This window comes from Lagenorhynchus albirostris, chromosome 17 (genome assembly GCF_949774975.1).
Source record: "Lagenorhynchus albirostris chromosome 17, mLagAlb1.1, whole genome shotgun sequence".
Classification (NCBI taxonomy): Eukaryota; Metazoa; Chordata; class Mammalia; order Artiodactyla; family Delphinidae; genus Lagenorhynchus; species Lagenorhynchus albirostris.
In genome coordinates, this window is record NC_083111.1 from 62,703,532 (window position 1) to 62,775,620 (window position 72,089).

The window sequence follows — 72,089 nt, forward strand, 5'->3', positions numbered from 1 at the left end:
GTTAAACACATTGATTTTAGAACTAAAAAGGCCTAGGACATAAGCTAGCACAGTCCATTCATTTTCAAGTGTAGAAACTAAGGCGCAGATAGCTTAAGTGAATGGAAGCAGCAAAACATGCAGGGAAAAGTACAAATTGAAAAAGTCATTTAAATTCTCTTACTTTAATTTCCAGCACTGGAAAAGCTGCAGGAATGGCTCAAGAAGCTGATTCAGGGAGAGAGCATATGCAAAGCACCAGACACAAAATAAATACTAAATAAATGTTCTCTTTCATTTTCTTTATTCCCTTTGTTGATAGGAGTAGAGTAATTCTAAGGCAGAATTAGGAATAACTCTCCCTGGACTCCCAAGAGAGCTTCCTCCTGCACTGTACAGCAGTCCATTGTTAGAAATCCCATGGCAAGGAACCACAGAGGGCTCTACCTTTCACCAAAAAGGTGCAGCTATCTTCACAAACTGTTATCTTGTGCATGCATCAAGCTCATTCTCTTTTCTAGACCTGTGAACAAATCGATTCCTAATTCCCACCCCTGCAAGAATGTTCCTCCTCCTTTCCATCTATCCAGATCCTCTCTTTCACTCATTTGTTCATTTAGACAATTAGTCTGAATGGAGTCAGTGAGTCATCAAACATTTATTGAGCACTTATTATGGGGCAGCCACTGGGAGATTTGAGATCACAGCACCAAAGAGAATAGCCCTGCCTTCAAGGAGTCTAGCTGGGATAAGGGATAATGTTGCAGAGATATGGGCATGATGTCTTGGGAGCATTCTTCTCTGCCTCCTATTATTTATAGAGGTGGCCACACACAATTGAGCCCTATCATTGTATACACTGTGCTTCCTATCATTGTAGTGATGCCAGGATGTGGGGTAGGTGTAAGATATATTTAGCCAAAGAGGACCAAGGCAATCCAACCAAGCAGAATATGTCAAGGAGATACCTCAGGGTTATCTAGAAAAGCAATGGGTCATTCCCAGGGGTAGAGGATGAAAAATTCCTTCACTAACAAACTTTACAAAGGGCTTCCTGCAGTGTTTCTAAGTCTTGGTTGCACGTCAGAATTATCTGGGGAGCATTTGAAAAATATAGATGCTTGGACCCTATCCTAGACTTATGGAAGCAGGAATTGGGGGATGAAACATAGGCATATGGATTTCTGAGTGACATATGGTTGGTTCTGATGATTAGTTAGCAGGGGGTTGGGAAGCACTGGTCTTTTTTTTTTTTTTTTTTTTTTTTTTTGCGGTATGCGGGCCTCTCACTGTTGTGGCCTCTCCCGTTGCGGAGCACAGGCTCTGGACGCGCAGGCTCAGCGGCCATGGCTCACGGGCCCAGCTGCTCCACGGCATGTGGTATTTTCCCGGACCGGGGCATGAACCCGTGTCCCCTGCATCGGCAGGTGGACTCTCAACCACTGCACCACCAGGGAAGCCCAGCACTGGTCTATTTTGTGCCACATATTTGCAGAACACTGAGAATACAGACATGAATAAAACACAACCAGTTCTATTCCTGCCTTAGAAGACAAGTGTCAGTCCTAGAAAAGCTGATTGTAAGGTGGGAGCGGCAGGCAAAGATACACAATCAACCAGATAAGATCTTAGATAGAAATAGGCACAAAGTGACATAAGAACACAGAGATGGGAAAGTCCAACTCAGTCTTGGGAAGTGGGGGAGGCTTCCTAGAGGATGTCAGATTGGTTTTTTTGGGTTTTTTACTTTTTATTTTATATTGGATCATAGTTGATTAACAATGTTCTGTTAGTTTCAGATGTACAACAAAGTGATTCAGTTATAGGTATACATGTATCTATTCGTTTTCAAATTATAGAACAGAAACAGACACACAGACTTAGTTATGGTTACCAGGGGGGAAGGTTTGGGGTGGGGGGGAGGGATAGTTAGGGAGCTTGGGACTGACATGTACACACTGCTATATTTAAAATGGATAACCAGCAAGGACCTGCTGTATAGCACAGGGAACTCTGCTCAGTATTCTGTAATAACCTAGTTGGGAAAAGAATTTGAAAAAGGATGGCAGAACACTCTATGACATAAATCACAGCAAGATCCTTTTTGACCCACCTCCTAGAGAAATGGAAATAAAAACAAACATAAGCAAATGGGACCTTAAAAGCTTTTGTACAGCAAAAGGAAACCATAAACAAGATGAAAAGACAAGTCTCAGAATGGGAGAAAATATTTGCAAACGAAGCAACTGACAAAGGATTAATCTCCAAAATATACAAGCTGCACACGCAGCTCAATATCAAAACAACAAACAACCCAATCCAAAATTGGGCGGAAGACCTAAACAGACATTTCTCCAAAGAAGATATACAGACTGCCAACAAACACATGAAAGAATGCTCAACATCACTAATCATTAGAGAAATGCAAATCAAAACTACGATGAGGTATCACCTCATGCCAGTCAGAATGGCCATCATCAAAAAATCTACAAACAATAAATGCTGGAGAGGGTGTGGAGAAAAGGGAACCCTCTTGCACTGTTGGTGGGAATGTAAATTGCTACAGCCACTATGGAGAACAGTATGGAGGTTCCTTAAAAAACTACAAATAGAACTACCATATGCCCCAGCAATCCCACTACTGGGCATATACCCTGAGAAAACCATAATTCAAAAAGAGTCATGTACCACAATGTTCATTGCAGCACTATTTACAATAGCCAGGACATGGAAGCAACCTAAGTGTCCATCAACAGATAAAGAAGATGTGGCACATATATACAATGGAATATTACTCAGCCATAAAAAGAAACAAAACTGAGTTATTTGCAGTGAAGTGGATGGACCTAGAGTCTGTCATACAGAGTGAAGTAAGTCAGAAAGAGAAAAACAAATACCGTATGCTAACACATATATGTGGAATCTAAAAAAGAAAAAAAAGTTTCCAAAGAACCTAGGGTAGGACAGGAATAAAGGCGCAGAAGCAGAGAATGGACTTGAGGACATGGGGAGGGGGAAGGGTAAGCTGGGACGAAGTGAGAGAGTGGCATGGACATATATACACTACCAAATGTAAAATAGATAGCTAGTGGGAAGCAGCCGCATAGCACAGGGAGATCAGCTTGTGCTTTTTGACCACCTAGAGGGGTGGGATAAGGAGGGTGGGAGGGAGACACAAAAGGGAGGAGATATGGGGATATATGTATATATATAGCTGATTCACTTTGTTATAAAGCAGAAACTAACACACCACTGTAGAGCAATTATACTCCAATAAAGATGTTAAAAAAAAAAGAAAATGGATGTCACATTTGAAGTGAAATATTGAAGTGAAACAACTTGAAGTGGAACATCTGTAAGATGTGATGGAAAAACCGGAACGAACTTCTTTGGCCAACCCAAAATAAAGGATGTGTAGGGTCTCCCAAGTGAAGGAGGTTTGGAAGGACTTCCCAAGCAGAGAAATAGGCCTCCAGCACCCACAGGGCTTAGCAGACAGGTCAGATGATTCCTGGGAGAATCCTGAGTGCAAAGGATTAGGGCACTTAAACGTGGAACAGGGTGTGTCTGAGGTGAAGGCTGTGATGCTGATCGATTGCATCATTGATTTATAGCTGTTTCCTATGCCATTTTAATTTCTTCCAACCAGACGTTTACTGGGTGTCTTTGTACGTACGAGACAGTCATAAACAGAATTTGTAATGGAAATATACTAGAGAGGCAGCATATTCCCTCAAACTTGAAGCCAAAGAAAAGCTTCCTGAGAAAGAAGATGAGAAAGTCTCAAGAATTAAATGCAGTTGTTATAAAAAGAGAGAAGGGGGCTTCCCTGGTGGCACAGTGGTTAAGAATCTGCCTGCCGATGCAGGGGACACGGGTTCGAGCCCTGGTCCGCGAAGATCCCACATGCCGCGGAGCAGCTAAGCTAGCGAGCCACAACAACTGAGCCCGCGTGCCTAGAGCCCGTGCTCCACAACAAGAGATGCCACTGCAATGGGAAGCCTGCGCACCGCAACGAAGAGTAGCCCCTGCTCACTGCAACTAGAGAAATCCCGCGTGCAGCAATGAAGACCCAACGCAGCCAAAAATAAATAAATAAATAAATTTTAAAAAAAAAAAGAGAGAGAGAAGGGCAGAGAGAGGCAGAGACATTCTGCAAGTGTAGGATGAGGAGATGAGCACCAGCTCTGCACATTCAAGGACCGTCAAGTTCAGTGTGATGGTAGCAAAGCACTCGGGGAGAGATGGTGGCCGTGGAAAAGGCTGGGGAGGAACGTGTGTGCCAAGCTGTTAACAGAATTCTTATGCTCTACTGGAGTTTAGACTTCATCTAGTTGGCAATGGGGAACCCTGGTTATTGTATGCAGGGCTGTGACAGGGTCTGATTTACTTTTCTGAAAGGTCATCCTAAGCATATGCATGTTTTCTTTCTCCAGCAGAACCGTAAGGATGCCTAACAGGTGTATCTTGACTTTGTTTTTGCTTTTGGGGATTTTTGTTTGTTTGTTTCACCAACAGTGCTTAGCAGAGTCAGGGACACATAAAGAGGTCAAGGAATTAATATTGTAACATGGACGCTATATCCTATGTGGTGTCTGATATTTAAAGGTCTCGGCAATTTTAAGCCGTGCTTCCTAATTTTAACGTGCACACAAATCACCTGGGGATCTTGTTAAAATAGAGATTCTGATTCATCATGTCTTGGGTGTGGTCTAAGACTGAATTTCTAATACGCTTCCATATGCTGCTGTTGTTGATGGTTTGGATCTCCGCATTTTGAGTGGCGGGGGTCTTAATATTCAGTTGCCTTATGTGTAGACAGTCTAATGGTGGAACCGTCTATGAACAGTAGAAGTTTCTACAGGGACTGTGGAAATGGAGAGGCTTCACCCTAAGAGAGTAAGACTCCTTGGCTAAGACCCCACACGTCTCCTTTGGGACTGGTTTGGAAAGCAGTGGCATGTCTATAAGGCCCCTTGGGTAGACATTGATGTTACTTGCCTTTAAGGGAATTTCTGATGCTGTTGCCAGTTTCTTCCTCGCACCTCCAAGTGTTGAGTTCCACGAGAATATCCGTTAGTAACAGTGGAGTTGATAATAGAACACCAGATAAAGTGAGAGGGCTCTAAAAACAGCATGCTGTCGGCGTGTAATTTGTTTAGATCTATGTAGAAGTGAGCCTTTTTCTCGGGAATTTTCAAGTTTGAAATTTGATTATGGGCTCATAATTTCTTGATGTTTTCCTCTTTTTCTCTGTTCACTTTCACACACTCATTGTCATATTATGACAATCTGGATGTCCCTCGGGCCTCACCATCTCGTAGGCATAAAAGACAGCCACATAGGTCAGGCTGAAGTTTGCTGCCTGTATGTCGCTCATTACTATGAACAGGTGCTTGGCCTTCATTTTAAGGCCCCCTGACCTTTCTACTGGCTCTCAGAGAAGGCCCAGACCTCCTCCCCACTCATCCCCAGTGTTTATGTGGGTCGTTGCCTGCACTTCCATCACTCTGCAATGGACCCCAATGGCTGCTCCATCTCAGAGAGCTCCCCAGGCTGCCGCCAGTCTCCTTCAGGTCCACTTCATGCTGGATGTGGCCATTGCGCCCTTGGACTGAAGCCTCCACTCCCCTTGTGAGCCTCAGCTGGGAGGTATCCAGGGTAGCAGCGAAGACGGTGTCTCTGGAGACAGAACCCCACATCTCAGATGTGTAATTTGGGCAAGTTATTTGACCACACTAAACCTCAGATTTCTTACCTGTAAAATGAGAATAACTAGAGTTCGGTAATCTCAAGATTGTTGAGAAAATAAGGTAATCCACTTAAGCTCCTAACACTTCATTCTTGGCACATAGAAAATTCTCAATACATGTTAACCATTATTCTCGCTGCTTCTCTCTTTATCATTATAATCCCTGCCTGGACAAGCTTCATTTTTATTTCACCACAGCACAGCTGAGTTGATAAGGTTTCTGTGACACATGGCTGATGTCTCAGGGATAGCAGAAGGGGATGAAGATTAGGGGAAGTACAACTGCTATTTAATACAAAGACTCAGACATAATACATCTTCTTCTGGGCGTATTATGCATACTTCTTCTGGGGTCCCTTCCAGGGGCTTCCTTGCATCCCTACTGGTGACAGAAGACATCCTCCCTGCACATCAAAAGAGTGTCATTGATCTTATCTAGACTCCTTTGAGTCCAGACTCAGAGATAAATTTTGCCATTCTGCGGTTCATTTTCTTTTCCACGCCCTTGAAAGGGAGCCTTTATCCTACTCAGTGTGTCACCTTACCTGTGGATGAAGACCAGTGTCTCTTTCCCTTCCCAGTCTTGCTCCAGGATTCACTCCCTTTCCTTTTTGCAGAGGATAACTGAACTCTGGACCCAATCATTACTCAGTCTCTCTTTCAGGTTCATGTGGAGATAACCTCTTATAATAATAACAACAACAACAATTAATTTTTCTCATGTTTTCCTTGCCCTTCTGCCTCTAAAATGCTGTTTTTAAAAGATGTTTCTTATTTCACTCTCTGCTTCAAAGTAGCTGTTGACCCCACTCCTGGCGCTCAGGAAGCCAAATTCATATTAGCATATAAGGCTCTTTATATGCACGGGTCCTCTTCTGAAATGCCCTCTGCTCCTTTGTTTTCTCAGAAAATGTCCATTCAGCCTTCATGGCCCAGCTTAAATCTGACTTCCTCTCTGGATTCTTTCTAGAACCTCTGGCACCCCATGTCCCCAGACATCAGCCAGTCTCCCTCCTCCAGGCCCCCATGACAGTCTGTACATTCCTTCACCACGTTACACCATATAATACTTCACTTCCAGTTCTGCCTCCCCCTTTGTAAAGGGAGCTCTGTGAAAGCACAGTCTCTAGTCATATGAGTGGCCAGTGAATTTATCCTTACTTTATTGAGTTATTTTCCATCTACTCTTTTCTCTGATCCTTACTAAAGGTCTGTGAGATAAGTAGGGCAAGTATTACATGATCTCTTTTATATATGAGAAAAGGAGTTTCCCACAACTAGGTGGCTAGTCCACAGTCATCCCATCCATGTGATGGAAAAGGGAAGTAAACATAGCCTGAGTTCTTTGGACTTTAATTCCATGGCCCCTTTTCACTACTCTTTATTGCTTCCTTTTAACAGAAACTAACCCTGGTAGGAAAAGGATAAGCTCTCTCAAGGAAGACAAGACCTGGGCCCAGGAAGACTGAGGGGAGATGGCAACACACAGAGAAACCACAGCTGCAGAATTACGAGGACTCGAAGGTAAAGTTGTTGAGTGTGATGAGAACCCTGGGGTGGACTGTTTGTTGACTGACTTTCGGACTTGAGGGAAGATGCTCTTTGACTAAAACAAGGCGGACGGGAGTGGGAGTGGGGAGACATCACAGCCGATTACGCTTAAAATCTGGTCTCAAGCACCACCTTGCAGAGTGTCCATCGTTCCTCTTCAGCCACCCTCAGGACTGCTCTAAGTGAGAAGTAATTTTATAAGCGCCTTGAACTGCTGCTGAGAGTCCTTTTTAGAGCTGAGAGCAAAACAAACAAACGTGAAGTCCTACAGAGCTGAGAATAAGCTCCGGAGAGAGTGAGAGCAGTGGAAATAGTTACTGGGATGAGGAAGGAGATCGCAGTGTACCTTGTCTCAAACCCCATGAGCTTGTCTCCTCAGCCACTTGCAAGTCCTGCGGGCAGTCTGAGCTCGGTGGCAGTCGGGGTGGGGGAGCGGGTGCAGGAGAGATGCCAGGACAGGAGGGCTCAGAGCTATTTCAGACTCAAGGCCAACAGCCACGGAGACTTCGAGTTACATCACCACTACTGTCTGGACTTTAGGCCCCTTAAGCCAAATGCGGTTTCCAGAAAAAGGATCCGCCGCACATTTGGAAGCCCATCAACCAAATGTTGTCTCATCACTTTCGTGCATGAGATCTTTTCATTTGTGAAGAGCATATTATTTTGCTTAATTATGGGCTTTGAGGAGATGGCATAGAGCAGTGGAAAAAGCATGAGCTCGGAGTCAGAGACCTGGGTCTGAATCATGGCTCTGCCATCCACCAGCTGCGGGGCACTGCCTGGGGGCCCCTCAGTCTCCTCACATGTGGACTGAGAACAGTCTTGGAATAATTACCCATCTTGTAGGGCAGTCATTAGGATTAGGTGGTTAATGTGTGTCCAGAATCTTGTATTGTGCTGCTATTCAGATATTTAATGATCAGTAGCTATGATGAAGCAAGGGTCTGACTTCTAACACAATGACCTTTGGCAAATGAGATTTCATTTTCACTCCAAAGTATGTGTATGGTGGTAGGTTTTCCATATATATATATATATATATATATATATATATATATATATATATATGACTTTCTTCTGCTTACTTTTGAAATTCTTGTTTATTGAAATTCCATTTCCCAGTGGAAATTGCTGTTATTCGGTGTCAAAATACCTCTCCAAACTCACATTTCCTAGGAAGTTTTCTTAAATGGAGTCTTACTGGTGCCCTCCTAATACTTATTTTTTAGCACCTTGATAATTCATTTTTAAATACTTATAGTTTATTTTGTAATCATCTATGCCATGACTAATTATCCTTTTCTTTAAAAAAGGGTGCATCCAGGGCTTCCCTGGTGGCGCAGTGGTTGAGAGTCCGCCTGCCGACGCAGGGGACACAGGTTCGTGCCCCGGTCCGGGAAGATCCCACATGCCGCGGAGCGGCTGGGCCCGTGAGCCATGGCCGCTGAGCCTGCGCGTCCGGAGCCTGTGCTCCACAATGGGAGAGGCCACAGCAGTGAGAGGCCCGCGTACCGCAAAAAAATAAAAAATAAAAAAAACAGGGCGCATCCAGAAAGCAGATAAGATCAGAAGCCTTTACCTCTATCACTCAATCACTTAACTGCCTCAGACTGGGCTCTTTATCTCAAGTATGGGGATAATATTTGACCTATCTTACAAAGGTTTTTTTTTCTTCCTGAAAAAAAATAACAAGTGAACTCATAAACGGGAAAGAATTTTATAAATTATAAAAGATATGACAATTTAATTTACGATGTGCTTTTTGCTACAGACCCCTTTGTAGCAGATAGGAAACTTCTTTGTGCTGGGGCCGCCTGCCTGATGCGGTTGATGTTCCATGCCTGGAAGTCACCTTGAGGTTACTTGGAGCCTCTCTCTGCCACCAGATGTTAGGAGATTGAGCAACTTTTTTGAGTAATTGTCTCCTCTGACTCACATTCCTTGCAGGCCCCTTAGTGACCTGTGGGCCACCCAGGGTGAGCAAGGAATTTCCTCTCTAGAGTTGTTTAAGGATTAGCCCCAAACTTTCAACTTAGTCTTTTTTAACACCTCTTCCAATACTACCTACCTGAGCTGCCACAGAAGAAATCTGTGCAGTGGCTGGATTCAGGCTTGCTGATATGAGTACATGCTCTGGGAAGGACACAGAAACTCCGATCCTCTAATGAGATCCTCCTTAAAGAGAGATCCTCATATCTCCTTAAGGACCTAATTGGGATGGAAGAGCACAGTTCATAACTGGCGTAAGTGCCAATAAATGATCAGGAGATACCTTCTAGGTGTACTTCACCGTCTCCTTTTCCTTACTTTCTCTCTTTCTGGTTTTTCCTGTTTTTAAATCCCTTCTCTTTTCTTATTTTCCCTTTACTAAACTCTCTCCCAATCAATAGACTTACCATGGCATTCTCAGGCATACGTCGCTAGCTTCATTAGAAGTACAGTCAGCCTCGGTATAGAGGTTCTACATCCACTGATTCAACCAGCTGCGATTTCAGTCCGTGGTTGGCTGAATCCACTGTTGGTTGAATCCGTGGATGCAGAACCCGCAGATACGGAGGGCAGAATGAACTACGCCATATTATATAAGGGACTCGAGTATCCTCGGACTTTGATATCTGTGGGGGTCCTGGAATCCATCCCCCGTGGATACTGAGGGACGACTGTACCCAGAGCACAGCAGTTGTAGAAATTTAGTCCAGGTCAGAGAGGCTCATACCTTGCTGTGTATTGCAGTTACCTGGAGACCTAAAAAACACTGATGCCTGGGGCCCACCTGAATTAATATCTCTGCGAGGAGGTGGGCCCTGGGCCTAATATTTTTTAAAAGCTTCCAAAATGATTCTAACGTGCATCCAGATTACACGGGTTAAACATACTTGGAAAGCAAAGATACGACAAAGCTATACTAAAACTAAAATAAGATCTATGGCTCAAAGAGCTGCAATCATGTGGTTTGGCTACACTTGCTTGTTTCCTATCCATCAAATAACAAGTGTTTTTTGAGAACCACAGAAAGAGGGGCTGATTATGCCCAGGCAAAGCTTGTAGGTGAGTTTCAAAGATAAAGTGAATGGCCATGACACATTCTTAGAGCTAGTATTGGTTGGGAGCACATTCTGAGCTGTGTGCTACACTGGACACTTTTCATGCATTATATCATTCAGTGTTCTTAACAAGTCTGTGGGGCATTATTCTTCTTCCCAGTTTACAAAACAGAAACATAGACACCAAGTGATTGCTTAACTAGCTCAAGATCTGACCACTAGTTAGTGGTGGAGCCAACAAATGTGACTACAGGTAATTTGACTGCAGTCTTGTTTTTAATCAGCCTGTAATACCTCCTCTGTACATTGACAGATAAGATGAAAATACAAAAATTCCCCAAAATTCAGTGTCTCCCAATTTTGACTGCATATTAGAATCATTAGGGGAGTTTTGTAAAAAAAAATCCTTTACTTAGGTAACACCTTGGACCAATTTAATCCACATTCTCAAGAATGGGACCCAGTCGTCTCTGAAGTGCCACAGGTGATGCCCGTGTGCAGACAAGATTGAACACTGCTGGGTTAGAGGAAAGAGACCAATGCAGGCGAGAGCCCTCAGGGAAAGCTTCATAGGTAATGGGTTACCTGAACTCAGCATGAGACAGAATAATGCCCTCCCCTGGCCAAAGATGCCTATATCCTAACCTCTGGGACATCCGAATATGTTACTTTATATGACAAAGCGGAAGTAAGGATGCAGGTGGAATTAAGATTGTTAATCAGATGACTTTAAACTGGAGAATTAGCTTGGATTATCCAGTTGGACCCAGTGTAGTCACATGGGCCCTTAACTGTGGAAGAAGGAGGCAAAAGAAGGAGAAGCAGAGAGATGACACCATAAGGACTCAGCCTACAGTTGCTAGCTTTGGAGGTGGAGAAAGGACTCCAGGAAGGCAGATGGCCTTCAGAAGCTGGGAAAGACAAGGAAACAGGTTCTGTTCCAGGGCATCCAGAATGAACACAGCCTTGCCAACACCTTCATTTTATCCCAGTGGAATTCTGACCTCCAGAACTGAAAGAAAGTTAATTGGTACCACTGTTCACGTAATTTGTTTCAGCAGCGATACAAAGTTAATATAGTACCTTAAAAAGGAAGGGATTAGAGAAATGAGAGTGAAAAACACCCACTTAACTGCAGATTAGATTTTCTGTGTTAAATAACCTAGGTACTGAGCACCTTACATCTCTGCCCTATACAGTGCCTCTACAATGTAGGCATCTGTAGCTTGCAGTTGAGTCAGGATTCAAACCTAATCCTTCTGGACTCTGGATCAGTGCTCATTCCAGTTACCATCCTGTGTGCTTTTCCTTAAGACCATTTAGAACTCTGGTTGCTTTTCTGATCTTTCTTGAGCAAAAAGCAAGGAAGGGTGACATCACAGGGGACCTTATGGTACAGAGAAAAGGATTCTCGTACAGGTTGCTCAGAGGAACAAATTACTGCTAATTACTGGGATGTTTAATGAAGATTGATCTGATAGTTTTGTGCAAGAAGGATTGAAGTAGATGAAGCTGGGGCCAGGCAGATCAGTCAGGAAATTGGACAACAACTTAGGCTCCTATGGGTTTGAATTCTGAATGGCAGTGGTAATGGTGGTAGTAGAAGTGGAGAGGAGAGGATGAACCCAGGAAACCTGGAGAAGAAAATCAACCCAAGGGAAATTAACCTACCTAAGAAAAGCAGAGAAAAGGTGAAGACAACTTCAGGTTTTTAGTGTGGCAGGCTTAAAGGGTGGTTGATGGTGCCCATGACAACTGAGATGCTAGGAAAGAGAACAAGTTTGGAGAGTGGGATGGGGTAGGGTGGTGGTATATAATAAAGAATTTTACTGGCTTTTGTTCCTGGGAGACTCTAAATCCTTAAACTATCCCAACTGATGAAGAGTATCTTTTTTATGCTTATATAATTACAAATGGTAGGCTCCTAGATAGTTTTAGTGTAGGGTGTGGTCATAAGATAAACCAACCATGTTGACTAGTGTTGCAACTTTGAGTTATTTTGACTTCTGGGGTGTGGGTGTGGAAGAGGGATAGAAATTGAGTTCAATCAATCATGCTCATATAATAACACCCCAATAAAAACTCTGGACAGTGGACCTGCCTTGTTGGTAAACACATTATTCATGTGCCGGAGGGTGATGCATCTGATTCCAAAGGGGAAAGCCATGGATCCTCCCAGGACCCTCCCAGATCTTGTCACCAGGAGTATCCTTTACAGTAAACTACAGTCGTAAGTACAGCGCTTCCCCTGAGTTCTGTGAGTTATTCTGGCAAATTATCAAACCTGAGGGTGTTGTAGGAACCCCTTCTTTGTAGCCAGTCAGAAGTATGGGTGGCCTGGGGACCCCCTGAAACTTGTGGCTGGTGGCTGGGCAGGCTTGTGGAGGACTTTTCCCCTTAATCTATGAGGTCTGTGCTAACTCTGGCTAGTTAGTATCAGAAGAGAATTTCTGCTCACCCACTCGGGGTGAAAGCAGAATAGGTGGACACTAACGCGACGTAACTATCTGTGGGCAAAAATCAGAGTTGTGTGAAATCAGTTACCCCCCCACACTAGGGCAAATGCACAGAAAGAAAATGCAGAGAACATTAAATACCACTTTTAAATGCCCACTTCCTGATTCTTAATTTACTGCTGTCTGACTTCCCCACTGCCTTTGGACCAGTGTGATACAATGAAATATCAAGAGTTTTAAAGATAAAATGGAGTTCAAAATCTATCTCTGTTACTTCCTTGCTATGAAATAGTGGGCACATAATTTATTCTCTTTGGGCCATAGCCCTTTATCTTTAAAATGGTAATATTAAGGCCTAATGTGTAAAGCTGTTAAGAGAACGAACATAAGAAGATCTTGGCACATGACAGATACTCACTGATTGCTATTTTCTCCTGTCCTTTAAGGTGATTTCCAATTGGAATGGTTCTTTGAGAGAGATTTTGTTTTATCCAGATTCATCAAAAGGAAGTCAAGTGATTGATGTGGCTTCACTGAACACTCAAAGAACTGTCCAACTTTGGGGGGATAGATTAACTCAGCCTCTCAAATGTCAGTGACTGTTAGACTTTTGTCTTAAAGAGGGTCTTCCCATAATTGAAAACTTCGCCATCTCTGCTAAGAACGCGAACAGAGAACATCTCTGCAAGGTCTGCATCTGCTCCCTTCGTGGTGCCTGCGATTGCTTGGTGCTGCATTTGTCACAAACCATCTGAGCTGCAGGTGCACTGTGTCCATACTCTGCATAGCACCACTGTCATAGGCACTCCAAAGCTTCAGTGGGGCCCAGAATGAAAGCCAGGCCTGTGGAAACCTCTTTGTCTCCTTAAGTGCCTTCTCTTGACTTGCCTCTCTTCCCATTTTGGGGTGAAGTGGTTCCAACTCTGAACCAAATAACCAGCATAGTTTTCTGGAGGAATGCCCCTTTCTTTTTTCCCCTCAAGATGACCACACAGAATAGCTGGGAACCATCCTTTTTATGAAGTTTTAAAAAGCACTTGTTTATATGCCATGTAATGTGTTAGAAGCTTACATGGGATGTCCGGATACGCTTCTGAGATTTTAGTCTATGGGTTATGCAGACAGAGAGGCTGAGCCCCAAAGCAATCGTGTTGTTTAGGAGAAGAGACAGGATTTTAAAATCAGGTGTGTCTCACTTTAAAGCCCTTTCCTTTACTGAATTAGTTTATTAACTCACGAGGACCTGCTCCTGAGAAAGATAGCTACTTATCTCTAAGTGGAATCTGCCCCTATTTTTTAATTCCCACACCCCATCTCATTTTATTTTTTCTAGAAACTTTACTGTGAAATTCCCTATTCTTTAAATGTGGCTTAATCAACAGAGGCTATTTTCAAATAATCGGGAAAAGGTATAGTGCCAGTTATACCCAAGTGTGAGTCTGCAGGCTTTACGTGTCTTTAATACCCAGTTTCAACTTCACGGTTCGGGTTTAAACAGAAATTTATTCTGGAGACTTTAGCAAAGCCGCTTCTTTGCCACCTCCTCTTAGTAAGCGAATCCTGGATGTGTTCCTTGCCACGAGTGCTTAATGGCAGAATACATCACGCCACCATCCAAGGCAGATGTTTTGAGTGGCATATTCTCCTGGCTGGAGGGGAAAATCTGATCCAGGTGCCACAAAAAGCAGATGGAACTTTCCATACAAAGCCATGACTCTTGGGTTCCTGGCTAGTGGATTTTGTTTTTCAAAAATGTGACTTTTTCCTCTCTTGCCTCTTACTGTCATCCTATTTCAGGAGTGATGTTTGTCATCTTGAGCTAAAATCCAAAGGATAGATCATTGGTAGGAAGTATAAGACTTGGGATAGCTGTGACTAGATCGGGCAAATATTGTACCCAGTCCATGCAGCAGATAATAATAGAGGTCTAATTTAAAAAAAAAAAATAGTGGATGTCAGGGGAAATCAGCTGGTAGGGCTGTAAGGATTTAGTGAAATAATGACATAACAAGTGGGTTAGGGAGAGTTAACGAATTGGGTTGTTGAGATTTAATGAGATGATGTCTATTAATGGGCTGAAGTGCAGGGTTATGTTCTTAGCATGTTTCTAAAGGGAATTTCTGTGAGTTCCGAGGTCAGTGTAGAAGCAATGGCGAGTTGGAAGATGGATCAGGGACTTCCTGGCTTTTGTCTTTATAGAACACTGTGTTCTTATTTTATTTTATTTTTATTTTTAATTAATTTTTATTGGAGTATGGTTGCTTTACAGTGTTGTGATAGTTTCTGCTGTACAGCAAGTGAATCAGTTATATGTATACATATATCCACTCTTTTTAAAATTTCCTTCCCATTTAGGTCACCGCAGAGCACTGAGTAGAGTTCCTTGTGCTATACAGTAGGTTAGCAATAGTTATCTATTTTATAGATAGATAGATAACAAATTATCTATCTATTTTATAGATAGATAACAAATTATATATACACAGTGTATATATGTCATATATATATACATATATGTATATATATGTAGTGTATATATGTCAATCCCAATATCCCAGTTCATGCCACGCCTCCTTCCCCTCTTGTTAACCATAAGTTTGTTCTCTACATCTGTGACTCTATTTCTGCTTTGCAAATAAGTTCATCTGTACCGTTTGTCTAAGAGATTCCACATATGGCAACATTATACGATATTTGTTTTTCTCTTTCTGACTTACTTCAGTTACAAAACATTGTTTTCTAAGAACCTAAATGGACCCAAATCTGGGGATAACAGGAAAGCACGTAATAAATGATAGCGAGTATTATTATTGCTGTTGTTATTATTACCATTAACGTCAGTATCAAGAGACAGTTAAACTGTCAGTTGATAAGTGCAATGGTATTGAATAGATACGTGCACAGTGTGATTAAGTGCACCCAAGGAGGGAAAACTAGTTGTTTCCCATCTTCATTAAGAGAAGCACAAAGTTAAACAAGAGTCTTAGTAGAGTTCTGAGTCTTAGGAGCTCTGAGTTCTTCCAGCTATGCAATTTAATGTCTCACAGCCTCATTTGGATCCTTAAGGATTAGATACAATTATTTCCAAAATTGCCCAGTAAGAATTCTAGCATCCTACTCCTAACCCATGGAATCAAAGTCATTCTGGAAGGGTACTGGGAATGTGCATTTTGATAAATATGCTTATGATTAGGTTATGTCTGATAAACACTGGGTTAGAACAATCTAGAAACGCCCACCTGCTCTAAAATTCAAAGTAAGAATTTCTATTAAAGAAACCATTTTTCCCAGTTTCAATTTCAGAGTGGGAGCAATTAAGTCCTGGAATTGGGTTCCATTGGCTGTGTGTGTCCATGGGTATATGTTGTGGGGGAATCACTAAGCAATAAGATACTTTTAAAATTATGAAATCTGAGGTCATCACTCTCCAGGATGGTTTAGGAATGGTTGGACCAGGGTATGAGAGATGAACAGATGACCTCACGTGGTCTCTTAGTAACCTGTGATTCCATCAGGATGACACGGGTTTTATGCATGATCTGCCCTGTTTACCTCCTCTTTTCTGAAATCAGTGAGTCATAAAAAACCAAAATTGCTATAGAAATGTCAATTTGGAAGACGTCTTTGTTTTAGTTAGAAGGATTTTTGTGGAAAGATGACTTAAGCTTTTGTGTCTCAAAAGATGAGGTGGATTTCCCTGGGAAAAGACTCAAGAAACCCAAGGAAATGGGAGATTTATTTGTATTAAATACTTGGAAAAAGACAGAATCCCAATCCATTAGTCATAACCAAATGTCCAGTGACGGTGCTCCTCCTTCGATGACTCTTTTGGAAAGATTAACGATTCTTTAAAATGATCTTTCTCTTCCGCTCTGGGCTCCCACCCCCCGTCTGAGTTGTCTGTTTACTTCATGGCTGAACTGTTCTCATAGTCAACTCTTCTGCGTTAACTGTCTCTAGCCTATTTCTGCTCCAGTCCATTCTATACTCTTCTGCCAGGATAATCTTCTTGAAGTGCTGCCTTGCAAACTTCAATACCTTTCTTAAGACCTCCATGGCTCCTATTGTGTTTAGCTGTAAATGTTATAAAACGAAAGATTCTCAGGTGGGTAGGACCTCACAGTCATCACAGTTGGCTCCTCAAATCCAAACATCTTTGTCTGGCATTTAGGGACCTCTTATTTACTCCACATGTTAGGCAGGACTCTTGTTTATGAATGACAGAAACTGGCTTGAGTGAGAAGGAAAAGTCAATGGTTCACAAAAAGAAATAACAGGAAGAAAAAGTATGGCTAGAACAGAGGCTTGAACATCATTAGGATCCTTTGCCTATCTCTTCTTCTTAGTTGTCTCTGTCAGCTCCCTTTCTCTGTGGGCTCTAATGGCTTTAGGTTCACATTTTTATAGTTTTTCATTGAACAAAAAAAGAAAATTCAAGTAATTCCAAATGCACAAATCCTAAAGAAGTTATCTCATTGAATACCTTGGAATAGCAATGGGGAAGGGTTGAGACTGGCAGAAAGAGAGGCTATTAGTATCAGCTCCCATTGGAACTACGTGTTGAGTTTGGGGTGGAATGGGAGAGAGTAGTTCCTTAAAAGAAGGAGGTGCTTACCAGGCTAAAAGGAAGAGTTTTGGGTAAATCAAGCAATTTTATCTATAACTATGTGGGTTGAAATAAACTTCTACAAGCTTAGTTAATAGTACTCTTTGAATTTTTATATAAACTACATGAGTCTAGACAATGTTTCTTTAACATGTTACGTACATTTTTAGCCTCTGTGACTCTTCCAATACAATTTCTTTTTTTTTTTTTAACATCTTTATTGGGGTATAATTGCTTTACAATGGTGTGGTAGTTTCTGCTTTATAACAAAGTGAATCAGTTACACATATACATATGTTCCCATATCTCTTCCCTCTTGCGTCTCCCTCCCTCCCACACTCTCTACCCCACCCCTCCAGGCGGTCACAAAGCACCGAGCTGATCTCCCTGTGCTATGCGGCTGCTTCCCACTAGCTATCTATCTTACGTTTGGTAGTGTATATATGTCCATGCCTCTCTCTCGCTTTGTCACAGCTCACCCTTCCCCCTCCCCATATCCTCAAGTCTGTTCTCTAGTAGGTCTGTGTCTTTATTCCTGTCTTACCCCTAGGTTCTTCATGACATTTTTTTTTCTTAAATTCCATATATATGTGTTAGCATACGGTATTTGTCTTTCTCTTTCTGACTTACTTCACTCTGTATGACAGACTCTAGGTCCATCCACCTCATTACAAATAGCTCAATTTCGTTTCTTTTTATGGCTGAGTAATACTCCATTGTATATATGTGCCACATCTTCTTTATCCATTCATCCGATGATGGGCACTTAGGTTGTTTCCATCTCTGGGCTCCAATACAATTTCTTATGTCTAAAATATCCTACATGTTCTCTCTGCCTAGGTGTGTCTACAAGACCTAATTGAACTTACTGCTTCTTGGCCTTTCCTGAGCTTAAAAGATGACATTTGATGACTGTGCCATGTTTATACAAATCAATTGGCACTAAGTATATCCTGTTTGATGTTAGCAATTGCTCTTTCACTTGTGTATCCTGTCTTCCCAAATGGAGTATAACCATCCTCAGAACAGATGTATTTAAACTCAGTTACAGAGATGATTGCTGCTGGCTATTATTATTGTTAAATCCCTATTTTATGGTTTACTAGATTTGAAGAGAGAGAGAAATTTGGCAAACAACAGCAAGAAAGTCAAAGAATTAGAATATAGTTGTATTCAATATCAACAGTCATAATTAAAATAATTGAAGTGATAACAGCCACTGTTATGAACTTTGATCAAGGGAAAAAGAATAGTAAAAGTTTATCAGAGAGTTTGGCTATCAGTTTAGGAAAATCTTCAGAGGTACTAAGTATTTTGAAAAGAGCTACTTCCAGAGCTATCTCTGCATTGGTAAAGGAGTATAGAGTTCTCTGTTTTTCAAGTCCTTTCTTTCACACTCATCTCTACACCTGAGCATAAATACCTTTGTGTTTGACAGGGATGGTTTCACAATTAGCAAATTAAAATAACCTAAGACTACACTCTTGAGAGCAATGATGGTTTGCCACTGTGTCTCTTGTTTAAAACTGGGTATAAAGTACATTGTATTGAATACTCTAATTTGGCACTCAAATATTTTTTCAATAAATTAACAAATTAGATTTTCATCATATGAGTAGAATACTGAAGATAGTCTATTGAATAAGATGCGTAGCAAAATAGGTAGAATAGGAAAGCATGGGTATATAAATTAAAACTTCATAGAATATTTTTCATGACAGGTCTAGAATAAGGATTTCAAAATTGTTTCTTGGTCTGAATCCTTTTTTTCCATAATACTAATTCATTAAAAATACTTAACAACTTGTGTAGGTCTCTGGACGGACCAGAAGAGATAGTGGGTCTGAACTCATGTGGATAGTTTTAACTCCCATCCAATCTTTCGCATCAAGTCTTTAAACAACAAAATTGACTAAGTTTTGGCTTCCTCCTGGGAAGAACGTGCAGAGCTGGAGGATGTAGAGAGCTGGAATGAGTGATGTTCTCAAACTTCTGACAAAAAAGAACAGAACTAAATTCAAATCCATGACTTTTAAAAAACCCATTAGATGTATACCACCAATAGTGAACTCTAAGGTAAATGATGGACTTTAGGTGATACTGATGTTCAGTGTAGGTTCAATTGTAACAAATCTACTACTCTCTTCTACTCTGGTGGGGGGACGTTGATGATGAGGGAGGCCATGCATGTGTGCGGGCAGGGAATAAATGGGAAATCTCTGCACCTTCCTTAATTTTCTGTGAACCTAAAACTGTTCTTATACAATAATCTTAATTTAAAACAGGCAAACACTCATTGGAGACCTGAGGTCACACAACAAATAACAGACCCGAAATCTAAGAAGAGCTAGTGATTCCAGGGAGAGAGGACATACAAATATGTGTTTACCTGGAGTAGATATAACTGGACACTAGTAAGAAGAGCTCTTAGTAGTTGGAAAATTGATGAAGGCTGTGTGTGGGCTGGTGGAACAGTGTGAGACTCCTGGGTGCTGCAGAAACTGGGGGAGTCTGCACCCTTTTGTTGGTATGCAACCTCAGGAGCTTCCTGGGTGAAATCTGAAATTGGCCCCCATACATGGAGGGCAAGGAGAGACCAAAGAAAGAGGAAGAAAGATCACTCCAAATTGGTAGGTGGCAGGTTTAAGAAGCAAGGGAACTCATATACAAGTCTTGTCTTGGGTAACTGCAAGATGAGTAGATCTCTGATCCCACCCACAAGAATCTTAAAAGCTTATGCAGAGGTCTTAACAGGATTTAGTCACATATTCAGTCCAGATGGTCTCAATGACACGTTGCTCTTTCAAGCCTGAGTCCTTGAAAACAGTCCCACTCTGAGAATGGTGGGCAGAGCGTATGTTCCAAGGACAGGTGGAGTGAGGAGCCTCTGATTGCCCAGGTCCAGCTCTTAGGTCAACTGGCGGTCGCATCCTCTGGGCCACGTCCTCTAACACTTTTGCAGTCTCCTTGTCCATGAACCCCACTGAGCGTTCTCAGAATAGATCAGAAAGAACTGTAAGATCTTGGAGGGAGGGGCAGTAGCCCTATAGGGAGAACAAGACACCTCACCCGAAAGAACAAAAGCATTAATCTGGGGAAAGGGTAAAACTGCTGGCTTTAGGATATCAGGAAGCACTCCTTGCAGCTGAGGAAAGGGAACAGGAGGGGGAAAAAAATCTATTCTGGGGAGAAAGCGCAGAATTAAGTACTGAACCCAGAACTGCAGCCAGGGGAGGGGCAGGAAAACTGAGAATGCCACACACCCCAGGGACACAGGCGTGCTTAAGGGCATTAATCAGAACAGTGGTGACTGCACTTCCCACCCCCGACCATGAAGCTAAGAAACTCCAAATGACAACAGCAAAATACCGCTGGACGAGGGTTGGGAGAGGAATGAGAATGTGCAAAGAGAACCAGTTTGAGGCACAATTCAAAGGGAACACCTGAAACTCAGGACCCAACAGCCATTGCTCTGAGGTACATCAGCCACCTTAGAAACAAGTATCTGTAGGGATTGGAAACCTGTGATGCACTGCGTATGACCGTAGCAGCAACGGCAGCAACAAGTCACAAAACTAGTCCAATTGCTAACTGGATTACTGGAAAGGCTTCCTTTACAATTCTAGCAGAAGGAAAGGCATGCCCATATCCAGGTATAAAAACTATTTACCTCAGTTCCAGTGACCTACCCAATATATTTGGCTGTAACAAAAAATCATGAGACAGACGAAAAGGCAAGAAAAATATCGGCGCATTCTCAAGTGACAGTAATCATCCGAAAAGACCAAGTCAGTGGTTAAGACAGTATGAAACAGTATAGTACTGGTACAGAAACAGACACGTAAACCAAAGGAACAACGCAGAGAGCCCAGAAATGAATTAACGCTTGCGTGGTCAATAAATTCAGAGGCAAGAATATACGCTGGGGAAAAGACAGCCGCTTCAGTGCATGGTGTTGGGAAAACTTGACAGCTACATGCAAAAGGATGAAACTGGACTATTTTCTCACACCATAGACAAAAATAAACTCAAAATGGGTTAAAGACTTAAATGTGAGACCTGAAACCATAACACTCCTAGAAGAAAACATAGGCAGTATGACCTTTGACATCAGTCTGAGCAATATTTTGGGGGATATGTCTCCTCAGGCAAGGGAAACAAAAGCAAGAATAAACAAATGGGACTATGTCAAACTAAAAAGCTTTTTTGCACAGCAAAAGAAACTGTCAACAAAGGAAAAGGTCACCCACTGTATGGGAAAAGATGTTTGCAAATGATGTATCCGTTAGGGGGTAAATATCCCAAATATGCAAAGAACTCACACAACTCAAAATAAAAAAAAAAAAAATCCAATTAAAAAATGGACAGAGGACCTGAATAGACATTTTCCCAAATAAGACATACAGATGCCCAACAGACACATGTAAAGATGTTCAACATCAGTAATCATCAGGGAGGGCTTCCCTGGTGGCGCAGTGGTTGAGAATCCACCTGCCGATGCAGGGGACACGGGTTCGTGCCCCGGTCCGGAAAGATCCCACATGCCGCGGAGCGGCTGGGCCTGTGAGCCATGGCCGCTGAGCCTGCGCGTCCGGAGCCTGTGCTCCGCAATGGGAGAGGCCACAACAGTGAGAGGCCCGTGTACCGCAAAAAATAAAAATAAAAAATAATCATCAGGGAAATGCAAATCAAAACCTCAATGAGGTATCACTTCACATCAGTTTAGCATCAATATATATACACTACTGAATGTAAAATAGTTGGCTGGTGGGAAGCAGCAACATAGCACGGGGAGATCAGCTCCGTGCTTTGCAATGACCTAGTGGGGTGGGATAGGGAGGGTGGGAGGGAGGCTCAAGAGGGAGGGGATATGGGGACACACGTATGCATATGGCTGATTCACTTTGTTGTACAACAGAAACTAACACAGTATTGTGAAGCAATTATACTCCAATAAAGATCTATTAAAATAAAAATATAGTTGATCTAAGGAAAAAAAAAACAAAAAACAACAAGTGTTGAGGATGTGGAGAAAAGGGAATCCCTGTGCACTGCTGGTGGGAATGCAAGTTGGTGCAGCCATTATGCAAAGAAGTATGCTGGTGCCTCAAAAAATTAAAAATAGAACTACCATACAGTTCAGCAATCCCACTTCTGGATATTTTTCTGCAGAAAACAAAAACACTAAGTTGAAAAGATACATGTACCCATATGTTTACTGCAGCAGTGTTTACAGTAGCCAAGATATGGAAGCAACCTAACTGCTATCAGTAGATGAATGGATCAAGGGGATGCGGTATATATACAGTTGAATATTATTCAGCTATAAAGAAGAATGAAATCATACCATTTGTGACAACACGGATGGACCTAGAGGGTAATATTCTAAGTGAAATAAGACAGAGAAAGACAAATGCCATATGATTTCACTTACATATGTTATCTAAAAAACAAAACGAGCAAACATAACAAAACAAAAGCAGAGTCAGATACAGAGAACAAACAAGTGGTTGCCAGAGGGAGGAGGAGTTGGGGAAGTATGGGGATGAATGAAATAGGTGAGGGGGATTAAGAGGTACAGATTTCCAGTTACAGAATGAATGAGTCACAGGGATGAGATGCACAGCATGGGGAATATAGTCATTAATAATGTAATATCTTTGTATGGTGATAGGTGGTAACTAGGCTTATCATGGTGGTCATTTTGAAATGTATAGAAATATCAAATCACTATGTTGTACACCTGGAGCTAATATCATGTTGTAGGTCAACTATACTTCAAAACAAACTCAGAAATTCATAGGAAATGATTTGTGGCTACCAGACACCAGGGTGGGGGTGGGTAGAGGGAGGGGGAATTGGACGAATGTGGTCAAAAGGTGCAAACTTGCAGTTATAAAATAAATAAGTACTAGGGATGTCATGTACAACATGATTAACATAATTAACACTGCCATGTATTACACATGAAAGTTGTTAAGAGTAACTCCTAAGAGTTCTCATCACAAGAAAAAATATTTTTTTCCTTTATTTTGTATCTATATGAGATGATGCATGTTCACTAAATGTATTGTGATAATCATTTCATGATGTATAAGTCAAATCATTATGCTTTGCACCCTAAACTTACACAGTGCTGTATGTTGATTGTATCTCAAGAAAACTAGAAGAAAAAAAAGACTGTGTGGTACTGATGAAAAGATAGACTTACAGATAAATGGAACAGAATAGACAGTCCAGAAATATACCCACAGAAATATAATCAACTGATTTTTGACAAAGACACAAAGGCAATTAAAGAAGCAATGCTCGTCTTTTCAACCAATCCTATGGGAACAAGTGGATGACCATATGTAAAAAAAAAATAAAAAACAAAAAAAGGACTTCAATACATATCTCACATTTTATGTAAAAATTCGCTCAGTTATCAAGGTTAATATCAACAGTACTTAGTCATGCTGATATCATTTGCACCTGGTATGATGTGAGAAGGGCCATTACCTATGTGATATTCTCTCCCCAAATCCATAGCATCATCTATTCACGAGAAAACAGACAGACTGAAATTGAGGCATATTGTACAAAATAACTCACTAGGGATATTTTATATTGGCTTTTCAATGATTCTGTTAAGTCTAAAACTATTTCAAAATTAAAAGTTTTGAAAAAAGAGAAACTGACATGAATTTACATGTTCTGTTACCCTTGGAGGGGAAGCTTGAGGCAGACTGAACCCAAAGGAGCAGCAGGTAAGCCAATCAAACTAACATTTGAAGGATTCATATCTGATACTATTAACTACCAAACTTTTCTTAAACTTAGCTGATGTATATGAGGCCATTTCATTTTCTGTGCACAAGAACTTTGGTGGAAGAACTGGAACTTCTGAAGGGAACATGATGACTGTTAGTTAACCCCTGTCCTCCGACTTAACGACTTCAGCACTTAATTTCCACAGTATTTTCCACTCCGTATTGCAGCCTTGGGACTGATTCTCCAGGTTTGCGCCTCTTGACTTTACCTCTGCCTTTTATTTCCCCAGATTTATGAGTTTGTGTGACATTTACCTGGATCTACCCTTCTGTCAAAGCGACCATAATGATCTGGTTTCACAAAGGTAAGGTTGATCTGTGTTACATTCTAAACCATAGAAAAGTGAGAGAAAAGAGAAACACAGACTGTGAAAGGATGGGGTGTAATGGACCCTGTTCCCAGTCATATCCCCTTCTTGGGAACTGCAGCTGATGAAGAGAGACCCTCAGTAGCCATGTACTGAATATTTACACCAGTCCTCACCTAGGACAACCGGAGTCTCTCTGCTAGGAATTTGACATTTTGAACTAAAAGTTACAGAAATATAAGACTAGGAGAAAGTGCAGGAACTTCTGCCATCAAGGAGCCCAGCGTTATCTTAATTCTACTGTTTCTGAGGCTTGGATACAACCTGTATTATTACCTGTAGCTGTTCTGGCAAATTACCACAAACTGGATGGTTTAAAAGAACAGATATTAATTCTCTCATAGTCCTGGAGGGCAGGTCCAAAATCAAGATATCAGTAGGACTGTGCTCCCTACAGAGGCTCTAGGGGAGAATCTATCTGTTCCTTTCTTCCCTAGCTTATGGCTTATTGGCTTGTAACCACATCACTCCCATCTGTGCCTCTGTCTGCACATCATCTTCTCTTCTGTCTTTCCCCTCTATGTGTCTCTTATAAACACACTTGCCACTGGATTTAGGGCCCACCTGGATAATCCAGGATGATTTTATCGTCTCAAGATTCTTAATTACACATACGAAGAAAGATCCTTTTTCTAAATTAAGTAACGTTCACAGGTTCTGGAGATTATGACATAAACATATTTTGGGCAGGGGCACCACTCAGCCAAATACACCATGCTTCCAATTAACTTTTTCTTAAGTAGTGCCAGTTTCTATTACTTGAAACCCAAAGAACTTAGGTAGTTTGGTCTCTTGATGCTAGTGGCAGTAATTATAAGTTGTTTGTGCCATCTCTATACTAAGCTTGACTTCAGAAGTTCTCCAACTTTAGTGTAGTAAAAATTACTTTGGAACTTGTTAAAAATGCAGGTTTCTGCCCTCCTTTCCAGAGTTTCTCAATAAATTGGTCCAGGAATCTTCATTTTTAACAATTCCCAGATGGTTCTGGTGATAAAAGAAAGGGAAAATTGTGAAAGCTCAGACCCATTCATGTCCCATTCACATAAAAGCAAGAGGAAAAACGATGAAAAATAATTTGAAAACTTTAATGATGTTGTTTATATAGTAAAAACATAAAATCTTTTAAATAAGGTACATTCAGTTTCTCAGAGCATCTAATATTCAGATAATTTATATTTCATACACTTTCCAACATTAAACAATTGACTAAATAACGCATTTTCTATAAAATGATAATTCAGTTTACACAGGTAAAAGTATATTACAAAAATACTCTACACAGGAAGAATGGCAGTACCTATTAGGAAATGTTACAAATATTCTGTTAAAAAATATATTTTATCTCTTTCATTTGTCATAATAATAAACAGAATATATATTTTTTTCTTTCTAAAATTAAGTCTTACACAGTTTCCCTTCAGGATGGTAATATGTACAAACCTTATATCTGAATGGATATAAATAGCAAATACTATAATAGTGTTACAGATATATTAGTAACTTTTACAGAAAAAAATGGCTTTCTAATAAAAGCCTCTAGTACAGCTGAATTCTCAAAGCTATTTAAGTTAGACATTCCCATGTTTAGTAAGGCACAATGGAGTCTAGTTTCTTATTTCCAGTTGAATTACTGCAAGCAGTAACAAGGAAAAATATAGTCAGTAGATATTGGACCAAATCTGTTAGTTGGATAAATTATTTGGGATTTATTAAACTTTGGGGGGAGATGTGAGTTCTTTCTCCACACCATAGTTTCTTTTCAGGCCCTGTGGCCAAATCTAGTCCTTGGTGATGAGAAAGAAATCATTGTACCCTCCTCAAGCGCCTGAGAAACAGTTTACTCATTTATTGGATCTGGTCCATGGTGAGGAAACAGCTCAATGACCATTTCCGGTTATAAGCAGCTTATCTTTAATGATTGGACCTGGTTCCCTATCATTTCTAAAAGTAGCTTCTGATATAATCTGTACATAGTGAAGCTGTGAAGGAACCTGATGGTCTTCTTCAGACTCTGAGTGACAGTTTTGGGGAAGTGGTATGTCTTCAAGTGCTTTAGGGCATGCATCAGGCCCTTGCGGGTGTCTTGGTCATCATTTTTTATTCGCCAGAGGCTGAGAAGCTTCAGGATTTGATCACTTGATTTGCACGTCTTCATTGTTTTCTCAATGTCTTCTGTCGTCACTTTCTTCCCCGGCAAGCTTTCCATCAGCCTTAGAAGCTGCTCGAAGGTGAGGTTCATGTGCCCAATGTGCCTCTGCACGCTCTTTTCACAGAGTTCGATATCTGCGTAAAGCAAAAGCCAGAGATATTCACGTCATCCACCCAAAGCCGCCGTAAAACTTCCCTGAGGCAAAAGGAGGTTCCCCAGAATTTCGTAACTTTTAGGAGAACCTCCTCCTTTCCTTTTGGGAGGGCTTAAGTAATGCTAGTTATTCCTGAGAATTGAGTGAAATATTATTTTGTGTTACACTAGGATAATGTGCTTCCTACATTCTAGGCATCCAACACAGCTTTGTGAAAAGCCCAAATTTGGAAAATAACAGTGGGAAACTACAGACACACCGTTTTCTAAGAAAATTTGGAGAAATTAAAAGTGTAACCTTTTAGGAAAAACACAAAGTTAGCTATTTTATAATACAAACTTTCATTAACTGATACCCAGTATATGTGCTATTTGAAGAATTAGGTCCTTCAAACGGTCTTTAATAAATAGCACCAGGAGATCGTCAGCACAAAGGAGGAGCCGTGAAAACCCAATAATATGAGGCCAAAGAACAGTAGGATACACATGGCCTGGAGAATATTTCAGTAATGAGCTAGGACATAACATAAGAGGCAATAAATAACGTTTCTATTGATGACATGAGTCATTTATTATCTGTGGGCCCGAAGGCAAGTCTGTTCATCTTTCTGGGCTGAAATGTCCTCATTTATAAAATAGGAAATTGGGTCCCTTCCAATTCTAACAGTCTCTGATTCTCTCCTTCCCTCTCTTTTTGCTTCAGGGCTAATTATACTTTCAAAGAATACATTTTGTTTGCCAAAAACAGAAGACAAGTTTACTCTTTGCACAACTGAAACCATTCAACTATTAAAGCTGTCAGTCGCCTAAAATCTGTTGCCTCGGTTTCAGATGTTTGAGGCTTTAAGGTTGTGTAGGACTCCTCAGTCATTTAACTACATGTGAAGAGCAGAATGGATTTCTCCTTGACACTGTCTGCATTATGAAAACGCTCCCTCATTTTTTCTGCCATGTCCTCCCAATGCTAATTAAAGTCAGAACTTTTTCTACTGTGTATCCTAAAGCTTATAGTCCACAAATGGTAATCTTAAAATAGGCTGTGTTCAGATGCAGAGAACAAACGTATGGACACCAAGGGGGGAAAGTGGCAGGTGGTGGTGGTGGGATGAATTGGGAGATTGGGATTGACATGTATACACTAATATGTATAAAATAGATCAATAAGTAAATAAATTTTTAAAAATAAAAGTAAAATAAAATAGGCTGTGTTGTGAGGATTAATGAGAGGATACCTGTAAGACACTTAGAGGCTCTCTGGAGAGAATTACCACATAAATCCAACATAGTTTCCTGGTAGAAATGCAAAGTAAGATCTAAAGTGGTTAAAGAACTTCTAGATAGGCCAGAAGGGATGCTCCTAAAACTGCTAAGGGGATCCAGAGTCAGATTTCCTGAGGTCTAGTCCCGCATTTGAAATGTATTATCTCTCCCTTTAGAGAGACACTTGAAAAAGAAATTGGGGAGTAGAGGAGGTGAGAACAAAACCTCACATGACTGCTCTAGGAATAGCATATCCACTATCACTTGATGAATACGTTTTCAGTCCAACAGTAATTCCCAAAGGGAAACATCATCCACACAACTACACAGGTACATAGTCCTGTTTCTGTTGTAGGGCCGACAGGTGTTCTGATTTCTGATCGAGTTGTTTATTTCAGGTTCCCATACCTTGGATGATCTTCTTGACCATATCTTGGTCTTTGTTTTGATGCTTCCATAACTTCAGCAGCTGGAAAGTCTGTTCTCGTGAGCTGTGTCGTCGTTTTATCCGATCTATGCTCTCTGCGTTCACTTTGGTGCCAGGCAAATTGTCTACCAGGACACTGAGCCAGTTCGGGGTAAGCTTTGTAGGAACAGCAAACCTAAAGAATGCCTCCTCACACAGGGTCATGTCTAAAGAAAGGTGGGAAAACCAAGAAGATTTACTCAATAATTGGATTCTTGGACGTCTAAGGGACAAAAATAATAATAATAATAGTAATAATAAAAACCAACACAGTTGAGTTTTCCAGGATATTGCATGCTAAAATGAGAAGTTTGAATAAAATCAATCTTCTGTTGCCTGGTCTTAGTGGCAGATCACCAATCCAACTGGGTTTATGTCCTTTCTAATGTTCTTTTAGAGCATTTTGTGGGAGGAGAGTTTAACAAACGTCTAATAAGAATGTATTACTGCTATAAATAACTTACAGCAAAAATTCTATATATATATATAGCATAATGTGTATATATATGTTAATATATACATGAACATATTTTAATGTAACCGTGAAATATTTTGTTAAAGGTTTAGCTGGTGTCTACAGGTTACTTCAAGATCAATGTCAAATCACTGTCTTTAAGGGAGCTTGAAAAGGAATCTGAAATAGTGTATTATTTTCTGCACACACACAGACACATAGTTTACCTTTGGGAACAAGGATGGATACAGATGTATAAGCGTACATTAAGTGGGAAAATAATCAAACACAAAAACATGTCATTTAGAAAAGAAGTGCAATGGCCTGAGTGTCTGGGTAGGGTTGGTATATCCCAGGGATTAATAGTTTGTTTTTGGATTCATTAGGTCTGGGTTTGAATCCTGACTCTGCCATTCAAGTTCATACATTAACTTGAACAAACTTTACAGTATTTTTATAAAGATTAAAGACCATATAGCAAAAGTGTCTGGCATATAGTAAGTGCTCAAAGAATGATTGAAATAAAAGTATAAATGAATTAAAGAGAATGTTAGAGGTCACTCTTCTTCTATCCCTTCCCTCGTTCCATTATTTAATAAGAAAGCAGAAAAGCTGAATGACTTATCTAAGATTTTTACAACACAGTGAAAGAATGTTGGAACTGGGTTTGAATCTTCAATCTCCCAACCCACATTCCTATGTTTTATATACTTCTATGTCGCACAAAAAGATGTTTGGGGAGAGTCAAGCTGATTAAATGCTAAAAGGTCGATCCTCCTTGGTGTGATGAGTCCTTGGTAGAAGGTCTGAGGTTAGTGTGGTGGTAGGAGTGACAAGGTGAGGACAGCAACCTGACTAGTACCATCACCAACATGAGGTACATTCAGGTAACTTGAGCTTGGAGCTACTGACCTTTCCTGAATAAAGAGTTTAAGACAAGTACAGGAACTTAGAACTTCCATGCAACAGATGCAGTAATACCACAGGTAACAAAGCCAGTATTGCATTTCTAATTTGTCATCTATGTATGTCACTATGCTTCTTTGTTGCCAATTTATACTTTGGCTAATAATACAGATATTCTTAAAAGTGATAAAAATGCATAGCTTAAAAAATTCTGCAATTTGGACTCTGATCATCGAACCTTAAACAAAATCTTTACACCACCCCGTTCTCCGTGGGTAACATTTGATTCAAGTGTGAAAGTCAGGGTTTGGAGCATGATTGTGAGAAGATGGGGACTTTTTGAAAGATTTTGAGTTGTGGCTTTAGCGATGATGCACAGGGAATAGTCTTAGTTGGTTAAAATTCAAGAAAGGGAAAATACAAGTTTGACTAAGAAGGGCTGGAGGGTCTTGTATTCAACTCAGAGGTGGTACAAAGACTGCTATTTTGAAACATAATTACCTATTCCACACTTGTGAGTCGGTTCACCGTTTCCAGAACATACATTGTCATGCGTTGCGTTTCCTTTCTGAGTTAGAAGGAGCCCAAGTGCACTGCAGTTTGTGTGCTTTCTACAGGGTGCTTTGGATGACGTCTCATTGGAGAAGAACCCATGCGGACAACTTTCGCAAACTGTATTTCGCTCCGGGGTTCCTACAGAAAATACCAAGCCATTTAGCACATTCTTCTCAAATACTTTCGCAGCAGATACCATCTTTTTTTTTTTTTTACATCTTTATTGGAGTATAATTGCTTTACAGTGGTGTGTTAGTTTCTGCTTTATAACAAAGTGAATCAGTTTTACATATGCATATGTTCCCATATCTCTTCCCTCTTGCGTCTCCCTCCCACCCTCCCCATCCCACCCCTCTAGGTGGTCACAAAGCACCCAGCTGATCTCCCTGTGCTATGCGGCTGCTTCCCACTAGCTATCTATTTTACGTTTGGTAGTGTATATATGTCCATGCCTCTCTCTCACTTTGTCACAGCTTACCCTTCCCCCTCCCCATATCCTCAAGTCCATTCTCTAGTAGGTCTGTGTCTTTATTCCTGTCTTACCCCTAGGTTCTTCACGACATTTTTTTTTCTTAAATTCCATATGTTTGGATAAGACTTTTCACTTGGTTTTTACTGCTACTATTATATTGCACAAAACTTGAGGCATTTTCATTTTTCACTTCATTAGACAGAACAAAACTTCTAGAGTTAGCCCCTTAGGCAGTCTCCCCTACTTGTAATACAAACACAAATGTGTTTTGTTGTTACCTACAAGCACAAAATTGGGGAGGAAAGAAAAGAAGGGTATGATGTTCAATTAGTCCTGCCTGTGCTAAACTGTCAGTAAGATCTTTTTGTCAACCATAATCTCCACACAATTATTCCTGGGAAATCATGAAGGTAACTGCTGTGTAACTGCTGTAATATCATTCTTTGAAATCAGTACCCATGGAATGCTGCATCGTTAAATTCCAATCAGTTCCTACTGAAGTTCCTTCTTTCCTGAATCCTAATCGTGAAGCAACTCATAAGTATGCTAACCTTGAGAAGTAAAAATTTACAACATTATAATAAACTTTTGAAGGTGGCAATAAAGTTGACCATAGACTCAAAAGCGTAAGCCTACAATTACATAGTAAATGGAAGATGATATACCATTTGCTTAAACTGTTGAGTCTGAAAAGAGCGCAGTCATTAAAATTCAGGGAAGGGTGACTGTAAGGGCATTTTATTTCATGGTGGAGAGATACTTGATAAATTTGGGTAAATCATTGGCAGGAAAACTTGAACCAGTCAACAACTAAAGATGCTATTAGAAATAAATATCTTCAAACCCTTGACTCTATGTCTGGGTAGATCATACATTACAGTGTACTTGCAAATGAAAATACCTCCATCTAGTGTAAGCTAGTTGAACAGATTTAGACTTTAATATTCAAATGTAGCTTTTACAGGCCAATTCTGGCTGACGCAAGATACCAAATACTAAAGGGACAAAGGAAAGCTACAGAAAGTTAATAAATTTCATTTATTAAAATTTTCAGCCTCCCATCTCATTGTATCCTTTTCCAAAACCAGAAAAAAAGAGTACAATGGATCGGTTTTAGTTTCAACTCTGGCTTCTTTCTTTTCTAAAGGGATTGATGATGCATTGGCCAATAAAAATGACAGACGGTTGGCAGAAAAAAAAGAGAAGGGGGAACCGTGCATGAAACCTTCACATGTTAAATGCCATTTGCAGGGTTGCAGTGACATCATCTTAGGAACCACTTTACGAAGAGGTCTATTTTTTTAAGTACTTTCTTGCTACACTCCTCTCCTTAAATGGGATCCAACTTGATACCAAATTATCCAATATCGTAAGCAGAGGTATTTGGACAGAGATTCCATGGTATTATTTCATTGCTACTATTCTGGGGATAAATGGTCTTGGACATCTGGATCCAAGTCTCCCTTTGCCAACTGCACAAAGAAGAATCTTGTCATTCTTCACATACATGTTGATGGCTTGGGTGTTCTCATGTGTCCCAATGAGAAAATCATAGGTACAAGACATTCTTTCAGGTAATTTAGCCTTTAAAGTTCTCTACCAAGAGGAATCCAAGAATTATAGAAGGAAAGTTTTTTTAATGTATTTGGAGGCTTTATGTAATGACCTTTCTGAAAACGACTCCCCTCTTTTATGACTGATAGAACTTCTTATAAAAAGATGTATCCATCTAAGTAAATGATTTTGCCTTATTAATATCAACAGAAACATACAAAGTACAATCTGGCAGGCAAAATGTGAAATAGAATGGCAAGAGGAGTTGTGCTTTTCAGTGGAGAATTCACCATGCTAGCCATAAGCAATTACATAAGAATTACAGGACTAACAGGATGAAGTACAGTTGATCCTTGAACAGTGGTGGGTTAGGGGCACCAACAGGCTGCACAGTCGAAAATCCCATTATAACTTTATAGTCAGCCCTCTGTAGCGGGGTTCTGCGTTCACAGATTCAAACAACTGTGATCATGTCGTACTGTAGTATTTACTATTGAAAAAAAACGTGCATACAAGTGGACCTGCGTAGTTCAAACACATGTTTTCAAGGGTCAGTGTAAAATATGGAGAGGAGAAGATAATCTGGCTTCAAAACAACAACCACGGGCTTCCCTGGTGGCGCAGTGGTTGGGAGTCCGCCTGCCGATGCAGGGGACACGGGTTCGTGCCCCAGTCCGGGAAGATCCCACATGCCATGGAGCGGCTGGGCCCGTGAGCCATGGCCGCTGAGCCTGCGCGTCCGGAGCCTGTGCTCCGCAATGGGAGAGGCCACAACAGTAAGAGGTCCGCGTACCGCAAAAAAAAAACAAAAAAAAAACGAAGAATGATTATTAAATACTTTTTAGAATAATACTACAGAATCTTGTCTTTGGACTGGAAACCTCGTATTTTCCATGAGGAACTCCTTTGTAGGTTTCTAGGGAGGGAGCAGTAAGTAAATGAATAAACGTGTACCTTTGTACTAAGTCTTCTGGCTGCCTGCTTACTTCGTTCTACAAACAAATTTTCATGCTTATGTGAGAAAAATCCTTACTACTTCCATTATTTTTCAAAACTTTCTAGTTTCCAAGCTGCATAGCCCCTGCTTAATTAATTTCCCCACATATATAAATTACTGAATTGAATTCAGTGGATCTGTTTCTGTTGGGTGGGCTTCCCCCTCTACACCTTGGCTTAGCTTTTGAGTCCCAGAGTATCATCCAATAAAAGCTAAGAAGTGTCACCAATTTCTTCCTCAGATACTCATCCTAGAGGCATTTTAAGGAACTGTCATGCAATTTGCACCTTCTGTGATTAATTTTATAAAATTCACAACTTAGGCAACTTAGTAGTTCAATTTTTTTTTTTTTTTTTTTTTTGGTGGTACGCGGTCCTCTCGCTGTTGTGGCCTCTCCCGTTGCGGAGCACAGGCTCCGGACGCGCAGGCTCAGCGGCCACGGCTCACGGGCCCAGCCGCTCCGCAGCATGTGGGATCTTCCCAGACCAGGGCACAAACCCATGTCCCCTGCATCGGCAGGCGGGCCCTCAACCACTGCGCCACCAGGGAAGCCCAGTAGTTCAATTTTTGAATATGTTTCCTTTGTAGGCCTTTAAACCTAAAATGTTTATAATCATTTAGAATCTATATTACAACTTCTTAAAGTCAAAATAGTTACACATAATTAGCATCCTCAAAACCAATGACTGTCAACCAGGGGTGATTTTGCCATCCCGGGGACATTTGGCAATGTCTGGGCCATTTTTGGTTGTCACAACTGGGGGAAGAGTGCTATTAGCATCTAGTGGCTAAAGACCAGGGATACTGCTAAACACTCTACAATGTACCAGACAGCTGCCCACAAAAAGAATTATCCAGCCCCCAAACGTTAGTAGAGCTGAGGTTGAGAAACACTGCTTCAGACTGTGTCATTGGAATCTATACCGATTACTGCTTCCTCCAGAAAAGTAGGTGAATACTCTTAGTTTTCCCAGGCCAGGAGAGCGTGCAGACTATACCAAAGCTTCGTGAATGTAGCAAAGAAACAAAACATAGTGGGTTACAACCTTAGAAAGTTCAGTGCACACTGGCCTTAACCTATGCTATTCAAAATGCAAAAAGAGAAAGTACTTTGTTTGTAGACAGGTCCTTACTCTTGGCTTGACAGTCTGCTTTGTCTAAGATAAAGGATAAGCTCATTGAAGAGATGCTGGTACCATCTTTATCCTCCCAGACACTCAACTGCCATGCCAAAGGAAGAACTAGCTTCATTTTTAATAATGAACTGCATTTCCCCTAGCCATTCTCATTTCTTACATAATTAATTATAACTACTCATTGTTAGCACGCCAGAGCCTCATTAATATCTGCATAATTACTCTCTTGGTATCAGTTAACATTTTTAATGTTTGTCAGGAAGCACTGCAGTTTGAAGCTCTCCATGCTGAAGTGAAACACAGAGGCATAGCTCAGCTATAAACAGCGCAACTCGGAGTGTGTCCCTTTAAGAAAGAGCAGTCAATCATGCATCTCATTAGGGAGTGATTTGCTGCATTTGAGATTTGTAACTAAATTGCCCCTAAATTGGCAAAGTGTTCCTCTGAGGAATGGTTCTTTGGCAGCCATCCAGACACGTAGTACATACCTAGCAGGTTCCATTACCTTTGCAATTTGCTGTCCTGTAATGTCACCTGGACAAACATGTTCCCTTAACCTTTCCCTACTGCCTGACTTTGTGTGATGCTAATGAATTCGGCCGCATGTTGGAAGCGAATGCATACCAGCGTGTAGCACTCCGAATCCAGAGGGACAGCTCTTATGTTTCAAGCAGAACTCCAGCTCCAGGTAGCGCCCCTCCTCGCATTCGCACACGCGGTTGTGGGTGCGATTGCACTCCTGCTTGACGTACTGCAGTTCCTTGCACACTGGGCTGCAGTACAGACACTCGTCGCTGCGGTGCCAGCTGTCTGTGTAGTAGCGGTCAGGACAAGGGGCGCACAGGGTCTTCCGCCTCGCCGTGCAGTGCTGCTTTAGGGAGGTGCCGGGAGGACATTTATCACACAGCAGCTGACGAGAGGTGTCAGGGTCATAATGAAGGTACTTGGGAGGGAAGGTTTCCTGGGAGGTCCATTTAATGGAGATGTCCAGGAACTAGAAGAAGAAAGGGAAATCGTGGCATGTTAGCATGGAAATGGGGTGGTTCTTCTGTGCAAAAGCATCGTTAACCTCAAAGAGTCCTGTAATACCTGAAGCCTCATGCCCTTCCTGCCTACTGAGCTACGACCCCAGAAAGTGAGTTCAGAAGCCATAATTCTTGCCTCTAAGTAGCTTAATCTCAAAGACCAAGATGGCAATAGCAGCAAAACATATTCAGTAAATCTAGCTCATAGATGGCTGGAGTGGAAAGCTCATCAGAAGAGAAATGATTACACTTAGATGCACCGCTAAACAACCCTTGTGCCCTGAGTGACACTTTACCTCCCTGGGCTTCAGGATTATCTAGATTAGTGAGTTGGGTGAACTAGTGGTTCTCAGAATAGCTATACCAGAATCACCTAGACACCTTGATAACATGTAGATTCCTGAGATTTATATCCCTAAACATTCTGATTCCACAGATGTGAAGTTGGGGCTGGGGATTGAAAAATCTACTGCTGTGATTCCCATGTGTGGAGCCCATCCTCAATAAATATAATTTATTCACTTGACGATAGTTGTGTCCCAGGCTCTGTTCTGGGCAATTGGGATACAGTAGTGAATAAAATAGTCAATAAACTCTGTCTATGGAGTTTACCATCCAACTGGGGGAGTAAGAAAATAAATAACAAATTACACATAAATTATACAATAGAAAATAAGTGTTGTAAAAAAATTGGAAATATGGAGGGGAAGGTAGAGAGATAACAAACTTTAAATGGGGTGGTCACAGTAGCATATTTAGGACGAGATGACATTTTTCTTTTAGTTTTCCCGTTCTAAGATGTAATGATTCCAAACATATGGTAAAGTAAACAGTTGGTGATTACAGTCATTCTGATCATTCGTTCACTCATGCAACAGATATGTACTGCATGCCTACCAGAAATATACCAGAAATATGCTGGTGAGTAAGATGTGATCTTGGGACTTCCCTGGAGGCGCAGTGGTTAAGAATCCGCCTGCCAAAGCAGGGGACATGGGTTCAATCCCTGGTCCGGGAAGATCCCACGTGCCACAGAGAAATTAAGCCCGTGAGCCACGACTACTGAGCCCACGCGCCCCAACTACTGAAGCCCGCGGGCCTAGAGCCTGTGCTCCACAACAAGAGAAGCCACTGCCATGAGAAGCCCGCACACCGCAACGAAGATCCAATGCAGCCAAAAAGAAAAAAAAACTGATAAAAGATATGATCTTTGTCTCTGTGCAGCTGGTAATCTACTGGAAGATTCCTAGAATTTTAAGACATATTTCCTCCATAACATCATATGGTGCAGTCTTGAATCTCATAGGTGAATGATGTCTAGAAAATTAAATGACCACCTCTCTTAAGGTTAATTGGGAAAAACTTCAGGGAGCAGGCAGGGTTTCAGAAGTTTCCGTCCATAATGGCCGAAGAGCTGTGTGCGTAGGAGAAAGATTTTGCAGGCAAGAGTACTGCTTGGGAAGGCAGCGCCACATGGACATTCTGTCTTGTAGTCTAGATCTCAGAAGGTCTTCAAGGGAACACTGAAGTAGTTCTTCACACTAATTAGAAGAAAAAGTGTTGTTTGTGCGTAGGGGTGGTTTGTTTGGCTTTTATTGTTTGTTTCTGATACAGGGATCAACACTGACTGTTCTCAGGCTTTGGGAAGGTGGCAGGCCAAACAATAATTTTTTCCAAACTTTCTTCTTTGCAGAACTCAGGAAATCTCACAGAAACCCATTGACCTGGAAAAAGTGTGCCAAGCTAGGGAAACAGCACTCCCTTTTGAACGAGGAATAACAAAGGTAAAGAAAGGCCTTTTTCATACGCATTTGGGCATTTTAATAAGTAATTCTATTCGCTTCTTATTGGGACATGACAAGGGTCAGGGATATCTGGACCTAATATGAGCTGATAAACCAGATTGAAAGAATAAAAGATCTCACCTAGGGCCATGGACTTTTTAACTGAGAGCAGTTTTCAGACTGCTGTGATGTAAGGGACTCCTAACCAACAATAAGTAGAATACAGTGCAAAACCAGGGCTGCTTCGGTGGTATTTTCAGGACGCTCTCATGACCCGAGGGTTTTGGGGAAAAGTATGTTCTTGAATTTCCCTGGGGTTTTCTATTGGCTCAGATAAACTGGGTCAACATTAGGAGAAAGAAGTGGACCAGTAACGAGTGAAAGCTCTGTGGTTTGGTCTGGATTTGTCAGAAATAGATGGAATCTGTACATTCAACACATATCTATTGAGCATCTACCGTGTACCAGGCATTGTAGAAGATCTTAGCATATGGTGGCACACGAAACAAAGATGCTCTTCAAACTGTCCACAGTCTAGTGAGGAGGCAGAGAACATAGAAGGAAAGAATAAATAACTACAAGTAACGATCAATGTTTGGAAGGAAATGAAGCAAGATGAACTGACTTTGTTGCTTCTTGGTCATTCGAATCATATTATGCTATATTTTTCAAGGCCCCTGTGTGGGCTTGGCTCAAATATTTCTAAAATATTCAATGCTAGGGAATGAAGTTTTCCTGATGCAACTCGCAAAGCCACAGGAAAGCAATGAAAAATGCTTTTTTTCTCTTGATGTTCACTTTCAATTTCCTGAAAAGCCACTTTTGAGGGTTCTCTTCTTTCAAGAAGCTCAGCTCAGAGGTCCATAGGGATATGCCTTTGTCTTGCTTGCTGCTGCTGAGTGAGCCCCGTCCTGGTAGGGCTAGCAGTCCTGAGGCTTCCCCCCGCCTGACTTCCCATCACGCCCCCTTCCTCACACCAACATGGCTCATTTACTCATCAGCGGACCCTTTTCTCTCTTACCAAGAAGTGACGAGGATGAGATGGAAAAACCCCACAGATGGTGCTCACTACAAGCAGCCCCACAAATACAAGACCTGACCAAGAATACTGATGCAATTTGTATTTTTCTAGGCAATTGGACATGACATTGTTGGTTTCCTGAAACCATGCTTAGGAAATTAGTTGCCATCTCTTCAAAATACAGGGAAGCTTAGGTGAAACGAATCCACAGAGAAAAAATAAACAAATCAGGTTGACTTAAGGATTAGAGAGCAGTTATAATGGTGAAGGTCATTTCTCCTCAGCTACCGCATGGAATGATCGTATATATTTTTTAAAAAATCAGAAAGCCGTTAGGAACTGCAGACTTGTTTTCAGCAAGTTCCATTGGGCCTCTGTGTTTTATTTGAAAATTTTCCACTTTGGTAAAATGACAGAACTCTGTGTGGCCCATATTGGATACTGCGTCTCCCTATCTGGTTAGCCCCAATTCCTGCACCGAATTTCTGGAACCAGTTACTGGACAGAGGATGGGCAAAGTTAAAGCTCTTCATCTCAGTCCTCTCTCTCACTTTCTTCTGCCTTTCCTAGAAAAGCAGTGAGGAAGAAGCCAAAGGAGGACAGACCATCTTAACACCGGCTCTATCTCCTTTGCCAGCTGATAATATTTAAAGTCTAAGAAGAGTTCAAAAATAAATGTTTCTGTGCAGTGCATAACATAACCACTGATGAATATCTGCAAAGGCTGGGACACGTACATAGGTGTCTATGCAGAAGCATAAAGTGCTGTCTGTAAAAGAGGCCAGTCTGCTTTGGGTTATGCTTGATTTTTAAAGAAAAATTAAATGGAATTTTCTCTCCATTTTTTCTTTCTTCCTCTCCCCATTCCCTACCCATCCATCCTCTGGTGTAGACCCCTAATCCTTGAAGGGAATCCAGAAGTCCTCTAATCTAGTGCATCCCACAAGTCCAGGAATCCTTCCTGAAGCCCCCCATGTCTCTTTTCTTGAAAGGACAGTTCAGGCTCCATCTATAGTAGCTTTGTCCCTCTCCTCACCTTCCATTTTTCTTTCATGTTGGACTGTGTTAAAGAATGTTCTCTTTCAAACCCAACCGTCTTTCCTCATCTGTCAAATATTAGCAGGTGATGGTAGTGGGTGAAGGTGATGGGTGGGCTGAATTAGTTGTTCTCTGAAGCATTTTCTGGCTCTACCATTTTTCTTTCTATCACTGTAATATTGACAGAGTTTAAGTAGCCAATGAACTTGGAAACAAATGTTTTGCTCTAACCCCCCTCCTACTTCTTGTTCCACTCTTTTATTTGTAAAACCCCTTTTTACAATACTTTGCTCTACCGTGCTTTGATTTATTGTGCTTCACAGCACACTATATGTGTTTTTTACAACTGAACGTTTGTGGCAACCCTGTGTTGAGCGTCCATTGGTGTCATTTTTCCAGCAGCACTTGCTCACTTTGTGTCTCTGTGTCACATTTTGGTAATGCTTGCAATGTTTCAAACTTTTTCATTGTCATTCTATTTGCTGTGGTAATGTGTGATCAGTGATCTTTTTCTTTTTCCCCTGGCCGTGCCACGTGGCATGTGAGATTGTAGTTCCCCAACCAGGGATGGAACTCGTGCCCCTGCAGTGCAAGCACAGAGTCTTAACCACTGGACCGCCAGGGACTTCCCTGTGATCAGTGACCTTTAATGTTATTATTGCAAAAAGATTATGACCTACTGAAGGCTCAGATGACAGCATTTTTTGACGATAAAGTACTTTTTAATTAGGGTATATACATTGTTTTGTAGACATAATGCCATTGCACACTTAATAGGCTACAGTATAGTGTAAACATGAATTTTATATGCACTGGGAAACCAAAAGATTCATGTGATGTGCTTTATTGTGATATTCCTTTGATTGTGGTGGTCTGGAATCGAACCCACGATATCTCCAAGCTATGCCTATACTGCAGAACTCTCTTATCAACCTCCAGTTTTCAGATTCACCCATGCCTTCCATTCCCTCTGTAAAACCAAGGGCTGCCCCAGCTCGCCGGATTCTTAGCCATGCCTTCTCCTTGAGCATTCCAACTCCCATTTGCTCTCTTAAAAAAGTCAGTGGTACGTTTGCTGCTGACTCTGTTGATGCTCATTGTATGTATGTGTCTATATATGCTGTAGTTGTAACTATAGTTGGGAGACTCAAATATTATGTAAACCAGGAAACATGGGTGTGAAAAAATTATTTTTCTATGAAAAGTAAATTGAATGCTTGGGGGATGACTTGATAAAGTTGAGGCATGGAAAAACAAAACAACAACAACAGAACCCTACCATAGCATCTGAGGTAGCTGAGACAACTGCAAAAACAAAATGGGGAAAACATCCAGAAGGATTATATAATCAATTTATTTCAAAAATGTCTTTAAGTTCCAAAACTGAAATGGATGGGCCATACATTTTAGATAAGGGTTTTGTAAGAAAGACAGCATGGGACTCCAGGTAGCCAACACAGATTCTAAGAAAGGCCTTGACTATATCTCAAAATACGGTGAATGAATGTTTATTTAAATGTTTTAAGTCAAAATAAAATATTTAAGATATAGGTATGTAATTTTTATTATTAAATGCTTTAACTGATCTTTCAATTAATCACATAACCCTTAGTCCCAAACATAAAATTTCTAACAAAATTCCCCATATTTAGGAGTTATATGGTAGTGGAAAGAAAAATGGGCAATATGATGGTAGAATTCTGTTTTGTCTGTTCCATTCTAACAAACACACATTAAATCTCTGTGCCAGGCGTTGAACTGAAAAATAATCTTTATAACACATTGGTTGGTACCTACTTTATGATGTTTTACCAGTATCATCATTAAGTCTCCACAAGCTACAAAATGAGTCTTAGAATGACCAACCATCCCAGGTCACAGTGATTAGTAGAGGCAGAATTAAAACCCAGAGCATGTGTCATAGAATACTATTGTTTGGCCATATCCTTTAACATTTACTAAATGCTCTAACTTACGCTATAGCCTTCATGCGCAGTCCAAAAGTAAGCCCTAAAATGCTAACTTTTCATTCAGATTCGAGAGCATAGTGTTAGGAGATCACGAAAGTGAGGAGATCAACCAAAGCCTTTCCAAAGTCTAGATGAACTGATGATTTTTCTTTCTTTGTGCTAAGACTAGCTCTTGTCCAAAGTTACTGAGATGGAAATTTCTTAGATGACAAGTGATTTCACTACAGCAGGCTACCAGTATATGCTTCTCCTTAAAGGATACAAGAATACACTTCCTCCAGCAAATTTATTTTTGCATGATGCAATGCAGCCAGTCGCATACCACTGGGCTTGCTCTCTCTGGTATACAGAACCATGAGTGACCCGGTGGGTTTCCGTTTATGGAAAATTCATTAAAAGGAGCCCACACAAAGCTTGAAATAACTACTTGGTTTGGGAGTTCCTTTTGTGATCCCTCGTCATGATCTTTGCCACAGAAAACTATTTGAGGACTCTCCAGAGTTAGCTAAACTTCTGGTCAGTTTGGAAACCATAGTATTTTACAGTTCATCTTAGCCAAGAAAGGAAACATTCAGGATATATATCATGGTGAGTTTCCTAAAGATCTCTTGTAGTATAAACTATAAAGCTTATTTTTTTTAAAAAAAAAAAAACCTCTTTTCCTATGAAGGTTAGTTTACTTGACTTTCTATAGTCTTATAGTATAGTAACTTCTCTCCTATTTCCTCCATTCCTTAAATTATTTATTTATTCATTCATTCAGTGAACACTTATTGAAACAATTACTATGCTCTGGAAATATTGCTAAACAGTGGGGTTGAATAAGTTAATGTTCCTGTTTGCTAGAACATTCATCCCAAAGCCTAGGCTGATATAAAATACTCATAAATCACTGCAAAACAATTGGAGGTAAAACAGAGGAAAAAGAGGATCAAGAAAAGGCTCAATAGAGAAACAGGTCAGAAATGAGGAGAAGCTGAAATTAGACAGTGGTAAGGAGGAGAGGAAGGGATAGGTATGATATATTAGCTGATTGCATGGGGAGGGAGGTACTAGAAATAGCAAATAGAGAACATGCCCATGAATTCTGACTACTAGATATGTGGTGTTGCCATTAATTACCAACAGCAGGAGGAGGAAACAGTTATGGAGGAAGACAGTGAATTTAGTTTTGGATCTTCCAACTATGAGACTCAAGTGATGATGTCGAGTAGACACGTAAATGGCTCTAGAAACAGAGAATAGGATGGCATTACCCAAGGATATTGTACAGAAGCAAAAAAAGATTAAAATGTTTACCTTTGGAACCTACAGACATTTGCAAGATGGGATGAAAAAGAGAGAAAAAAAAGTAGGGATATCACAGAAAGTTTCAAGAAGAATGCTAAATGGATAATGTATAAGAATATCTAAAAAGCATACAGCTTTTAGATCCATTAGATTGATGTGAATTTACAGGAGCACTTTTAGCTGGAAACCTGCATGCCAGGGTTCCAAGCTCAGTTCGACCACCAGCTTAATAACCCTTGGCCATTATCTTACCTCTACAATGAGAATAATCCTTATTTTATCTATCCCTATACAATTGTTTTAAAATTAGTAAAGGAACACAAATAAACTTGGTAAAGAATAAGATTCCAGACAAGAATGAGTCATTATTACATATGCTAATTACATAGGAGGTGGGAAATGGGGGACATTTTGAATCAGTCTCATTTTAGGAGACATTTTGAAGTTTCTTGGTCAGTAGGGAGTAACACACCTAAAATATGCCGTAAGTCGATTATCGATCCTATTCTTAATCATCTCCAGAAAAAGCATCTCTGACTTGTTTTTAAAATCAGTTTCAGTATCTTCCCAACTTGTATCACTTGCTTGGTCTAAGTAAAATATTTCAAGGCAGTTCCACAGATTTGCTTAGAGGGCTCAGACAGAAAAGGATTTGTTTCCATACACCTTAAATGCTTAGCACGGTGTCTTATACATAGCACGTATTCAATATATCTATTTTAATTTTATTCAATTCAATAGATATTGAGTACCTACTATGTGTAATTAGGATTACTGGTGATTCTACAGACACAGATAAAGGATAAATTTTCCTTTATCCTTGTAAAGGATACATTTTCAAGGACAAGGACAAAATCTGCAGCTTCCTCATCTGTAAAATGATAGTGATGACAGAATTTGCTTAAAGGAAGATTTTTTTTTAAGCATCTTTCATTTTGCTTGGCATTTTGCATGTACTGTTCCATTTGTATTTAGCTTCTATTTGAAAGGTAAGTGTGTAAAAAAGCAGGTAGCTCATTTGAGAGGTTTATCTCCTGCTGCCAGTTCCCCACCTGAGGGTCTACCACTGCTTAATAATTCCACAATAGCCAGAATTAGGTCTCTAGGTCAGGATGTAGAGCAAATGCATTAAAATCTGTTCATCTACTAGGAACTGATTTGCTGCCAACAGCTTTTGCGAGGTAAACAGGAGAAAGGAAACACAAGCAATTATGATTTATTAGATGAATCACTGGGCCAAATTTTACACTCTTTTGCTTCCCTTGGGGCTGAAGAACTGTCTCCAGGTAAAACTTAACTTTAAATGAGTTTTTTTTGGTTCCCTTCAAGAAGTTTCCTCTAGTTGTTTGGAGGCTTTTTCAGTTAATTAGCAGTACCTTGTTTATGTTTGGAATCAACCAGAATTGTCAGAACAGAGTTGCTTATGAGGCTTGTGCTGCTTCAGAGGAGTTTATAGGTAATTAACATTTGATAGATTAACAAATAAATGAGAGAATCTCTAAGACAAAAGAACTTGTAATGAAGGTAAACACTTCAGACTTCCCGAGGGAGATGTGTAGAAATCTCCCACATTTTGGATCTCAGATCTTAATATTTCTTCTCTTGGACTTCTATTAATCACCAGATTTGAGATATAGCATCAATTCTGAAAATTTCAACTCAACAACAGGGCTGGTTGCAATTTTCCTTATAATTATGTCCATTCAGGCCCACTTGACAAGCACAAGGGTGATATCACTAGTTCAGTTTTCCAGCTACAGTCCCTGGCATTTTGAGCTCAGAATGGGCAATACATTTTAGTATGTTGATTTTTTTTTTTTTTTTTTTTTGTGGTACGCGGCCCTCTCACTGCCGTGGCCTCTCCCGTTGCGGAGCACAGTCTCCGGACGCGCAGGCTCAGCGGCCATGGCTCACGGGCCCAGCCGCTCCACGGCATGTGGGATCTTCCTGGACTGGGGCACGAACCCATGTCCCCTGCATTGGCAGACGGATTCTCAACCACTGTGCCACCAGGGAAGCCCTAGTATGTTGATATTTTTGAACATCAATTTTTAATTTCCATTTTATATCTACATTTCCTCAAAGATAATACATTGCTCACATCATCCTATGAGTCAATCTGGTTGCTAATGATCTAGATTGAAGCCCAATCAATATATGGTCAAGGGCAGCTAGTGAGAGAAAGTTAGAAAAAAACAGCCATGGTGGTTATGAAATGGAATAGAAACTAGAAATGGAAATGGAATAAAACAGGATGTGATTTAAACATGTAGACATTTATCTTGTGCCTACAACATGTAAAACATCATACTGGAAGCCCTGGGTGATATGCTGAATAATAATAACATAGTATATTATAACATCATTACATAATAGGCTCTATACTGAGCCCTTTCTTCACATGCTATTGTCATCCATCCCCTCCAACCTCTGAGGTGATAGTATTAACCCCATTTTATAGATGAAGAAACAGTCTCAGAGAAGTTGAGTGACTTGTCAAAAGTCACAGAGCTAGTACCCATCTGAGCTGGGATTCAAATCCAATCTTGTCTGAACCTAAGCCTTTAACAATTGACTATTCCCCCTGGGAACCTGCAGTATTACTAACGAGATAGGCATATAAATGATCACCTATGACACAATGTAAAATTCAGTAAGATCTATATTTTGTCTATCCGTCCATACATCCATCCATGCCATCCCATCCCCTATCTATCTGTCATCTATCTATCTATCTATCTATCTATCTATCTATCTATCTATCATTTATCCCTGTGAATAAATTCTTCTCTGTCTTCTGTCCTGGAATGCAGTAGTTCACATAGCCTCTCTGGAAGATGGTCTTGTGAGACTGAGCAATCAGTTGCACTTTATACTAAGTAGCGGCTTCTCAGTGATGCACCCCCTTGAAGTTGCCTTCCTTTTTTGCTTACTCTTCTTTCACCCGCTCTTGCTTCCCTAGGATTGCACGTTTCTAATGAGGAGCTAAAATATAAAACGTTTGCCTCATGCTCTATACCTAATGGGTCTGGACTTAGAATTCAAGTCCAGTAAGGAGGCCAGGACATTTAATTTCAACAGAAAAAACAAAGACAAAAACATGGTGACCCCCTCCAGCTGAAGGAGGAGCTGAAAAAAGGATGAAAAAATACATTGCAATCACTTTGACCAAGGATATGACTCTGAGCCGCATCCCAGGACATTCTTAACCCCGGCAGAGAAGAGAACTCTGGTCGAAGGAACCCAGAAGCTTTGCTCTGCCTTATGGGTATTTTTCACGGGACTCAGCTGCTAGATGTAAGCTCCTACAGGACAGAAAATACTTCTCAGCCAGGTCACCTTAGGGAAAATTACTTAACTTCTCTGAACCTCAGTTTCCTTGCCTGTTAAATAGATACCAATCTCCACATTCGAGGATTTTTGTGAAAATGAAGGTTGTTAGCATTGCCGTCTGTCCAGGACCTAGGATGATATAGAAATTAATACCTGGAACATGGTTTATTTGCAGTGAAAGAGGAAAAGGGAAAAAAATGTTGGGGGTCATATATGGACAATTAAGTGCTCTAATGTGGAAGTGACTTCTATCATTTACACTCACAAGTCATTGCCAGAACTATTCACACCCCTACCCCCTTGCTCCCCAGAGAAAACTAAGAACTACAATCTTACCATGTTTCTGAAAGGGAGGAGAATGGAAAATGTTTACAAACGGCACTAACGACTACATCATTGTGCAGTAACCATCACTCACACTTTCTAGTTGACCTTTGTTTTAGCACAATCTAGTTGATTTTTTTCCTTTTACTGGATGTTAGAAGAGACAGGAAACAGTGTGGGAGCAGAGGGATGTGTCTAACAGCCCATGTAGAGTTCCAGTGCAGTATTTAATGGTCATGCCAACCCACCCATTATCATGCTTATTTCACCTGAATGTTTGACACTTATTCCAAAGAGCAGTATGCAGTTGTCGAGTACTTCCTTGTGAATACAGATTGAAAACTCTGCTCAAAAGGAGTCTAAGGAGATTGCTGGTGACCATAATTATACTGCTTTAGTAAGTCCTGAGGGAATGTCTTAGACCTGGCTTCTAACTATATGGGATATGAAAATACACACATTAATGGCTTCTATGCTAGCTGAAGACAAAAAGGACTTGTTTCAGAATGAAAAAATAGTTTTTAGTTTAAAAGAATAATCTGTGATCCTAAAGCCCAGATCTAGTCTTGCTACTTAAAAGCAGGCGACATTTCAAAAGCTGCTTCCTCTTGTGATCTCATTGATTTAAACAGAATTTCTTATAAATGAAACCAATTGGGCAGAAGAAACTTTGACAATTGCAACAAAATAGATTTTTTTAAAAAATTTCTTTGGTATACTTTTTGCATAGATAACTAAGTCCATTTGATCTTTGTATGTCTGGAATATTAGCAGGTATATAGTAGAAAATTTTGATTCATTTTTTAATGACAAAGACTTAAAACCAAAGCAGACCTTCCACACATCACCTGGTCCAACACCCCTGTTTTAGAGATGAACAAAGTAAGACTCAGAGAAGTGAAGTCACTGGTTGGACCTCAGAATCTAAGTCAAAACTGAGAAATAAGATCCCTTGCTTCTTGTCTGCTGTTGTAGAGCTCTTACTGTCATTACACCCCACAAATGAATTCCTAAATTACTTTTGTTGGTGTTGGTGTTGGTGGTGATGCCAGCTGATGGTGGAGGGGGGCTTTCTAAAGAATAAGGTCTTGATATCCATATTTTCTAAGAATAAAAAATAGTTTTTTTGAACAAGAAAGTACCATTACATGGCAAGGGAGGTTTGGGGATCAAAGACCAGAGAAGAAAACTGAATTTACTAAAGGCGGTCACAAAGCTTAGATGAATTACTATCTTGTTTTAAATCTAAATTCATCTTGACACAGATTTTCCTACTTTAAAGTTGATTATTTAAGAGGCTCTTATAGAAAATGCTTCCAAGGTGCAGACTAAATTGTAGTGAAAATCCTAAGGCTGCTCTTTTTAGTTTTAAGGAAGATGCTTCAAGGAAATTAAACAATGTTTTCACAGTATTAAAACTATAATACTAAAGAGATTGATTTGTTAAAAATCCCAATAAGAAAGTAATAAATCAGGGCTTTTTGGAGCACACTACTTTTTTAGAAGTATGACCTTCAGAAATGACCTTTCATTTCCTCCTGCATCCTCTATCCATTTATGGTCTGGCTGATTCAGGTGCTTCTGAGAAATCAGGGTGAAAAAAAAAACCTACCCAAGCACCTGGAAAGTTATGTCACCTTGTAGTTGAGAGAAACCATTTTAGTGTGTCTGTAGACTGTTCTGGCCTTTGGAACATTCATTTAGCAAGGCCAGGTAAATGTGAGAGGGAGTGGGTACCACACAGCTTCTTACCTAATGTGTTGTAACACTATTCTTATCCCTACAACTGTCTAAAAGAATTCTTTTTTTAGACTTTCTATGCTAGTTACCCCAAAATAAATATTCTGTGGTAGTGAGTTCCAAAAACTAATTACATGTCACATAAAAATACCGTGTGTATTTCAAGTTGGCTATACCTCACTCTTTCTTCTTGCATAGATAGTTTACAGATGTTGCTAGGATTTCTGATTGACTAGTTCCTGCTCTTGTGGGTTGCTAAGTTTTATTTTGATTTTTGTTTTCTTTTCTAAACATGGCTGCTATTACTGTTCATATTTGCATTTTGTTTACCTGACTGTCAATATCAGAAATGTACTCTGGAGCTGCTCCCTCCGTTCCTCTCTTGCCCTGTGAAATATCCTTCCCTATGGCTTAAAAACAAACAAACAAAAAACAAACAAACAAAAAACCCATTCTATGCTCATGACCCAGATTTTCTTATCTCAAGTCCAGGCTTCCCCTGTGCTCTGAACTGTTTTGAATCCAAATGCCTATTTGACATCTCCATTGGGATGTTTTTCGAATGTATCAAATTTATCAAACCAAGAATGAACACTTGATGGGAAGGTCAAAAAGGGGATTCAGCTGAGGTTAGGTAGCACCTGCAAGGGTATACATATAAATCTGGTTCATTTTTGTTGCTCTCTTAAGAATGGACCTCCACGACGGTATTGGTATGTATCTTCATAGTAGAAATGGACAAAAGAATATTTAAAATACTGGTCAGGTGGGTAGGGTGTTATATTTATATTTTGAAAGAGATCAAAGCTAACATTAAAATGTTAGATCTCCGACAGTAAGCTACATTCTGTTGGGATCTCCATGGAAATTGCTGGTAGGTTATACACACACCCCAGCAAATCTCACCATAGCTCCTTTGACTCAGCAAACACACATTTAGCGTCAGGCACTGTGCATACCTGGGGGCTATAAATATGAATCACATGAAAATTTATGTCTGCAAAGAGCTCATATTTTGTTTACCACAGGTGTAGTACTATCCCCTAGAAGTTCTGGAAACTTGTGGGCGATTTCTGTTGTCACGGTTTCTATGTGCTGCTAAATGTCCCCAATGATCAAGAATAATCCCATGTCCCACATACTTTCAAATGTCCTGTTGACTGATATAAGTGATCTAAGTTAAAAAAATATATATATATATCATTATATGAGCCTGGATTTGAACTCCATTTTATATATTTATATACACACACACATATATATACACGCACATATATACACATATGTAAATATATATAAATATATATACACAAACACGTATACATATGTATATACATATAAAGTGGTTTTCGCATGATTTTTATACATATTGAATTTTCTAGGAATTTAACAACATAAAATTTGATAGACGGTTGTACTTTGTTTTGTTTCAAACTTTAGCAAGATTTGTTCTCCATTCAAAAAATCACAGCACCAAAGCCAGGACTGATCATGGTTTTGAACCCCAATGTGACACGTGTGCTCCCATCTTTGTTCCTCCTAGTCTGTTCATGGCAATTCTATGTAAAGATGCTAATATAACATTACTTCACTAAGTCTTCTAGTGAAGCTTATTTTATTATAAATTACTTTCGTTTCATTTCTCCTTTATAGTATAGTTATGCCAGTATATTGATTTTTTAAAATTCTGTATGTAGGTAAAATATAGGCGCTCTAAATTTCATTTCAGGAGAGCAAGGGAGTTGTTACAAAGGGTTTTTTTGTTTGTTTGTTTGTTTGTTTTGTGGTACGCGGGCCTCTCACTGTTGTGGCCTCTCTCGTTGTGGAGCACAGCCTCCGGACGTGCAGGCTCAGCGGCCATGGCTCACGAGCCCAGCCGCTCCACGGCATGTGGGATCTTTGCGGACCGGGGCATGAACCTGTGTCCCCTGCATCAGCAGGCAGACTCTCAACCACTGCACCACCAGGGAAGCCCACAAAGGGTTTTTTTAATAAGTGCATGGAAGAAGTCTGATCTGATGGAGAGCTACTGCTCTACAGGGCAAGACACTCAAATACACAGATAATGTTGGCATCTCTGCTCCATAGTAACAACATCAGGGGTAGCCAAGCATCATTAGGTAAGGCGTTGAATAATGCAAACATAATTTTTTACAAAATTACTCTTTCTCTGAAATATACTTTCCAGTCCTCTTTTTTGGGGCCACAAAGGAGAAACTCAGGCTAAAGGAAATACTGCTGGTCAACGAGATGCAAAAGGAAATAATGCTTTTCACAGAAAGCTTTCACAAAAAGGGAACATGCAGGCAGGGGCGCTGAGAGTTGCTTAGAGCAAAACCCAGCTGGCAAGTTAGTGGATAGGAGAGCAAGAATATTTGAGTGTGTGCTTAGCGCCCCTTTGATAGACACTGCCATAGCTCTCCTTCTAGAGCTAAGTGGATAAAACATCTGGCACAGAAAGCCTTCTTCCCTGACCAGTGGAATTCGACAACTGTGGTTTTAACCTAAGAAGTAAAATTAAAGACCAGATTGAAATTAGGAATTGTGCTGACGGTTCATGGGTGATCGAGGCCAGAAAGGTTGCTAGGGTCAGAGGTTCAGGACTGTTGTGGACTGAGTATATGTTAGATTCTCCCCAAAACTTCAGAGTTATCATTCTCTTAAACAAACAAACAAAAAGGCTAGACAGATATACTCAACCACTGGGAGAAGGGAAGGAAACCAAAACAAACAACAACAAAAGGAGGACGGACACATCAGGCAGTTGTCCAGAGAAAAAACATTTACTACCCCCCAGTGCTTCACCCCGCCCCCCAACCCCAAGCCCTAGTGTCTCACATTAATTCAGAGCTTAGCTTTGAGAAGGCCAATGGATGGTTCTAGAGCTCCATGTTGGGACGTTTCAGCCACCAGTTAAAATCTAGTCCTAGACCAGGATGTTCCTAGTCTAGGGAGGCTCGTTGAGCAACCATGAAAGAAATGACTTGGTGATGTGACCACCTCATCTCGCAGAGTAGGTCTCTAATTAGCTACATCAGTGAGCATTCCAGAAAGCCCATGACTATGGCATTAGTCCTAATGACCACACTCCCTCAGTGCTTGCTTACAGGCATATCCTCCGCTCTCACAAAAAGAATCTAGAATTGGGGGCTTCCCTGGTGGTGCAGTGGTTGAGAGTCCGCCTGCCGATTCAGGGGACACGGGTTCGTGCCCCGGTCCGGGAAGATCCCACATGCCACGGAGCGGCTGGGCCCGTGAGCCATGGCCGCTGAGCCTGCGCGTCCGGAGCCTGTGCTCCGCAACGGGAGAGGCCACAATGGTGAGAGGCCCGTGTACCGAAAAAAAAAAAAAAAAGAAGAATCTAGAATTGTACTTTGCCTCACAATTTTACCTTCTTCCACTTCTTAGATTCAGGATGCCTTGATTTTATCTCCAACAGTGAAACATTCTATTGCTCCTTCAAGGTAATAGTTGGTGGCCATCTCTCCCTCCCATGAGCTCCATCAGCACTTCGTGTACGTAATTCACTTGGGTCTGGAGCGCCCTACAGTTATCTGTGAGCATAAGGCTAGAAGCTAGTGTTAATATGGAACAGGAACTTTATGGGGTTATCTTGCATGTGTGCATATTATTATCTCTATTTTATAGAAAACTAAAACTCAAGAGACATGTAAATTGCCACACGATCTTTCATCAAGTAAGCAGTGGTCCTGGTATTTGAATTTTGATCCAAAATAACCAAGTTCGTAACCACTGCACAGCAACTTTCTTTATGAGGTCCTGGACGGCAGGATCTTTTATGTTCCCACGTCACCTAGTGCTTCTCCTTTTGTTATTCTTATTATACATCCAATATCTGCTTTTCCCATTAGGCTATGTGGTCCATGGGGACAGAAATCATGTCCATGTTTTCCATTCTGTCCCTAGTGCCTAGTGGCATGCCTGGTACAAAGGACTAAATAGCTGTAATGCTTCCAGTTCTTAGAACTACATCTTGGTGTTTACAAAAGGGCATTTGGACTCTTCATGTGTAAGTACAAAGTATCTTTTTTCAAGTATTTATAAAATAAAGTCAATCTCAGAAACTACAGAAAGGGAAAGGGAAATCATTCCTATTTAAAGTATTTACTGTGTTCAAGACAATAAAAGGTTTCTCTTTTGATAATGCTGTATCATCGACCATTAGTAGATGCTGTATTATCTAAATATATATCTTCAACCATATACAGACCAGATATCAAAACATTTGTCTACTTATTATTTTGAAACACTTACTATTAAGTATATATATTATTTAATGGAAATTCTAAAATGTAAAACTTACTGATAATATGTTTAATATGAATTAAATCTTTGAGAGCATATAAAAGGCTAGGAAGAATAAAAGGGTACCCATTTTAATAGCAGAATTATTTATACTAGCCAAAAACTAGAATGATTAAGTCAGTTGTGGTGTAGCCACGCAATGGAATACTACACAGCAGTGAAAATGGATGCGCTTTTGTACATCCAACACTGGAGACGATCTCACAGTAGAACCTTAAGTGAAAGCAAACAGATACAAAAAAGTACATAAAGTTCATTTATATAAAGTTCAAATATAAGCAAAACTCATCTCTGGCATTAGAAGTCAGAATATTGATTCCTCTAGCCACAGCCGTAGTGGTGACAGGGAGAAAGCCCAGGAAGCTTCTAGGGTGCTGGTAATGTGGTGTTCTTTGATCTGGGTGCTGGCTCACAGGTGTTCACTTTGAGAAACTCAGACACTTAAGATTTGTGCAATTCTCTATGTGTCCTGTTTTAATAAAGCTTCACTTTTTAAAAAGTTCTCCCTACTATCCATATTGGTGGAGTTATTTTATATAATATACATACACACATACACATATAGGTATTATCTGTTGTGGTGCATAAGATTAGCATACGTAAGTGTGGACTCCTGTTAATCTACCTTTTCTTTAGTGACTTTGCTATTTATTTACTTATTTATGTTTGTGTATCCCAGGAACTCATTGGAAGACTTCCTAGCCTTCCATTCACTCTTTGTGGGTTGGACACTGATATTCACGCAGTTACTGCAACAACTTCCAAAACACATATGTGGCTTAAATATGGATTTTCCTGTCCTTTCATGAATGTCTGATTCATGTCTCAATGCATTCCACACTCCAGTGACATAAAGGAAATAAGACATTGGTCATAGAATAATCTACATACAAATCTTATTAATTTGATTGGTCAACATACAAATTAAAAACAAAAAAAGAAGCTAAAAGTTACAGAGATTCCTTCTTTTCCAAATCGTATGTGTAAAATAACTTTTAGCTCTATTTAGTGCTGAACTTCAATTATTTAATATATTTTAGAACCTAATTAACATTATCTCACATTACATTGAAATTGAGAACTGAAATATCCCATTTTGATAATAAAAAGTTAGTAAAATGTTAAACTGCACAGTAAAGAATGTGTGTCCATGTGTGATCTTTTCTCTGGTGCCACTTATTCAAAATTTCCTATAGCATTTGCTTAAGTGGGGAATGAGCCTAATGATGTATCATATATTCACTGCATCCAAACTTTATTCTAATTACAATAGTTTTAAGAAAACTGACATCTCCCAACTTATCTTGATTCTAAGAGACCACTTTATTGCTAACGATAATAGTAATAATGACGATGATGCTCAGGTTAACTAAGCAAAGATGGTATGAACCATCTGAGATGAAGAGAGACAATAAATAGAATGGATAAAAAATCATTCAAATAAAAATGGTCCAGAGCTTGTCTCTTCTCCATAAACCCAGCAGGAACTTTCCAGGGACACCCTAGGAGAAGCACAATCAGCTTGAAAGAGGTCTCCTGTTCCAACCTGACCCCAAATCTCTCCTGGGAGAGGAAGCAAGTCGAGCTTTTCCCCCATCAATCCTCGGGGAGGTCGAGAGACCGGAAGGCGAGAAGCCTCCCCAGGCGCCCGGGAACCGGTGCCCGCGTCCCCGGACCAGGGACTTACCACGAGCGCGCAGCACAGCAACTTGTTCATTGTGGTCCCCGGGAAACCTCAGGCGCTCAGAGGCGGCGGCTGCGGGGTGAGCGCTCCGGTGCGTCTCTGCAGCCCGTGCACTCATCACGTTATATATAGTGTCCCGGCAACAGGAAGTATCGGCTTTGCTTTGATCATTCGTTCCCTATCTGGACCAAAGTTTGCACCTTTCTTTTTTAGGAACCTTGGGCGGGAGCGGGGGAGTGGGGCTGGGGTCCGGGATTAACGCTTTCAGAGCCAGGGTGGAAAGAAACGGCGCGGTAGTGGGGGGGGGGGCGGTGGGCGGTGCTGGGACAGGGATGTCTGGCCCCTGGGAGGCGGAAAAAAAAAAAAAAAAAATAGCCACCGGGCTGCGGAACAAGGCGGCTGCTGTCTACGCGCGGCTCTGAGGTTTCCTGACCCCTTCCCGCCAGCGGCCGGCCTCCTGGCAGCCGCGGCCGGCGGTGGGAGGGCTGGGCGCACGCTGGGTAGCTGCTGTGCTGGGCTTCTCCACCCCGAGAGTCAGATTCAGCCAAGATCCGGGCGCAGCCTGCAGTGCGTCCCAGACACCGTATTCCACTCTTGTCTGATCCCCTTCTCAGCGGTTTCTGAGCCCTCCTAACAAGCCTTCTTATTCACGCACTGCACTGTCTCAGAGCACTGCTCTGGGAGTTTGCAGTCATTAATCTCCAAGGTTGCATAGACATGTAGAAGAAACTCCTCTAATAACTTGTCTGGTCCTAAAGCCCATGCTTTTTCCTCTTCACCGTTTGTTGCCTGGGGTAGTTAGAGCCAGAGATAATCAGCCCGGGAAAACTTCCTGCCTAGGGCAGGAAACACCTTGCAAGCTGTGGGATACATTCGCAGCTGTTTTCTTCATCAACACCATCATCATCAAAGGGTCATTGGTACCTTCTTGTCCTACCTACTGAAACTCTGGAGTTGCCTCTTCGAGGTCTTTCCACCGCCCCCAAGCTGTTGGCAGAAGTCTGGCACTTTTCCTGAAGTGTTCTTGTCTCCCCCATCCACTCCCACCAGCTGCTTATCTGAAAGTTGGACCTGATGACGTCTAAAGTGTAGACCCATTTTGAGGGCTTGCAGTTTACTGATTTGCTCTCAGGTTGCTACCAGAACTCTTTGCTTGCGGATGCCGAAAAAACACTGCAGAGCCAGTCTCCCCAACAGGGCCAAGTGTTCAGTTCTGTCTCCTGAGAAGGTCAATTTCTGCTTTTCACCAGAGTTCAAGGAGAGGAAGGTGAAGAGAATCAGAAGAGTGGCCCCAGGGGCAAGTATTACCAGCAGGGGTCAGAGTATCTGCCCTTTCAAACCCACATCTTTCCACCAGGAGGTCCAAGTGGATCCATACACAGGAGTAGAAAATATTTAGAGGGAAAGAATTCAGCTCTTCTGCTCTGACTGAATTACAGAAGACAGAAGGTCTTATTCAGCTTTCTGTCTCCAGAGCATGGTGATTTCTTAAGTGAACTAGTGAAAGAATGACGGTCAGGGAGTGGGGACAAAGTGGTATGACTCTAGACCTGCCCCTCAGCTTTTTTTTTTTTTAAAGATAGATTTTATTCATTTTTTAAAATTTTATTTATTTTTATTTTTGGTTGTGTTGGGTCTTTGTTGCTGCACAGGGATTTTCTCTAGTTGCAGCGAACGGGGGCTACTCTTCATTGCGGTGCGTGGGCTTCTCATTGCAGTGGCTTCTCTTGTGGAGCACGGGTTCTAGGCATGTGGGCTCAGCAGTTGTGACTTGCAGACTCTAGAGCGCAGGCTCAGTAGTTGTGACGCACAGGCTTAGTTGCTCCGAGGCATGTGGGATCTTCCCGGACCAGGCCTCGAACCCGTGTCCCCTGCATTGGCAGGCAGGCTCTTAACCAGTGTGCCACCAAGGAAGCCCTGCCCCTCAGCTTTTGAACTTGAGTTTGACACCTACAATCTGAGGTACTAGCACCTAGACTGACCATGGGACTCAAGTAAATTTGAGTGTTAGTAGTTAAGCACTATATAAATGGCAGTATTACTGTCTTTCTCAGGATAATGTTTGTCTGGGATACTATCTGAAGGCATTTTCCTTGAACTGTCATATAACGCTAATGTGCAGGAGTCAAGTCTTGGAGAAAACTGATGAAGGATTGAATCCCGCAGTGTTAACCCTGGGAAAGTTTTATGACTGCCTAAGCCTCAGTTTGCTCATCTGTAAGATAAAAATAGTACTGCTATTACAGAAATGTGGGAAGGAGCAAATGAAAGCATTTTAAAAAGTATTCCATAAATGAGATTAATCACTAATTGTGAGCGCTAAATAAAGGAATGCATGTAAGATAACTCAGCACAGTGCCTGGGCCGTAGGAAATATTTACTAAATTACAGCGCTGATTATTCTCGGGGAATAAGTAAGATACCAGGCTTTGGAGCCAGACTGACTCCTATACTTGAACCCCACATCTACTACATCCTGCCTCTATGACCCCGGGCAAGTTTTAACTAACTTATTTGTGTTTCTGTTTGGTGTCTTAATCAGTATAGTGAGGATAAAAATGATACCGCCCTCAGAGGGTTATGAGGGTTATTATGAGGATTCAATTGGATAAAACATGTAAATCACTCAACATAGTGTTTAGCACGTAGTAAGTGCTCACTAACTCTAGCTATCGTTATCATTCTTATCCGAGGTGCTCGTAGAGACATTTATAGAAGCACAAGGTAAGTCGGGACTACAAGCTCCTGAGGGCAGGAATCATATATTTTCCTATGATATTCCTTGAAACTTTTAGCTCAGCGTCTGGCCTCCCTGTAACTATTTGATAAATAATAGTAATAGTGGTGGTGGTGGTGTGTGTATGTGTGTGTGTGTGTGTGTGTGTGTGTGTGTGTGTGTGTGTGTGAGAGAGAGAGAGAGAGAGAGAGTGGGAGGGAGTGTAATTCACTGTCATCTTGAGAAAAGCCGGGGCACCATTTGTCTAGAGTCACAAAATAGTCTGTGTATTGACTGTGCATGTCGGGGCCTGACCGTCGGCTGTTTATTAATCACCCACTGCCAGGAAACAGACACTCTGAGTTATCCGTCACGTCGTTTGTTATATTCTTGGAGCAATCTGGCCAGTCCCCCTGGCTCTTCCCATGTGACCCACTACAGTGAGTAGCAGGCCCTGAACACTCAGAAGCTGGAGTTCACCTTAAGCCTGGATTGGAAGGGACCCGGGCATTCGGGACTGAATCCAAGTGGAAATGTCTGAACATTCACTTGGCAGACAGACTACATCCATCTTCCTGTGACAGATCCTTCACTGGCAGGGGCCATTGAACAGAGTGTCCCGTAAATTTAACCGTCTGTTTCTGGGCACCAGAGATGTGTGATGTTGACTTTCTAGGTGACACCTAATCAGATGACCCTCATCTTCTCTTCCCTGAACTCTTGAGTTTGACCCCATGTTGAACACATTTTCACCGCACGTGTTTCTGATGGCCCTTGCTTCGGTTTCAGCCATTTGTATGGCTTAAAGAAATGGTGCCTGAGTATTGGGAAGCCCAGGAGGAAAACACTTCCACTCTTTAGCACAGCAGCAAAGCACCTGATACAGGAGGCCATTTATAATCATCATTATAACAGAAATGCCTGAAACGCAGGACAGGGATTGATTTAGGTCCTTTGGGAGACCAGGCACACAGTGGGCTCTGAAGTGACTGATTGAATGTCTAGAACATATTACACCTGAGCTCCCACACCTGAAAACTGGAAATACAAGTTCTGAGGTTACGTAGAGGAAAGGTTATTAACTAGAAGAACAAGAACATATTCCTTGTTATTTCATTGTTAGTAAATCTTTTTCTGATCTTGTAGGAGAAGGAACAGAAAGAAAAGAGGAGAAATATGCAGTTAGCCTATTGATTTTCTTTTATTAATGTTTGCCCGTTTCTTCATTAACAAACACAATTTTAACTATTAATATTCTACACAAAGCTATTTGACTTTCAAGGTGTTATAGACTCTGTACAGAAATGGACATGTACTTGCTTTAAAAATAACGTGCAGAAAGGCAAGCACTTTCTGCTTGAGTAAGTCACCCATTGTTTAAGGATCTGGAAGTGTTGCCAGGGGTCAGTAAGGGCTAGTTATGGTTTCCCACTCAAGCGTAGTGTGACTTCAACATTGTCAGTCATTCGTTAAAATAACGCTTTCGTTGAAAGCTGGTATTAATCGAACAATCACACAAATATAAATACATGGAAAGAAATAAGTTACAGTTGGAGCAACTGAGCCAGTATGATTTTAAGCCACATCTCATGTATATTAACTAGTAGTGAGAAGATAGCCCTTGGGCAGGAAGGACAGAGTGTCAGCAGACCTCGAGGTGAGAGGAAGAGAGTTGTAATTTCCAGCAACTAGGAGAAGCCCAGTAAGGCTGGTACACAGAGAGCAAGGTGCTGCCTGGGCTGGAAGAGGCTGCAGAGACGAGTGGACAGTGGTGAGGCTGCAAAGTGTAATTGATTCTAGTCTTTCTCCAAAAAATCATAGCAAGCGCTGGAGGGTTTAAGCACGGGAGTGACATGATCATTATAGCTTCTGTGGGATAGAAATTCTCTGACCTTCATCCTGTCAGCCTCAGGGTCATAGGTCCAAACGTAGTCATGCAAGAGAAAGCCCTCTTAAACTAAAAATCACAGCATAAATTGAAAAGTATTTTTATTAACTAAGTTTAAGCTTTTTTAAATGCCTGCATATGGTAAAAATTCAAATAGTATTAACACATATACGGTGGCGGGTAAATTTCCATTTTGCTTCAGACCCCCACTGCCCATTTACAGAAGCTTCTACTATTAATGATTTTTGTATGATTGTTCAGATCATGTACAAATACACGTTTATGGATAGATATCCCGTTGTTTCGTGCAGAAAGGAGCATCCACTACAGTGTTCCAAAGGTTGCTTCTCCCCTTGACCCTGTTCCTGTTCCATACCAGCACTGTGTCTGAGGGCTTCGAAAGAGAGAACTTAATACATGGAACTGGTTACACAGGTTATAGAATCGCTGAGAAGTCAAACAGAGGATGATGAGGCAACCAAGACGTGAGCAACAGCGTAAAGCTATTACCTCCGTACTGTGGTGGGTCAAAGGGAAGAGTTGGGGGCTTGTCTCACCAGAAGGAAGCCGGAGCCGCAGTGGCTCTGTCCAGTGGGATCTGAGCTCTATAGAGACAGAGTTGCAGTAAGAAATACTGCCCCTCAAATATCTTTCAAGAGCTTTCCATTGGCCAAGCACAGGCAGGTACCCGCAGACATGGGATGCAGCATGAGCTGGTGGGCTCTCCCATGATACAGAGAAGAACAGGGGAATGATTTGTGAGGGTAAACCGACCGAGGATGGGCACAGACATATATACAAATGTCCCATTCTTTTTCACTGTAGTACAATACTCTAGCGTATGACTATATCGTAATTTACTTAACTAGTGCTCTACTGATGGACAATTCAGCTGCTTCCAGTATTTTTCTATTACAAACCATGTGGCAGTGAGTATTATTATGTGTCCATCTTTGCACATTCAGGTGAGTGGACTTTTTAAGGATAAACTCTTTGAAATGTAATCGGGACCTTTGTCCCAATTTTTTGGTATATGTATTTTACATTTTGTGTATGTATTTTACATTTTGATAGGTATTGGCAGACTGTCTCCCAAATACCTTACTATTCTTAGTATTAATCTTACCACTTTGTGTGTGTGTGCGGGAGGGATAACTTACAATAAGTGAATACTACTCCCTGTAACCCATGTCACATAGCATTGGAAGGAGCACTTCATTCTTTAAGCGGGAAGGCTGGTCTTTCAAGCTCTATAAAGAAAGCTGCCTCATTTATGATTCAGGGCTTAGCAACTTCTGTCAGCCCACCAGGAGAAGTGGAGGGTGGGAAATTTGTCTTAGCTTGTCTTAGTATATCAAAATACCATAGATTGGGTGGCTTAAAGTCCAGTGGTCCCCGAACTTTTTGGCAACAGGGACCAGTTTCGTGGAAGACAATTTTTCCATGGATGGGATGGGTCAGGTGGTGCAGGCGGGAACGCGAGCGGTGGGGAGCGATGGGGAGCGGTGGGGAGTGGATGGGAGCAATGGGGAGCGATGGGGAGTGGCAGATGAAGCTTCGCTCACTCGCCCACCGCTCACCTCCTGCTGTGCGGCCCGGTTCCTAACAGGCCGCAGACTGGTACCCGCCTGCAGCCCCGGGGGTTGGGGACCCCTGGCTTAAACAGCAGACATGTATTTTCTCAGAGTTTTGGAGGCCAGAAGTTTGATATTGGGGTATCAGTTTCTGGTGAGTCCTCTTTTTCTGGCTTGTAGGTGGCCACTATCTCGCCGTGTGCTAGCATGACCTCTTCTTTGTGTGTGTTCAGAGAGAGATATCTCTCTCTTCCTCTTCTTAGCAGTTCTATAGAATACCACCCTTATGACCTCATTTAACCTTATTTAACTCCTAAGTGCCCTATCTCCAAATATAGTTTGCATCGGGGGTTAGGACTTCAACAAAGGAATTTGGGGAAACACAATTCAATCCATAGCAGCATAGTTCTATTCCCCTCTGTTAGGATTTATAGTCCCATGATTAATTTTCAAGGGAATTTAGACTTCCGCAATACTCGCTAGAGTGCACACTAAATATTATGAATACAGAACTGTAAAGTCACACTTTTTCTCTCCCTCAAATTTCTTTTTTCCTCCTTTTCTGGATTCTCTTTTCCCCCTTCAGTCTAAGAAAATAACCTCCACAGTTCAGGCAGTTTCTCTTTATGATTATATTTCCTTCCAAAATGCATCACCCATTCTCAGATTCTGGTTTCATGAGGTTGGCAAGCTACTAGCAGGGGGAAAATCTTGTACATTCTTTGATAAAGGTTCTTAATAGTAGAGCTCAATTACGTTAAATAGCATAGTATATACCCTGCCTGCTTGAACAGAGGAGAACATATATCAAGCCTTTCCGCGCATGCAAAACCCATCACAATTTTCTGTTTGAAATTTCTGTCAAGACAGTGCCAAATTCATGTTAATTCTGGGTGGGGAAGTTTGGAAAAAGAAAAAAAAAAATCTCAATAGACCGAAACATGGTGTCTGTCATTCCTCTGCAGCCAGAAGAAGAAACTTAACTCCTTGCTTATAAACACTTTGACCTTGTCTGCCAATAGCTCCAGTCACTTCAGCCGGGGTTTTCTGAAACTTAGATACCCATCTAGTGTCTACTCAGTCCCAGGAAATGGGTTCCTTAATTAAACAGGGATGCATATCCCAAACAACCACTCACCTGAAGGCTTCTGAACAAATATATCTGATATCTGCATATCAGAAGAGTGTTAGAAAATACTGCCTGCCTACTCAGAGTTTCCTCTTCAAAAGTCCTTCGGGAAATTTGGTCATCTCTAGTGTCAATTCAAAGATTCTCCCCCTCCCCACAACCCTCGTGCAATTTGTCTGCACCTGGCTAATGAAAATATGATAGATAAGAATTCTTAGAACCATTTTCTTAGTAGTCACTTAGGTGCTTCTACCTGGGAAAGTCCCTCCTTTAACTGAAACAAACCTTTAGAAAAAAAAGTTTTGATGTGATAATTTTCAGAAAAACTAGCCTGCGAGAGAGAATTGCTTTCTGAAACAAGAGTTTGCCTAGAAAAGACTTAGCCTAAAGGAGCATCTGTAGGTGAATATTAAGCTTAAGAGGGAGATGAGGTTATTTCAGCTGAAGGGGCACTATTAACATAACCAGTATCAGTACACAAAAAGTACTTTATCATTTATTTATTCAACAAATAAATGATAAAGTACTTAGTACCTAGTAAGTGCCAGACACTGCACCCCCGATATAGACAGAAATAGTTACCACACTTCAGAAGCTTTCAGTCAGGTTGAGGAGAGAGAGTAATGAAATAAATCAGGAAATAAACGCTTTGGATGGTGATAAGCCAGTTTCAGAGAGTGATAAGAGGGTTGAAGTCTATAATTCAAGTTAGTGTAATGGTGCGTGCCTAGAAAGGGGCTACTTTAGCTGTTTCTTTTTTTATAGATTTTTAAAAATATTTATTTATTTGGTTGTGCCGGGTCTTAGTTGCGGCTCGCAGGCTCCTCAGTTGCGGCATGTGGGCCCCTTGGTTATGGCATGCAAACTCTTAGTTGTGGCATGCAAGTGGGATCTAGTTCCCTGACCAGGGATCAAACCCGGGCCCCCTGTGTCAGGAGAACGGAGTCTTATCCACTGCGCCACCAAGGAAGTTCCTAGCTGAGTTTCTTAGGGAAAGGCTCTCTAAAGAAGCAACTTGTGATCAGACAATGGAATGATGAGGGCATTGCATATTCTGGGAGGTGGAACCAAAGCCCTCCAGGTAGAGCAAAGAGCAAGTGTGGTAACGCGGGTGAGAAATGTCAGTGGGCTAAAGCTAAGGGAATGAGAGGGAGATTTAAACCATATGATGTGCTCAGAGAGGTGGGCAGGGCCAGACCATGCAGTGTCTGGTGGCGTAGCAACAATGCCTCCATCAGGCAAACAAGTATTCCTAGAATCAGTGGTAGAATACAGGACAGTTCAGGGATCAAATCTAGGGCATTGATACTAAAAATATTTTATTTCTAAATATTTTGTTGTTTTTGATGTTATTGTAAAGGGGATTTCTTTCTTAGTTTCTCTTTCAGATAGTTCATTGTTAGTATATAGAAATGCAACTGATTTTGTGAGCTGATTTTATATCCTGAAACTTTACTGAATTTATTAGTTCTAACAGCTATTTGGTGGCGTCTTTAGGGTTTTCTGTATATAAGATCATGCCATCTGCAAACGGATCGTTTTACTTCTTCCTTTCCAATTTGAATGCCTTTTATGTATTTATTTATTTACTTTGGCCTAACTGTTGTGTCTAGGACTTCCAGTACTATGTTAAATAGAAGTGGTGAGAGTGGACATCCTTGTCTTGTTTCTGATCTTAGAGAAAATGCTTTAACCTTTCACTGTTAAGCATAACAACTGATATCAAAGAGATACAAATGATCGTAAGAGGCTACTATGAACAATTGTATGCTAACACACTGAAAAAGTTTGAAGAAATGGAAAACTTCTTAGAAACATACAACCCCATCAAGACTAAAATCAGGAAGAAATAGAAAATCTGAACATACCAATTACCAGTAAGGAGATTAAATCAGGAATCAAAAATCTCCCAACAAATAAAAACCCAGGACTAGATGGCTTCACAGGTTAATTCTACGAAATATTTAAAGAAAAATTTTGCCCGTCCTTCTCAAACACTTCCAAAAAATTGAAGAGAAAGGAACACTTTGAAACTCATTTTATGAGGCTAGCATTACCCTGCTATCAAAGCCAGGCAACATTACAAGAAAAGAAAAGTACAGGTCAATATCCCTGATGCGTGCGGATGCAAAAATCCTCAACAACATGCTAGCGAACCAAATTCAATGGCACATTAAAAGGACTCAACATGATTAAGTGGGATTTATCCCTGGGATGGAAGGATTGTTCAACACATGCAAATCAAAAATGTGACACAGGGCATGAAGAGAATGAGAGATAAAAATTATATGATCATTTCAATAGAGGCAGAAAAAACGTTTGACAAAAATTCAGCATCCTTTCCTAATAAGAGCTCTCAGCATATTAGGTATAGAAAGAATGTACCTCAACATGATAAACGTCACATACGACAAGCCTAGAGCTAACATACTCACTGATCCTAAAAATAAAGGACAGAGAATTGGCTCTATTCTGTATTCCTGCAGGGTGTAGAGGATGTTAAAATATTTTAGCCAGATGTTCCTCCACATATTTTTTCATTACTACACCCAAAGGAGAAAATTTTAAGTCAATTTAACTTGAGAGAAATTAAATACTAAGGCATAAGATGTTTTCAGGTAGGGTTGTGCTTTGGAAGAACGTGAAACCCTCGCAATATTTCAAGCTTTTTTACCCCTCCCCAAACAAACAAATTTTGCCCAGTTGCGGAATATATGTCTCCCACTGAGAATGCATGCTTTAGCCAATCCCGCGACTTAAATACCTATGATTTCACCCATGGGAGCCCATTTTACCACGATTATGCTAAGGAAGGAAGTCTTTGGTATTGCTGGAAGATGGACAGCGCTGAATTCCTGGAATGTGGACCTTCTGTTGAAATGCTAACTCACCCTCTGGAAAGTGGGAATCCTGGTTAAATCAACTGTCTACATGTACAGGATAGATTAACATGACTACTGTGTATATAACATCACACTGTGCCAAAATATTTGAAAATAAATTTCAGACATACTAACAGGCACTCAGAGCAAGGGAGTGGCAGAGAAAAGAGTTGTGTACAGGGAATAGTTTAGACTGTGATAGAAGAGAAAGGATGGGATCTGGCTCTGGAGGAATGTAAACAATGTGTAAATGAAAAGCAGTTTCATTTACAAATTCTGTCACTACAGTTCCTCCTCTAGTACGTGAAATGGCCTTTGAAGGTTCGTATTTCTGTAGGTACCACGTGGCAGTCAATAAGAATTATGTAGTCAATAGAACCTGAGAACAGTCAAGGTCACCTTTTGGGTCCTGGTAGGAAGGACATTATCTGTGTTATGATTTTTTTCTCTTAAAAGACGTGTCGCTTCTGCTGGGGGGAGTTCCAGTAGAGGCACAGACATACTTACACTTCTAAACCAGACCATTTGAAAGGATTTTGCACAGTGGGACCAAAAGCTGGTCGTAGACATCATGACTTAGTGGTTCTAACCCCAGTCACTGTGCAGCAAGAGAAAGCCTTTTTGGCAGGAGAAAGCCTCATGACTGGGGCTTTCAAGTTCGTAAGAGCTGTGGGTCTTCTGGCCAAAAAAAAAACGTATGTAAGTTCACATAAATTTTGTATTCACTTTCAGAAGGTTCATGACCTATGACTCCAGGAGGGAAACTGATTTGGAATATGATGAAACATTTTGTAGCACCGTTTTAAAGAGATGTTTGTACCTTGGTTAGTAATATTATTGTTGTATCATCATTTGTCATGTTTCAATATTTATATTTCCTGGGTTCTCGTCTGGGTTACCCCTCCTGAATTTTCAATGTTACATAAATGAGGGTTGTTTTCTCCTCACTAGTGCATCATTGTACTAACTCAGTCTATAAATGGGCTTACCCTTTGACACTGTGTACTCCCAGCACAGCTCAGATCTCAGGGCAGCAGGTGTGGGATGTGTGATTGAGTCATTCAAGGATCTCAAAGAAATATTTGTTAGAGGGAGCAGCAAACAGTGACTGATTCAGTAGCTCCTTGGGTTCCAAACAACCTGGTACTTACCACAGTTTACATTTGAAGGAAGCTCTGCTGCTTCTTTAGTGGTTGTTAGATGTTGGGGAGATGAATGGAACACAAAAGCAGAAGTCCCAAGGGGCAGGCACAGTGGGAAGTGTGGAAGAGGGGGTTTTTGTGGCCTTCCTTTCAAGCTCAAGTAAGATAAGGTTTAGGTAGCTTAGAATAAAGATCAGTTTAGCAGCAAAAGTAGTCAAGTCATTTGGGGCACTTTTACATGAAACACAATAGAGCAGAGTGTAGCTCCGGTTCTGAGGCTGGACTCTCTGCATCTGAATCTTTGCTGCCTTGCTCTGTGTCCTTACATTTCTCTGGGTCTTAGTTTCTCCATCTATACGGTGGAGAAGCTAATAACAGTATTCATTTCTTAAGATTGTTCTGAGTATTAAACGGGAATATATATGTGAGACACCTGGAACAATGCCTGGCAGGCAGTAAGCTCTCTGCAAACATCAACACTTCTCTGTAATCAAATTCACCAAGGTATTACTTTAGAATGATTGTACCTGTGCTGCGTGGACACGGCTGTCTAGGCCATCGTAAGGAGAGATTTTATAGTTTCAAAGACTGTTCATGCTACAGTTACTACCTATTTAAAAGTATAAACTAGATTTTTTTTTTTTTTTTTTTTTTTTGCGGTACGTGGGCCTCTCACTGTTGTGGCCTCTCCCGTTGCGGAGCAGAGGCTCCAGACGCGCAGGCTCAGCGGCCATGGCTCACGGGCCCAGCCGCTCTGCAGCATGTGGGATCTTCCTGGACTGGGGCACGAGCCCGCGTTCCCTGCATCGGCAGGTGGACTCTCAACCACTGCGCCACCAGGGAAGCCCTAAACTAGATATTTAAAGCAGAAAATCTCCCCCAGCAACCATGGCAGTCAAATCAGCTGAGGCATATGCATCCAGGAGTGCCTGCAAAGGGTTCAGTCCTGTGCAAGCACTGAGGAAACCTATGGGAAGTGGATGTCCAGGTGTCTTCCTTGCCTTCTGGGAGTTTATCACCTGGTCTCTTAATCAGAGCTTGGCTTCCACTATTACACACGCTTTAAAAAAATTACAGCAAAGAAGTGGTACAGGAGGTCAGAAGGCATAATGATACGAATATGGTATGAAGTCTTTAGGAGTTGAGGGGGTAGGAAGGATACATTTGAAATGGGATTGATGGTGTGTGGGGGGATGGGGCGGGAGGCTACCTGAAAAGGCTTCCTGAAAGAGAAGAGCTTTGAAAAATAAGCAGGCTTCTTAAAAATTATGATTTATTTATTTAGGCTGCGCTGGGTCTTAGTTGTGGCATGCGGGCTTAGCTGCGGCACGCATGCGGGATCTAGTTCCCCAATGAGGGATTGAATCTGGGGTCCCTGCATTGGGAGCGTGGAGTCCCACCCACTGGGCCACCAGGGAGGTCCTGAAAAATGAGCAGGCTTTTAAGAGGCAGATATGAGAAGGAAATGGATTCCAGGCAGGAAAAACTAGGCTCCTGGAGGCCCAGACATGGGCAGGGGTGGGGTGTGTTGGTGGTGGTGATGGAAGAATGGGTAGTGCAGGGTGCATGGTCCCAGCAGAGGGAAGGTGAGAGGCGCAGGTACAGAGGACCTTGTCTTTGTGCTAAAGCAGCAGAGAAGGAAGAGGCTGAGGAAGTGTGGATGACTTTGAATGCCGGGTGCTACTGTTGTTTTATGGGCAATGGAAGCTCAAAGGGTATTTGAGCATGATCAAAACTGTGCTTAAGAGATCATTTGTAAACCACTTCATTCTTTTTTTTTTCCCTCTTTTTTTTTTCACTTTATTCTTTTTGAAGTACTTTTTCCATACCTTATTTCACTGAGTCCTTAAAGCAAGACAGTGCAAAATGTAAAGGAGCCATTCTTTGCCTCATTTTTGCCTCATATTTTTCTAGCCACACCATATACATTGCCAATAAAGCAGAAAGATCAAAAGATTATCCTGTTTGCTCCCAGAGAAGGATTAGGAGGAAGGGGATGGGAAAATATGGACCCCCTGTGAACCACTCTGCAAAGCTACTTGTCTGGAAACAAAATCTGCTTTCCATTCCAAACTGCATCAGAAGTTTAAATAAGAATGATATTCTTATTCCTAAAGTGTATCTATATTGTCATGCTAACTTTAAATATACCCTCTTATTTTATCATTTAAGCCATAAGACACAATCCAACATTTGTACGGTTCTTTTTTAAATTTTTGTTTGTTTATTTATTTATTTATGGCCCCGAGACTTGTGGGATCTTCGTTCCCCGACCAGGGATTGAACCTAGCCCTCAGCAGTGAGAGCAAGGAGTCCTAACCACTGGACCGCCAGGGAAGTCCCTGTACAGTTCTTTTAAATCAACAGGATATCATAAGATCATTTAATCATTTAACCTTTGACCAATAACTGACAGGTAGGTAAGTTAAGTATTTCTATTAGAAAATTAGAAAAATTAGGAAAGTAGCACTCAGAGAGGACCAGAGACCAGTCCCAGGTGGCAAAGTTAGCAAGAAATAGACTTGAAATTAAAGCAAGAGCTTGAACTCTAGATTCACAACTTCCATGCTCCATTATATTTTGCTAGCTGTTTCTGCTTAACTGAATTCAAGCTATTATCCATCATTTGATAGTAAGCTTCTATAGGTTAAAGGGTATTTTCAACTCTCATCAGAACTGTTCCTTGTCTGATTATTTGAGGCCTGTGGGCAGGTACCAAGATGGAAGGTTATAAGTGGCTCATCTGATACAGGAGCTGGCTCTGTCTGCACGATGCAAAAACTGGTGAACAGCATTATAAGACCCCGCCATGGCTGACTTGACTATGAGACATGTTGCACTATGTTGATTTTTTTGGTCTGCCTTCCTCTCCTCCCTTCTTCCACTCCCTTCACTCCCGGGCTGGAGGAGCAGAGAGAGCCTAACACAGACGCTCTACCTTTTCTGGCTGGCTATCCATCTGCGTCAACGTGGTGTTGGCTTTGGCGCCTCGGCGGTTGGACTCGAGACCATTTTTGGGCAGCTGGGATGATTCCTTTCTAATGGTTTCTTGACCTGCGAAACCAGGATAAGATTATTTTTGCTTAGAGAGACCTCAAAATTTCAATGGGGAGTTTGGTTTTGGACATTTTTTAATGCCTTGCTTAGTTCTCAAGTAATGAAAAAAGCTAAAGCATTTTCAGAGAAGTGACTTTGCAGGTTGGCATGTCAGTTCATGGGCCTACAGCTGATCTCATGCTCTCCGAGGCACACCTGTCTGAAGGAAGCAGGCAGATCGATCCCCCCCTGCTGTTTTGCATTACCTAAAAGGCAGCCCTTCCACGGAGCAGTAGTGGATGTAAATTCTGGCACCCATGAAAAAGTGTTGAGAAACATCTGCAGTCTCTTTAAAACCTTATAAAGTTAACAGCTTTCCATGGAGAGGGACTGCCGGAACAGCACAAGCAAATCAAACTGGATGAGTAACCACCTATGGTAGAGATTAACTAGTGTGATGGAGAAAGCCCAAGATGAGGACTAACCTGCTTATTCCATGGGATGTTCCCTGTGCTCCAAGGAGCGGTAATCGTCTCTGAATCTATTGCCAGTTAACACTCAAAAGAAGTTTTGTTGAGTGAATAGATGGATGCCTAATGTATCTTTCACCAGGGCTTTTTTTTTTTTTTGCGGTACGTGGGTCTCTCACTGTTGTGGCCTCTCCCATTGCGGAGCACAGGCTCCGGACGCGCAGGCTCAGCGGCCATGGCTCACGGGCCCAGCCGCTCCGCGGCATGTGGGATCTTCCCGGACCGGGGCACGAACCCGTGTCCCCTGCATCGGCAGGCGGACTCTCAACCACTGCGCCACCAGGGAAGCGCCACCAGGGCTTTTATAAAAACTTTTCCTTTACCTGGAAGGCCCTTTCCCCAACAAAAATATATTTGGTCTCACATTCAGTCAACAAATATTATAAGAACCTTCTAGGTTCCAAGCATTGTATTCTGGATATGATGGATATAAATAAGTCAGGGTTCACATGTTCAAGGAATTTATAATTTAGTAGGGAAGACAGACAAGTGACAAGTTGAAACAGAAGGTGCACGAGATGAGCACAGAGTCTGTGGGAGGTCATGGGGGCGGGAGGGGTGGGAGGTGGGGAAGCCCAGAACTGGCAAATCAAGACAAGGGTCCAACAGTTAAAATAAACAGGATATCAACTAGAAGTCACCTGAGGAGTTGCTGAGTAAAATGATAAAGGTAATAAAAACTACCATCATTTATTGCGTCTCCATTAAGTTCAGGGTCTTTTTACATACATAATCTGAAATGTCACATTTTATAGTACCCATTTTCCAAATTAGGAAACTGAGACTCAAGAACTTGCTCAGGCCCACACAACAAATGATTGCCAGGGCTGGGGTCAGGATATATCTGCCACCAAAGTTACTACATACCTTGTAAATCCAAGGTTAGTTCTTGATTAATATATCAGTTCTTTATGACTACCCACTTCTCTGATATTCCACTATCCCTCCAGACCTAATTCCAACCTAATTCATTCATCAATTCAAGGAACTCTCTGAGGTTATGATGCATCGAAAAATACCAATGGCATGGCAAAGTTTGTGATGTCTTTTTCTTTGTTCACACATAGAAGTAACAATGCATCTTCAAGTTGGTGGCATCTGAAATTCTTAAATATGCAGTATTGTGCTTATGTTATATTGCTTAATTTCTGTCTTCCCCAAATAGACTATAAGCTCCAAGAGGGCAGGACTTTTGCCTTTCTTCTTCATTTTTGTACTCCCATCATCTGGAATGCTGCTGAATAAGTTAATGACTGATTAGATACTGAGTGTCTACTAATTATCAGTGGCTCTGTGAAGTGCTGGATGTAGAGTCAGGGACAAAATAGACATGGATTTTGCTATTCTGGAGAAGATGCAAATTAAACAAACAAGTGAACACATAAGCACATAAATAAATGTGCAGTGTTATGTGGTAAATTGAGAGAAGTGAAAATGTCGCAGGTGCTGTGGAGAAAATAAATGGGATGTTCTCCAAATTTAGACTGGAAAGTCAGGGATGCCCACTACAAGCTGATATCCAAAGGTGAAGGCAACAAGTCCAAGAATCCATAGTACTGTGCTACCTGACATGTGTAATAGCTAATGTTCACCATCCATCCGAGTCCAAAACATTGTCTCCCCTCTTGCAACAACATGTGACGCTTATTGTATCTGCATGCGTTTTTAGTTATGTTTTTGAAGTATCCTTTCTGTACACCTAGATTACAAATGCATTCATACCTCTGGTGGAATAGAAAGAACACTGGATTAGGAGATTTTGGTAGTAGTTCTAGCTTTGCCTCTATTTTACAAATTGAGAAAGTTATTTAAACTTTCCAGTCCTCGATATCCTTACCTATAAAATTAGGAGGTTATATTAAATAATCTGTAAGATGTCATTGAGCTTTAACATTTAAATTCTATAATTATCAGCTTATTTTTAACAAGCAGTTATTGAGGATCTACTATGTGCTAAACTTTCTGCAGAAGGACACAATCCATTCATTCAAAGTGCTTACGATCTTGAAGAGGAGACGGATACGTTGATGGCTTCAATATAGAGCAACAAAGAATTTCCTCTGCTTCTGAACTTTCAACTACTGTCATTGTCCTTCCCTAGGTGTGAGCAGAGATTCTCCCTCTTAGTAAAGACATTTAACTCTGCCTGCCGCCAACAGATGGGGCAAGTGGTCACATCAACTAGACCCTGTTGCATTGGACTTGAGAGCTAGTGAATGAGAGGGAGCTTTGAGGATCTAAGTTTTGTAAGAAAATAAGCATCTGTATGCCAGGGTAACATGGGAATTGAAAGTAAGGCTCATTTTGTTCCACCTGGATGGAGATGGGAGTGAGGTTGCTATGGGGTGGGCCAAAGATGCTATTGAGGGAAATTTCACAGGGCATTGATGTCTCAGTTGAATTTTGAAGGAAGAAGAATTAAGCAGGTATATTAGTTGGGATACCTTCAACTGCAAAATACAGACTAGCCATTTGAAGATGGATTTGATAAGAAATGCAATCATTATTCCATGTAATATAAATTGCAGGGACAAGAAAATTCCAGGTTTGGCGCCATGGCTCAAAACATCATTGAGAACTCCATCTCTTTCCTGCGTCTTGGCTTGGTCCTCCTCAGAATATTGCTTTCTGGTCTTCAGCTTTTTCCTTCATGATTGCAAGATGGCTGCCTAATCCCTCAGCATTTTTTTTAAGCAGTTGTATCTTAAAAAGTTGAAAGGGGGTAACTTTTCTCAAAATCCTTTTAATCAAAGAGAAGAACCATGTTCTTTTGCCCTGTTTCCCCTGTTTCTTACCCCAGTCTCAGCAGACTTCCCTGCAGGTCACAGTGGCCATGGCTGGTGCTGTAAACACAAGGGAGGCTGGGAAAGCATGTACCTGGCATTTTCAGTCTCCATGTTGCATGGCAGATTCTGTCTGCTGGGAGGAAGTGTGCGTGTGAAGGGGGAGTGGGGAAGCGGGGAATGGTGTGGTTGCTGGGTAAGCCT

General features: G+C 41.1%; 1 protein-coding gene across 1 annotated transcript; it reads right to left on the reverse strand.

Annotated features, from left to right (window-relative positions):
- Positions 1-25,669: 25,669 nt before the first annotated feature.
- Positions 25,670-54,312, reverse strand: TNFRSF11B (TNF receptor superfamily member 11b). The gene is made up of 5 exons (XM_060128104.1): positions 54,209-54,312; positions 35,295-35,664; positions 30,458-30,649; positions 28,539-28,763; positions 25,670-26,851 (listed from the first exon to the last, which is right to left on the reverse strand). Exons 1-5 carry the CDS (start codon positions 54,236-54,238, stop codon positions 26,463-26,465), a joined length of 1,206 nt encoding a protein of 401 aa, XP_059984087.1. The 5' UTR covers positions 54,239-54,312; the 3' UTR covers positions 25,670-26,462.
- Between the last annotated feature and the right edge of the window lie 17,777 nt (positions 54,313-72,089).

What these genes read in the sequence shown, in the direction of transcription:
- TNFRSF11B (XM_060128104.1), bottom strand. Translation starts at nt 54,238, where the DNA reads ATGAACAAGTTGCTGTGCTGCGCGCTCGTG. An exon ending in ATTCGGAGTGCTACACGCTG is followed by an intron (nt 30,650 to 35,294) that starts GTATGCATTCGC and finishes TATTTTCTGTAG; the next exon opens with GAACCCCGGAGCGAAATACA. An exon ending in GGTCAAGAAGATCATCCAAG is followed by an intron (nt 26,852 to 28,538) that starts GTATGGGAACCT and finishes TGCTTTACGCAG; the next exon opens with ATATCGAACTCTGTGAAAAG.